This window comes from Gastrolobium bilobum, unplaced genomic scaffold (genome assembly GCF_033153095.1).
Source record: "Gastrolobium bilobum isolate Gb01-03AN ecotype WA unplaced genomic scaffold, APGP_CSIRO_Gbil_v1 utg6177, whole genome shotgun sequence".
Lineage (NCBI taxonomy): Eukaryota > Viridiplantae > Streptophyta > Magnoliopsida > Fabales > Fabaceae > Gastrolobium > Gastrolobium bilobum.
The window spans coordinates 90,628-162,716 of NW_026895619.1; the positions used below are offsets into that span (position 1 = coordinate 90,628).

The 72,089-nt window shown below is 35.8% G+C and overlaps 1 protein-coding gene, 2 non-coding genes and 1 pseudogene across 3 annotated transcripts; 2 read left to right on the forward strand and 2 right to left on the reverse strand.

Annotated features, from left to right (window-relative positions):
• Positions 1-1,998: 1,998 nt before the first annotated feature.
• On the forward strand, positions 1,999-2,104 carry LOC133284721 (small nucleolar RNA R71). The gene has a single exon (XR_009747930.1). It is a non-coding gene; the product is annotated as a small nucleolar RNA R71 (small nucleolar RNA).
• Positions 2,105-26,718: 24,614 nt separating this feature from the next.
• Positions 26,719-30,219, forward strand: LOC133284708 (B3 domain-containing protein REM16-like). The gene is made up of 6 exons (XM_061481782.1): positions 26,719-26,832; positions 28,017-28,226; positions 28,326-28,455; positions 28,555-28,770; positions 29,540-29,715; positions 29,860-30,219. The coding sequence occupies exons 1-6, from the start codon at positions 26,719-26,721 to the stop codon at positions 30,181-30,183; spliced, it is 1,170 nt and encodes a 389-aa protein (XP_061337766.1). The 3' UTR covers positions 30,184-30,219.
• Positions 30,220-42,748: 12,529 nt separating this feature from the next.
• LOC133284696 (serine/threonine-protein kinase PBL27-like) lies at positions 42,749-50,981 on the reverse strand (annotated as a pseudogene).
• An 18,372-nt stretch (positions 50,982-69,353) lies between these two features.
• Positions 69,354-69,460, reverse strand: LOC133284717 (small nucleolar RNA R71). The gene has a single exon (XR_009747929.1). It is a non-coding gene; the product is annotated as a small nucleolar RNA R71 (small nucleolar RNA).
• Positions 69,461-72,089: the final 2,629 nt, after the last annotated feature.

The following is a 72,089-nucleotide window of genomic DNA, read 5'->3' on the forward strand; positions in this document are numbered from 1 at the left end:
AAAGAGTAGAAACTCAGAACTCGTACAAAAAGGCTGCTGCTATAAAATATCCGGATATTCCACTTTGAATATTCGGATATCCAATATCCGGATATGGAACCAAGAATATCCGGATATGGAACCAAGAATATCCGGATATATAATATCCGGATATGTGCCCGACAAATATCCGGATATGTACGGATTACAACGGCTATAAACGACTAGTTTTCATAGGAGGTGTCATTATAAATACCCACATCAGCTGGGATGAACAGTACACGACCATAGATCATTTATTGAAGCTTTATTACTCTTGCTAGCCTTTTATTGCTCATTAATTACTTACTTTAATCATTGCATACACTTGAGCTCATCTTTCCTTTGAAGTTATACATCTCTTAGTTCTTCAATTTGTTCAATCTGTATTTTGAGAGTACTTAGCCACTTCTAATCACCTCAATATTACTTCTTGATTTGAGAGGGGAGTGAACCCTATATTTGAGAGGTTACCAAATTCCTAAAAAATTTGGAGTGAAAAAGTGTAAGGCATCAAGAGCCCGAAGTCTTGAAAAGTTGTAGTGGTTTGTCAAGCACCCTCAAGCTTGATAGTTAGTGAAAAGAATTGATCGAGCGGCTTCAGTCTGGACGTAGGTCACGGTGGTGGTGACCGAACCAGGAAACATCTAGTTTGCAATATCTCTAAACTTAATCTCTTTATTTAAGTATTAAAATTGCATCTTAGATTATCTTTATATATTCGCTTGCTTACTTTGTTGATCACTACACTTGCTTTTACAATAGACATTTCCTTATTAAATCACTTTATTGAAGAAATAGTCTTTAAAACATCAAAGGAGGTACTTTGCGAAAAGATTTTGTAAAACTCAATTCACCCCCCTCTTAAGTATCGAAGCCACCTGTCCAACAAAAAGGTCCTTCATAAACTTGGCATAATTAGGCATATTAGCCAAGGCTTCAGCAAATGGAAGATTGATATGAAGCTTTTTGAATATATCAAGGAACCTGGCATACTGTTGCTTCTGAGCATCCTTCTTGAACCTTTCAGGATAGGGTGCCATGGCTCTCACATATTCAGGACTCAGCTCAAACTTCTTCTTTTCAACTGACTTCTCCACTTCAACAGGTTTTTCGATTTCTTTTTCTTTTTCGGGCTCACCTGCAGTATCTAGCTTCTTCTCAGCTTCCACATTTATGCTCGACTTTTCTGGAGCTGCCACCACTTTTCCACTTCTAGTTGTGACAAAAATACAATCTTCCTTGGGATTTATAACTGTGTTACTAGGGAAAGTGCCTGGAGTTCTATCAGCAACTTGCTTAGCCAGCTGGCCAATTTGATTCTCCAAATTCCTGATAGAAGCACTCATGTTTTTAGTATTGGCCCTAGTCTCTTCCATGAAGGCATTGGAGTGTTGAGCCATTTGTTCAACTAACCTCTCCAAATCAGAAGGTTCTTTGTTTGGGATTGGTGGAGGCTGCAGGTAATTGTTAGAACTATAATCAAGACCACCTCTTTGACCTCTCCTCTGAAAATTGCTACTTCCAGAAGGAAAATTTTGATTTCTTGGAGTATTTTATGGTGGAGGTCTTTGATCATACCAAACGCCATTCACTTGTACTTATTGAGGTGAATCAGAAGGCATCAAAGGACATTTATTAGACTCATGGTTGTCCTGGCAATATTCACACACAACAGCAGCAGCTTTAGTCTGAACACTAGCAAGCTGCATCTTGTCAAGCCTTGATGTTAAGTTTGCTACCTGCTGAGATAACAAACTATTTTCAGCCAGCACCGCATCATTACCTTCCAGTTGAAGGATACCTCTCCTAGGCTTTGTTGACAACACTTGGTTTTCGTTGGCAGCCATCCTCTCAATCAGCTCAAGAGTCTCATTTGCTCTCAGAGTTTTAATAGTGCCTCCTACTCCACCATTCAACACCATCCGAACCTCAGGTTTGCAACCATTGAAGAAGATTCTAACCTGATTACCAGCAGTCAGGTTATACTGAGGACACCTTCTCATCAAATCCTTGAACCGGTTCCATGCTTCACACATTGATTCACCCTCAGATTGAGTGAAATTGGTGATATCATTCACCATCTGGTTGTACTTCTCCATCGAGAAGAACTGAGCAAAGAACTTCTGTGATAAATCATCCCAGGTTGGAATGCTTGCAGCAGGCTGTCGTTCCAACCAACTAAGAGCCTTTCCCTTAAGAGCGAAAGGGAACAGCCTCAATCAGATTGCATCGTTAGACACCTGAGGGTGTTTGGTTGAGTCACAGATCCTCAAGAATCTGTCAACGAATCGGTGAGGATCTTCACTCTCCTCTCCTCCAAACTGAGCTCTCTCCACCAATTGAATATAAGAGGACTTAAGCTCCCAATTGTTGGCAACATTTGGCCGAACAATGCTCGCATTGAGCCTGTTGAATAATGGAGTTAGGATAGTATCCATGAGCGGATTGTCCTCTTCATTGTTCCCTGCCATGGTGTGTGCTTCTTCAGAAAGAATTTCTAACTTGTCGAATGCAAGCTTCTGCCGAACAAGTTTTCTGTATCTCTTTTCAGTCTTGGTAATCTCCAAATCAAGTGGAAGTTCTGGCTCTTTACCTCGCATACAACTCAGAAAAGAGATTAGTAGCACTATTCACATATAAAAAAAAATTTAAAAAAAAAAAAACAAAATCCAATCTTAAAAATCAAAATTAATTGATATAAGAAATGCTAATCCCCGGCAACGGCGCCAAAAACTTGATGTTCGCCGGCAAGTATACCGATCGCACAAGTAATATAATGTTAAGTAAAGTTCGTCTCCACAGAGATTGTGATCGTATATCAATTAATATTCCTTTCAAGAATAGAAGAGTCCAAAAGGTTTTGTTCGTGACAAATAATGTCGATTTGAATAGAATTAAAAGTAAAGACTTGTTTTTATGTTTTTATATTGAAGAATAAAAATAAGAATAAGAATGATTTGATTTGTAAAAATGAGAAAAACATTGTAGCTAGAGCGCACTCACCTTATGATCCCCACTTATTACTCTGGATTGATTTACAATATTCAATTATATAATTACTCAGATAAATTATTATCTAGAATTAATTAGTTAAATCTCAATCCCATGGCAATTTAACCCTTTAACCTCAATTGGAATCCTAATCCCTTAGTAACCCCTCATGAGAATTAAGCAATGAACTCAATAGTTTAAGCATCTGCAATTAAATATACATATATTCCTAGCATGCATAGTAATTGTTATCTTACCTCCTTGCAAGATGAAAACCCCAATATTCCTATCTAGGGTTCTAACCCTCAAACTATCCTCAACTATTAGATTCATCAAGTCTAACAAAGAAGATATAAAATACGCACAAGGTAAAGATAAAGATAATTATATAAACGAAAAACCATAAATCAATCCATCGTAACAAGGGTTCACATAGGGTTCGTGACCCTAACTACAATAAAAAATAACTAGCAAAACATAATCATGGCTAAAAATTCAACATTCAATAAAAGCATAAAATTAAAGAGAAGGAGAAGAAAGAACTTGATCTGCCGAATCCTCTCGGAGCACCACCGTCGTCTCTCAGTAGAAATAGGTCTGGATACCTTATTCTGTCATAAGGATCCTATTTATAATCTCGCTTCTTTCTTCCAAAAATACCCTTCGCGCAGCACGGTAAAATTTCCCGCAAACCGGCGCCAGTTGGCGCCGGTGTGGCGCTACTTTGCTTGAGTTTGGCGCTGATTGGCTTCATAATTATGGCGCCATTTTGGCGCCACTAGGCGCCACTTGCAATTGTCCGCTTCACACTTCGTAAACTGGCACGGGTCCGCGCTAGTGTGGTGCCGGTCCGCGCCATGTTGCTGTCCATTGTATTGTGCTATACCCGTCTGCAATTGCGTTAACAGGTTTTTTATAATTTTCACTTCTTTTTCCTGTAAAAACACAATCAATAGGTGAGAAATATTATTGAAAAGAAAGAATCAATATAATTAGCAAATATGTATTTAAGTTGCTCTTTTATGACTCAATTCTTATCAATTTTAACACAGAAAACTACACTTGCCAGAGGCACATCAATGACCAGTGCCCTCAACATGGCTCTGGCTCTCGTCTTGCAGACTAGGTGGAGGTGGAGGTGGTGGCAGAGGGAACTGACCAACAGCAAGACCAGCCTTCAACTCCTCCAACATGACCCTCATCATGGTCATGTTCGTCTGGCGGTTCGCCTCTAAAACATCCTCAGTGGCTTTCCTGTTCGCCTCCCTAACGGCGTCCAGCCTAGCCTAGTTTGCCATTCTCATGGCCTCCTGGTCGGCTTGTCGAGCCTCCTGCATCTCAGCCAATGCAGCCATGACAGGATCCGGCTGATCCTCAGTGGTCTCACGGTTCCTCCTAAATAGTACCATGACTCTACATAAGTTACACAAAGAATGAGTTGATCAGGCCCACGCAATGTGGTCATATATGCATTATCATAGCACAATCCAACAGAGAGAACTCACAAGACAGACTCGCAACCAAACATCCTAAGTTATTGCAATACATACAGGATTTTCCCTAGAAAGTGCTCTGATACCATAAAATGTAACACCCCGTGTTAACCCGGTTTGTTAACATGTCATCGTATTAAGCCACGCTTAATATAAAAATGCAGAATAACTTTTTCTGTTCAATTATGACGTCATTATACTTAGCCAAGTTGATTATTAAAATCCAATTACAAAATATCGCCTGTATGTAATTGCAATCCAACAAATAATAGAATACCTCATAACATAGATGTGAGTATCTAAGTCACGGATCTACAATACGTAGTCCGGACAATATCCTGATACATTATTAATTACAACTAGAAACACTAAAACATAAAGTCAAGTCAATGTGGCATGGACAATCCCCATGCTCACCAAATAAGGCAACAATGCCCAACAACAGTCTTAAAACCATTAACATAACAGTAAAGATAAAGCAATGTCTGCATCCAGCAAAATCATCATAATAACATGCAATCAGCTAAGCTCTGGCCTCCTGCCGCTAGAGGTCTCAACCCCCGCATTACCTGAACCTGAAATATGTGCCCCAAACGTGGGGTGAGATCTCTAAACAGAAATTTCAGTAAGACAAGGGGTCCTCAAGGATCTTTCACCCCAAGCTCACTTAAATGTGCAATATAAGTTCTAAAAGCAGTAAATATCAGTTCCAAAATCAGTGCAATGCTGCAAATATCCATGTCATGTGTGTTATAACTATTCTACTGATCAGAGAAATGCAGGAATATGTCTATTACCCATATAATACAATCCCATGTTGTACCCACCCACAGGACCACCCCATGGCTTCCTGTTTAGACAGAACACCACATACATATCATATAACATTTGCACTTAATAGTTCAATAGCATTTCAGCAAAACAATACATGAAAACACATTATGCATATAACCATCCCCCCATGGGACATGGTGGAATAAACAATGGCTAAACCGAGGACACGAAGGCTTACCTTGCAAGCTAACAATCCAAGCCAAGAATCCACACAAGCTCAAAGTCCACACACAACAGAATCACAATCTGTTTTGGACCAGCAATCATATCAATAACTATAGCTCACAAGCATATACACAAAGACAACGTTTTTCCTTTACGTTCTATATCTTAAGGCTTCTCACAAAGCCACAAGCTGTTAATCCCTCGATTCCGACTTAAATAAGTTATTACAGAAGTCTCACTTCATCAATCTAGGGTCTACAAACCCATAAAAGCCTTCTGTATGAACAATACAACTTTTGTTCTCGAAAACCCAAAATATCCGGATATATGTCGGGGCCATATCCGGATATCCATATTCGGATATCAAAAGACCCCATATCCGGATATCATATCTGGATACCAATATCCGGATATTTCGCGACAGAATGCAGTTCTGCATTTTCGCGAAGATATCACTCAAAGGTCCAACTTTTACCATTATTATACGTTCAAGACTCCATTTTTAGGGACATACAGGTTCATATACGTGTTGGTTACTTGTTTATCTTATTAAACATGACAAGACTCCACTTTTACCCAATAAAACACATGATCAAAGGTGATAAAGCTTACCCAAGCTCAAAACAGAGCAACAATGGCTCTTGGAGCTCTCACAACAGCTCCCCAAGTTCTGACTTGCAAAGCAAACAAAAATGGCACACCAAAGGTTGGTTCTTAGCACAAAAGATGGCTTCTTGGCACCACAAATGCCAAGCCAAAGGTGCACACACACACCAAACTCAAAGGCATCAACCACAATCTCTCTCACAGCAACCCCAACTCAGCAAGAAGACCAACACACACCCACAATGGTAATCCTCACTCACACCAAGTGTCTAGGAGAAGGTTTCATGAAGGAAATGGCCTCTTGGCTCAAGAAATGGAGAAAGGAATGCAATGGAGCAGTGGGAGAATGCTGGTCAGCCTCCAAGTCACGTAGAAAACTGATATGCCTAGGGTTTAGAGCCAAAAATGAGTATTTATAGTGGTTTAAGTCACTAAACACACAGTATTAACGCTAATAGCTACGCTTATCATTTTAATACCAAACTTAGGATTCTGAACCTACTCATTTTTCTAAGATTTATCATATTTTTATTTTATTTTTCTCAGCACCTTTCCGGTACCCGCTTTTCCATAGCCAATATCAGTTCTGGCACCAGTTCTCATTATTTTAACTTGAACATTGTTTTACAAGTCCTATATATTATTCTAGTGATATATACACATTTTTTCGTAATTTTTTGGGATACTTCGTCGGTACACATTTATACCGAGTAGCAGAATCGGTATTTGTACTTTTCGTCAGAAAAGCGACTTTCAGCATTATTAACCACTTACCAATATTATTTAAGCCTCATAATAATTATTAGGGTCAATTATGGAATTATTTCCTAATTTCACATAATTAATTAATTACTTTCCTTAATTAACAGTGCAGGTTCTTACATAAAGTCACCTTTGGTGAAAAAGGAGTTAAAATGACAGTTAAGAGGTAAAAATGCGGGTAAGCAAAATTACCCGAAAAGTAAAAGTAAAGTTAGAAATATGACTAGAAAAATATTATAGCCCATTGGATAAAGTTTGGTATTGAATGGAGGTGTGTAGATAGATAAGCGGTTATCCAGTTAAAGTAACTTAACTTTACCCACTGTAAACTCCTTTATATTTTTCCTCCTACGCGTACGATGCTTTTCTTCTTCTCCTTCTCTGGCCGAAGCAACTCCATGGAAGAGCTTAAGGGTTTCATTTCTTTTCCTTTGATATCTCCCTCCATAATCAACCAAATCCATAAGTGCATTACACAAAATTCATAGAAAATCACCCAAGGAATCCATTCCACTATCTATTTTGGGCTGAAATTGCTTGTAGAAAGAGCTATCCTCTTTCTCCCATTTCGAGTTACTATTCATCCAAGAGAGAAATTGTGATTTTAGGTGGAGCCAAGCTTGGATTTTATTCCTTGGACCTTGGATAAGCGATTTGAGGTAAGAAATCCTCATTCTAATGGTTTAATTTATATGATTTAAGTTTTAAATATTATGAGCATATGTTATGGAAAATATTGGAGTTGGAAATTTGAAATTGATGATGAGTGAGTATGGTTTATGATGTTATAGTGTGAAATGAGTATGAATATGTGTTGAAATTTTGAAAAAGTCCCTTGCACCTCCTCTCGCTAGGTTCAGCCATGGTGTAAAAATTAGGGTTTAATGTTCAAAAAATAAATCGACACTTTGTGAAGGTTTATATGTATATATAAGTTGTGAATTGAGTGAATTAATTGAATGACGCTTAGTGGTGTCTTATGTTTTGAGGCATAAATGGATGGATTAATGTGTAAAATGAGTTTTATTACCTAATGATGATTATGGTTGTATTATAAGCTTGAATTTGATGGACTAAAATATTGGAATCATGAAATTGGCATGATTTGCTTTATGTGCCTCTTAGCCGTTTACAAATGAAGTATGTTTTTAGAGTGCTTGTTTGTGCTAATGAGTACTTATACGGCCTAAGGACTATATAATTAGATGTGTAAACCTTTGGTTGGGTCAAATAAAAAGAAAAATGAGTAAGTTCCTTCTTTAGGCCTTAAATGTGATTATAGCCATTTTCAAAGGAGGTATATACTAGGAGTTACTGTTTTGCAAAGCGAGCATATTTTTATGTGTGGAATAATATTCTAAGGTGTATGAACCTTCGCGTTGGTGAAATAAAAAAAAGAAAATAAGGTAGCTCCTTTGTATAGCCTTAAAATGAGTTTTGGCCATTTTCAATGGAGGTATACGTTTGGAGTTACTGTTTCACAAGTGAGAACACTTTTATGCGTAAAATAATTTATTTAGGTGGCTAAGCTTGGGTTTAGGCACTAGACAAAGAGAAATCTTATAGCTCCTTGTAAAGGGCACTCTGCCTTAAATTGGGAAAAATAGGCCTTTAGGTGCTAAGAGGAGTAATGAATGTTCTAAAGGCCTTTTGGGACTATCCTAAGACTAAGTGAATATGCAGAATTTACTGGGGATTTGTTGAACAAAGAACCACCCACTCATGACTTAATATGATTAAGTAAAAAGAAAATAAACAATAAAGTATGTGTCTTGTATATTTACATGACATTATATCATTTAACATCATGAATCTAAAAGCAAAAAAAGCAACAGTCAAAATCCAGCATCCAACATAAGCAGCATAACAACATATAATCAGCTAAGCTCCGGCCTCCTGCCGCTAGAGGTCTCAACCCCCGCATTACCTGAACATGAAATAGTGCCCCAAACGTGGAGATCTCTAAACAGAAATCTCAGTAAGACAAGGGGTCCTCAAGGATCTTCCACCCCAAGCTCACTTACATGTGCAATATAAGTTCAAAAGCATTTATAACATTATAATTTCCAAAATCAGTGTAATGCAACAGATAATCATGTCATGTGTGTCAACTATTCTACTGGCCCGAGAAATGCAGGATATACGTCTATCTCCTACAATTAGTGCAAGACGCTATTTGCATCCACCTCAGTCTCACCATCTTGTATGACGCTACACACTCAGGCTTACCATCAAAGTGGAACAACACATGCATATTATAAGGCTCTTACACATAACAGTTCAAAAGCATTCCAATCATCAAAGCATGAAAACACATCATGCATATAAACCATTCCCCCATGGGGTATGGTGGAACCAACAATGGCTAAACCGAGGACACGAAAGCTTACCTTGTAAGCTAGCTATCCAAACCAAGAGTCCACACAAGCTCAAGGCCCACAAACAGCACAATCACAATCTGTTAATACAATACTTAATCATCAATAATCATTACTCAAGATTACACTAAGTGATTAAGGTTTTCATACTCATTTTAACTCATTTCATGATGTTTCTGCATGAGGTATTCAAATACTCCACGAGTAGTATTCGAATACTCTAGCTCTCCAGAAAGTATTCGATTACTTTCATTTAAGTATTCGAATACTACCAAGTATCCGAATACTTTTTCTCCCAGTATCCAAATACCACAGTATCCGAATCCCAAACCTCACTCTATTCGAATACTTTCCAGTATTCGAATACTTCTTCAAAGGTATCCGAATACTTTTCTTCCCAGAAAAGTATTCCAATACTCCTGCAAGGAGTATTCGACTACTAGTTTAAAACTACAGTTGCAACTCTTTATCAAATACTCTAAGATTTTAATATGTTAAACTAGACATCTCAAGATTTCCAACGACATATTTTATGTTCTCAATCGGAGTTGTATAACTCCGGTTATGATTTTTGCAAATTTCCTACAACAAACTGAATTTCCAGCAATAGGGTCGCGACTTCAAACATAAACTGTGAGCAATCCACTTATCCAATGTATCTGAAAGTTTACAGGGTTGTAGCCCTATGTGTTATCTTCACATAGGTCTAAACCTCACTCAATTTAGAGCTCTGTAGCTCAAGCTATCGCAACTTTACTAAACCAGGTCGCTGTTTTCTCGCGAAGTATTCGATTACTGTATTTTTCCAGAAAGTATTCGATTACTGCCCGAAAAATATTCAAATACTTCTTCGACAGAATGCAGAAAACTGAGTTTTTAAGGTATAATTGACCTCTAAAGATCCTAACGCGATTGGGAGTCCAAAAACTCCCTCAACAGATGTTCATTAACATGTTTAAGAGTCAGAAACACAGTCCTTTACTTAAATGATCCAAGTTTCACTTTTTAATTGATTTAACAAGCTTAAATCATCAAAATGACAAAGAGGTGATCATGTATACCTCCAAGGCTTCAAAACTCCAAAAATGGCACAGACTTGGAGCCTCCAGCACAACTCCAAGGTACTGACTTTAAGAAACCACGAAAATACCACACAAGCTTGGACCTTTCTACTCAAAGATGGCTCCTTGAAGCCACCAATGGCATGAACAATGGCTCACACCAAGGGGAACACCAACTCAGCCCACCAAACCTCACAACTTAGAATTCTAAACTTAGAAAAGGTTGTCTATCCTCCTCAGAAAACCAACTCTCAAGTGTTTACAAAAGGAAGAGAGAAGAATCAACTTAAAAAAATGGTGCCTTGGGAGCTTTACACACCAAAGGCTCAAGCTTGGAGAAGGGAGGGAAGTTCAGAAACAAGGCACAAGGCACATTACGTAGACCAAATCTGCAGCCCTAGGTTTTTGTGCCAAAGTTTGTATTTATAGGCCGTTTAAGTTAATCCCACAGTATTAGCATTAATAGCTAAGCTTATCGTTTTGATATCAAATTTGAGATTCTGAACCTACTCATTTTTCTAAGATTTATCATATTTTTATTTTATTTTTCGCAGCACCTTTCTGGTACGACTTTTCCATAGCCAGTATCAGTTTTGGCACCAGTTCTCATTATTTTGGCCTGAAACTTATTTTACCAGTCCTATATAATATTCTAGGAATATTCATGCACTTATTATAATTTTCCGGGATACTTCATCGGTACACATTTATACCGAGTAGCAGAACCGATATCTGCACTTTTCGTCAGAAAAGCGACTTTCAGCATTATTACTCACTTACTATAATTATTAAAGTCTCATAATAATTATTAGGGTCAATTATGGAATTATTTCCTAATTTCTCTTAATTAATTAATTAACTTCCTTAATTAACGGTGCGGGTTCTTACACTTCTTGCATGACTTGTTTCAAGATTTCTATTTATCCACTAATGCTTTTTTATGTTGCCAAAGGGGGAGAAAGATACGTAAATTGATAAAATCATAAGCATATATTAAGGTAAAGAGGGGGAGAATAAAATTCAAATATAAAAGGAAGATTAGATGACACATTGTATATCAATCATATATTAAGGGGGAGTTTCAATACTATATTTGTCTAAATACATGCTATACTAACCTTTTTTCTCAATTTGAGTTTGTCATCATCAAAAAGGGGGAGATTGTGGAACCAATGCACTCTACGAAAAGAACATAAAGGTTCAACGATTGTGATGATAACAAACAAGCATGGAAATAAAGCTTCAAGGTGCAACCATAAAAAAGAAGTCTAAACAAGATCAAGAATCAAGCTTCAAGAGAGGTCTCTAAGTCCAAACTCAAAATGATATATAGGATTTAGGATTATTTGTAAATTGATTCCTTACGTGAACGAAGCTCAAAGTACTTTTTGAAATCCATGCATTAAAATCATCGTTTGACACTCAAATACATTCCTAGCATGAAAACATAGTTTTCAATGTTCATAAAATATTTAAAGAATATTTGAAACTGATGTGAATCAAGAGAAAACCATTTTAGGGTGAAATCCAACCTTTCAACAGGTTGGTAATCGATTACCCAACAATGGTAATCGATTACCCTTCATGGTAATCGATTACCCACTCAATGGTAATTGATTACCTACTGTACAGAAGACAAAAATAACGGTTATAAAATGGCTAGTTTGCGAAAATGAGTAGGAAAAAGACCATGGGGGCCCTCTATAAATAGAGATTACTGTTTCCATTGATGGAACACACTTCTTAATCATTATTACTCATTAATTCTCATTCTATTTGCATTATTCTTGTCTTCTTGATCATAAATTCTCTTTGAGCTTTATTCTAGTAAGAGTGTCAACAACCATTGTTCTTCAACTTGTGTTATTTGTACTTTGAGAGTACTTAGCCATTATTAAACACATTCCTTTGATTTATTGAGTAGTTAGGGGAGTGAACCCTATATACACTTGAAAGGTCACCAATTTCCTAAGAAAATTTGGAGTGAAAATTGTAAGGCATCAAGAGCCCGACGTCTTGAAAGGTTGTAGTGGTTTGTCAAGCACCATCAAGCTTGATAGTTAGTGAAAAGAATTGATCAAGCGGCTGCAGTCTAGACGTAGGTCACGGAGGTGGTGACCGAACCAGGATACATCTAGTTTGCAATTTCTCTAACCTTAACTCTTTATTTAAGTATTAAAATTGCATTTTAGATTGTCTTTATATATTCGCTTGCTTACTTTGTTGATCATTACACTTGCTCTTACACTTATATTTTTTCTTATTAAATCACTTTATTGAAGAAATAGTCTTTAAAATATCAAAGGAGGTACTTTGCGAAAAGATTTTGTAAAACTCAATTTACTCTCTCTTGAGTATTGAAGCCACTTGTCCAACAAATAGGAGAAAGGTTCAAATGGCTATGGCAACGCTAATCCTCTGTGCTCGTGTGTTGATGTGGCAAGATGTTAAGGTTTCAATTATCAGAACAAAAATTAACCACAAACAACACGTAATTATATAGCTCTATACTGATTCGTCATACATTCCTCAACGGATAATACAATCAGAGTCATTACAATGGATTCAAATGACAAGGAAATTAAGGATAATAGTAAAGAAATAACAATGCAGAAAGAAAGATAGTTGTGAGACAATTGTAGAGGTCTCACGCTCTCCCAAGGCCACTATTCTCTATGATTCTTAGATCCCTTCCCTTTTCCCCTTCCATGCCTTATAACCAACTTCAGAACCTTCTCTCACCATTCTGTTACGGGGTATTTGGGGAATTAATCATGACTGACGTAGCAGCTCCATTTGGTTCTCCATTTGGTGTTTGGGCCCATATCCTTCTTGCTTTATCTCTCCTATAAGTCTTGGGCTGGATTGCATCAATACTTCCCCCCATTTGAAGAACCTTGTCTCAAGGTTGAAAGGAGATAATTGTTGCTTGATAACTTCAAATTCTTCCCAAGTATTCTCAAACTCAAGCAAGTTGCACCACTTAATCAGCACTTGGATTGTGTCTTGTACAGATCTCCTCACTTCTAGCACCTGCTCTGGCTCAACTATGAGTTCCCACTTTTCATTTAAAACAGCAGGCAGTGGTTGAACCGTCGTTGTGGCTTTGATAGCTCTTTTAAGAAGACTGACGTGAAAAACTGGATGGACCTTACACCCTGATGGTAAATGTAGACGGTAGGCAGTTTCTCCTATCCGTTCCAGCACCAGATACGGGCCATAAAATCGGGGACTCAGTTTTTCATTAATTCTCCTGGCAATAGTTTTAAGGCGGTAAAGCTGGAGATTCAGATATACCCACTCCCCCCACGTTGAATTGGACATCTTTTCGTTGTTGATCGGCATAATGTTTCATTCGATCCTGAGCTTTCTGTAAATGGTGTTGAATGTCATGTAAAATGACATCCCTCTCAGCCAGGGACTATGAGACAGTGTAAGAACCCGCACCGTTAATTAAGGAATTTAATTAATAATTTATGAGAAAATAGGAAATGATTCCATAATTGACCCTAATATTTATATTGAGGCTTTAATAATTATAGTAGGGGAGTAATAATGCTGAAAGTCGCTTTTCGGAAGAAAAGTGCAGATACCGGTTCTGCTAGTCGGTATAAACGCGTACCGAGAAAGTATCCCGGAAAATTACAATAAGAGCATGGTAATTACTAGAATAATATGTAGGACTTGTAAAACGAGTTTCAAGTCCAAATAATGAGAACTGGTGCTAGAAACCAGTACTGGCTTTGAAAAGCGCATACCGAAAAGGTGCTCAGAAAATTATAAGAAAAATATAATAATTCTTGGAAAAATGTGTAGTTTCAGATTCCAAAGTTTGGGATTAAAATTCTAATCGTAGCAATTAAATTTAATACTGTGTGTTTTAATTGAAAGTGGCTATATATACTCTAATCATTGGGCATAAAACCCTAGACCAGATTTCCTACGTGCCTCCATGTTCTAAAACACCTCCAGCTACCCTTTGCCACCTTCTCCTCCGTTGTGGTGAGCCAAGGAGCTTTCTTTCTCCTTGGTTTCTTCTCCAAATACCTTGAGGCTTGTGAGAGCTTGCTTGGTGTGGGAGTGTGCGGGCTTTTCTGAGTTCTTGTCACTGTGAGTGAGGTGGAGAGGTTCTGAGTTTGTGAGTTGAGTGTTGTGAGCCTTGGTTATGGCACTTTGAGGTCCAAGTGGTGACCTTTGGTGAGAAAGAACCAACCATTGTGAAGGCATTTTTGTTTTCTGTACAAGTCAAAGTTTAAGAGCTGGTTGTGAGCTCCAAGAGCAACCCTTTTCCTCTGTTTTGAGCCTTGGTATGTTGTACCACCCTTTGATCATGAGTTTTATGCTTAAAAATGGAACCTTTATGCATGTAAAGGTTAAAAGATGATATCTTAATGTTGGGGTTGGTCAAACACACCTAGAAATGCATGTTTAGGTGTTTAAAATCGGTAAAAAACCAACCTTGGAAGGATATTTTCACGAAATGCAGTTTCTGCAGTCTGTCGTGAAATATCCGGATATGTGCCTGAGAAATATCCGGATATGTGATATCCGGATATGGGATTTGGATATCCGGATATTGGATATCCGGATATGGGAATCTGGATATCCGGATATTGAATATCCGGATATGGTAAGTGAGATATTCGGATATTGCATATCCGGATATGCCCCGTGGAATATCCGGATATTTTGGGATTTCGTAGAACAGTAGTTGTGCTGTGTGTACAGTAGGCTATTGGGGATTTGTAGACCCTAGATTGATGAAGTTGAACTTCTGTAACTAATGAACTAAGTCAGAATCAAGTGATTAAGGGCTTATGGCTTGATATGGAGCCTTAAGACGTAAAACGTAAGGAAAGGCGTTTTCTTTAAGTTATATGCTTGTGGTGCATTACTATTGATATAGTATTGGTCCATAACAGATTGTGAATCTGCTGTGTTTGGACTTTGAGCTGTGGACTCTTGGCTTTGAGTGTTAGCTTACAAGGTAAGCTTTCGTGTCCTCGGTTTAGCCATGTTGTGGTTCCACCATGTCCCATGGGGGTATGGTTATATGCATGTTGTGTTACATGCTTTGGATATTTGAAATGCTGTTGAGCTTTATGTGTAATGGCTTTTAATATGCATGTGTTGTTCCATCTTGACGGTAAGCCTGGGTATGTAGCGTCATACAAGACGGTGATTCGAGGTGAATGCAAGTAGCGTCTTGCACTATTTGTGGGTATTAGACGTATATAAATCCTGCATTTCTCTGGCCAGTAGAATAGAATTGACACACATGACATGATTATCTGCTACATTGCACTGTTTTAGAAATGATATTGATGAACTGCTTTTAAACTTATATTGCACATGTAAGTGAGCTTGGGGTGGAAGATCCTTGAGGACCCCTTGCCTTACTGAGATTTCTTGTTTAGAGATCTCACCCCACGTTTGGGGAATGCTTATTTCAGGTTCCGGTAGTTTGGTGACTGATGCATCTGGCGGCAGGAGGCCAGAGCTTAGTTGATGATATTATGTTGTATTGCTGCTTTGACTGGATATGGATGTTGTTTATGTTTTCCACTCTTTATGTTTATGTTGTTGTTGAGACTGATGTTGGGCGTGTTGCCTTATTTGGGTGAGCATGGGGATTGTCCATGACACTTTATGTTAGTACCTTTAGATTGGAGTTGTATAAACTGTTAGATGGTCCGGTCTACGTTGTTGTAGTTCCGTGACTAGAGCCACACTTTTATTATCTATGCTATGAGGTATTTCAGTTAGCTGTTTTATTGCAATTACATGCAGGCGATGTTTTATTAATTGATTAATAAGCAAGTTGGTAATGATAATGACATCATAACTGAAAAGAAAAAGATATTCCGCATTTTTAATTAAGCGCTGCTTAATACGATAGTATGATAACATTACCGGATATATATGGGGTGTTACATTTATGGTATCAGAGCAATGGTTCGAGGGAAGAGCCTGTATGTATTGCAATAGCTAGGAGGTTTGGTTGTGTCTGTCTTGTGTGTTTACTCCGTCGAATTTTATTATAATAATGCATATGTAATCACACTGCGTGGGCCTGATCAACTCATAATTTGTGTAACTTGTTCAGAGTCATGGTAAGGTCCGGGAGAACACGAGAGACTTCTAAGGATCAACCCGATCCTATCATAACTGCATTGGCTGAGATGCAGGCGGCTAGGTTAGCCGATCAGGAGGCCACTAGATTGGCCAACGCGGCAATGATGGATGTTGTTCGCGAGGCGAACCGGATAGCCGCAGAAGAAGTTCATGAAGCGAACTGGAGGACCACTGAGGATGTCCTCGAGGCGAACAGGATGGCGAACATGACGATGATAAGAGTCATGTTGGAGGAAATGAGAGCTGGTCCTGCTGTAGGCCAGGCACCACCGCCACCACCGCCGCCGCATCCACCTAGTGTTCAAGATGAGAGCCTGAGTCACATTGGTAGTGCTGCTCATGTCGCGGAGACGAGGGAGACTCTTGCAGAGCCTGCTGAGGATCGTGATGTGATAGATCGTCGGCTGAATGCTTTCAGGAAGCATAAGCCACTTGTGTTTGAGGGGTCTTTGGATCCTATTGCTGCTGCTAGATGGCTAGAGTCGCTGGATAAGATATTTCGGGTCATGCAGTGTACAGATCCGCAGAAGCTGATGTTCTCAACTTACATGCTGGAGGGCGATGCCCATGAGTGGTGGATGAACACCTCTCATGCTTATGAGATGCAGGGTCGTGTTTTGACATGGCCATTCTTTGAGGAGTGTTTCTTGGGCAGATACTTTCCCTATGATGCGCAGGAGAGGAAGCAGAGGGAGTTTGATAGATTGGTTCAGGGCTCGATGTCTGTTGACGAGTACCTGGCCAAGTTCAATGAGCTGGTGAAGTTTGCACACTTCGGGATGGTTCCTCCTACTCCGATGTTTCTGGCTGCTAAGTTCCGCAGAGGACTTAGTAAGGTGATTGCTGAGCATTTAGCTGGAGCCGCTTCGAGGGACTTTGGTACACTGGTTCAGCAGTGTAAGGACATTGAGGATATCTGCATAGCGAGTAAGGCCAAGAGGGCCAAAGTCGACGAGACCAAGGGGACTGTTGGTTCCACTCCTGTTTCTACGTCCTGGAAGGACAAGAGGTTTGCTGGGAAGGGCAAGGGTAAACAGTTGGCGACTAGGCAGGCGCCTGGTCAGTTCAAGAGGACTGCTTCACAGCAGGGGAGTTTTGCTAGGCCTCCTTCCACTCCGAGATGTGCGGGGTGCGAAAAGGAGCATGTGGGACGTTGTGCTTCGGGGTAGTTGGTTTGTTTCCAGTGTGGCAAGGAGGGACACTTCTCTAGAGACTGTCTATCGTCGACGGTGAGAGCTGCAGCTGTTCAGGCAGTTCCTTTGCAGATGGTTCCGATGGCTTCTACTTCGGCACCTGCAGTGCCACCTTCTGTTGGGCGTGTGTACACCTTGGATAGGCAGCAGTCGGACCGCGCTCCGAACCTTGTTAGAGGTACTGTGTCTATTGGTGGTATTGTTGTTGATGCATTGTTTGACTCCGCGGCTACGCATTCGTTTGTTGCTACCCCGATTGCTTTGGGGCTTGAGTTGCCCATGTCTGTGTTTTCTCCACCGTTGCGGGTGACTACCACTGTTCATCGCGATGTAGCGTTTAAGTGGGATGGCCGTGAGTTCTCAGTAGATCTGATAGGATTTTTGATGGCCAACCTTGAGATTATTCTGGGCATGGATTGGCTGTCTAGAAACTGTGCACTGATTGATTGTTGTGCAAAGCGCGTGGTGATGTCTCCGTGTGATTCCACAGCTAGTTCCTCGCCATATATTTCATTACTACAGGCTAGGAAGGCCTTGAGAGCAGGGGCATTTGGTTATGTCATGTTGGGAGGTTTGGTGAGTGGGACACAGGAGGATATCACTGGCGTTCCTGTGGTGAGGGAGTTCATCGAGGTGTTTCCTGAGGAGATTCCTGAGTTTCTGCCACAGCAGGAGATAGAGTTCTACATTGACTTGTTGCCTGGTGTGGGGCCGATTTCTTTAGCTCCATATCGGATGTCGCCACCGGAGTTGGCTGAGCTGAAGAAACATATTGAGGATCTTTCAGCGAAAGATTTCATCCGGCCGAGTGTGTCTCCTTGGGGAGCACCGGTCATCTTTGTGAAAAAGAAGGACGGGACAATGCGATTGTGCACCGACTACAGGCAGTTGAACAAGGTGACAATCAAGAACAAGTATCCCCTTCCTCGGATTGATGATCTGTTGGATCAGCTCAGGGGTGCTTGTGTGTATTCAAAGATTGATCTCCGGTCCGGATACCATCAGATTCGGGTGAAGCCGGAGGATGTCCCTAAGACTGCGTTTCGTTCGAGATACGATCACTTTGAGTATTTGGTGATCCCGTTCGGACTCTCCAATGCACCGGCAGTGTTCATGGATTACATGAACATGATTTTCCAGCCGTATCTGGATCAGTTTGTGATCGTCTTCATTGATGACATTCTGATTTACTCCAAGACTGAGGAGGAGCATGCGGAGCATCTGATGATTGTTCTGCAAGTGCTAAAGGAGAAAAAGCTTTATGCTAAGCCTTCTAAGTGTGGGTTTTCGCTCAAATCAGTCAAGTTTCTGGGGCATGTGATTTCAGCAGATGGAGTTGCAGTGGATCCCAACAAGATTGAGGCCGTACTGGATTGGGATAGGCCCAAGACAGTTACGGAGGTGAGGAGCTTCTTAGGTTTGGCAGGTTACTATCGGAGGTTCATCAAGGGTTTCTCCACGATGGTTCTTCCTTTGACTCGCCTTACCCGAAAGGAGACTCCATTTGTGTGGACTCATGAGTGTGAGGATTGCTTTCAGGAGTTGAAGGAGAATTTGACTACTTCACCTGTGTTGATCCTTCCTAATCCTGAGGAGCAGTTTGAGCTTTACTGTGATGCTTCTGGAAAGGGGCTGGGCTGTGTGTTGATGCAGTCTGGTAGAGCTGTTGCTTTTGCTTCGAGGCAGTTGAAGCCTCATGAGGAGAACTACCCGACTCATGATTTGGAGTTGGCTGCGATTGTGTTTGCTTTCAAGATTTGGAGGCATTACCTGTTTGGCATGTAGTTTGCGGTGTTCAGTGACACAAGAGCTTGAAGTATCTGTTTGATCAGAAAGAGCTGAACATGAGGCAGAGAAGATGGATGGAGTTTCTGAAGGACTACGACTTTGAGTTGAAGTATCATCCTGGCAAGGCCAATGTGGTAGCTGATGCTTTGAGTCAGAAATCCGTGAGTCTATCCAGTTTGACGATGGGTGACTTCGACCTCATAGAGAAGTTTCGAGATCTGAAGGTCACCACCTTGTTTGGGGGCTCACTTCTCGAGATCGGGACTGTGAGAGTCAGGAATGAGCTTATGGAGAAGATCCAAGAGGCGCAAGTGCAGAGAGAGTGTCTCGACTACGTGAAGAACCAAGACGGTGTGTCTTGGAATGAGGATGGACTTCTGTTGTTTCAGAAGCGTATTGTGATTCCTCGAGGTCCCTTGACCGAAGAGTTTATGGCGGAGGCCCATAAGGGGCAGTTTACTGTTCATCCTGGTGCTACAAAGATGTACCAAGACCTGAAGAAATTTCTAGTGGCCAGGAATGAAGAAGGACATAGATGTGTATGTGTCCAAGTGTTTGATCTGCCAGAAGGTGAAGATTGAACACCAGAAGCCGTCTGGTAAACTTCAACCTCTTGAGATTCCAGAGTGGAAATGGGAGAGCATTTCCATGGACTTCGTTGTGGGTTTATCGAAGACTCAGGTTGGCTGTGACTCGATATGGGTCATTATGGACAGATTGACAAAGTCTGCCCATTTTCTTCCAGTGAAGGTGAGCTTCACTACAGAGCAATTGGCCAAGCTTTATGTTCGCGAGATCGTGAGACTTCACGGGGTGCCCGAGAGTATCATTAGTGATAGGGACCCGAAGTTCACATCTCGGTTCTGGGAGGCGCTGCAGGGAGCTTTTGGTACGCAGTTGAAACTGAGTACAACCTATCACCCTCAGACTGATGGACAGACTGAGCGGACTATCCAGACCTTGGAGGACATGTTGCGGGCTTGCACGTTGGAGCAGGGCTCGGCATGGGATAGGTACCTTCCATTGGTTGAGTTTTCGTATAACAACAGTTTCCATGCTAGCCTGGGCTTGGCACCCTACGAGGCGCTCTACGGTAGGAGGTGTCGTACATTTACCTGCTGGTCTGAGGTTGGGGATCATGAGTTGTTTGGCTTGGACTTTGTCCAAGATACCACCCTGCAGATCCAGATGATCAGGGAAAAGCTGAAGCAGACGCTGAATCGTCAGAAGAGCTACTACGATGTCAAGCATCGTCCACTGGAGTTCAGTGAGGGTGAGCACGTGTTTGTGAGACTTTCACCTGTCACCGGTGTTGGACGGGCACTCGGAGTGAGGAAGCTGAGCCCGCGGTTTATTAGGCCATACCAGATTCTTGGTAGAGTAGGACCTGTTGCCTACCGGCTTGCCTTGCCTCCGAACCTGGCTAACATCCACGACGTGTTTCACGTGTCTCAGCTTCAGAGGTACATAGCAGATCTGTCGCACGTGGTGCAACTGGATGATGTGGAGGTTCGGGAGAACCTAAAGACTCCCGTCGGACCACTAAAGATTCTCGATCGCGGCGAGAAGCAGCTGAGGAGCAAGATCATTCCGATGGTCAAAGTGCAGTGGCCGGAAGAACTCCTGAGGAGTGTACTTGGGAGCGTGAGGATGAGCTTCTCCGGCAGTACCCCGAGTTTCGACCAGGTATGTGTCTGATTTTGAGGTCAAAATCCTAAAAAGGTGGGGTGAATGTAAGAACATGCACCGTTAATTAAGGAATTTAATTAATAATTTATGAGAAAATAGGAAATGATTCCATAATTGAACCTAATATTTATATTGAGGCTTTAATAATTATAGTAAGGGAGTAATAATGCTGAAAGTCGCTTTTCGAAAGAAAAGTGCAGATACCGGTTCTGCTAGTCGGTATAAACGCGTACCGAAAAAGTATCCTAGAAAATTACAATAAGTGCATGGTAATTACTAGAATAATATGTAGGACTTGTAAAACGATTTTCAAGTCCAAATAATGAAAACTGGTGCTAGAAATCGGTACTGGCTTTGAAAAACGCGTACCGGAAAAGTGCTCAGAAAATTATAAGAAAAATATGATAATTCATGGAAAAATGTGTAGTTTCAGATTCCAAAGTTTGGGATTAAAATGCTAAGCGTAGAAATTAAAGGTAATATTGTGTGTTTTAATTGAAAGTGGCTATATATACTCTAATCATTAGGCACAAAACCCTAGACCAGATTTCCTACGTGCCTCCATGTTCTGAAACACCTCCAGCCACCCTTTGCCACCTTCTCCTCCATTGTGGTGAGCCAAGGAGCTTCCTTTCTCCTTGGTTTCTTCTCCAAATACCTTGAGGCTTGTGAGAGCTTGCTTGGTGTGAGAGTGTGAGGGCTTTTCTCAGTTCTTGTCACTGTGAGTGAGGTGGAGAGGTTCTGAGTTTGTGAGTTGAGTGTTGTGAGCCTTGGTTATGGCACTTTGAGGTCCAAGTGGTGACCTTTGGTGAGAAAGAACCAACCATTGTGAAAGCATTTTCGTTTTCTGTACAAGTCAGAGTTTAGGAGCTGGTTGTGAGCTCCAAGAGTAACCTCTTTCCTCTGTTTTGAGCCTTGGTATGTTGTACCACCCTTTGATCATGAGTTTTATGCTTAAAAATGGAACCTTGATGCATGTAAAGGTTAAAAGATGATATCTTAATGTTGGGGTTGGTCAAACACACCTAGAAATGCATGTTTAGGTGTTTAAAATAAGTAAAACCCCAACCTTGGAAGGATATCTTCATGAAATGCAGTTTTTGCATTCTGTCGTGAAATATCTAGATATGTGCCCGAGAAATATCCGGATATGTGATATCCGGATATGAGATTTGGATATCCGGATATTGGATATCCGAATATGGGAATCTGGATATCCGAATATTGGATATCCGGATATGGGAATCTGGATATTGTATATCGGATATGGTAAGTGAGATATTCGGATATTGCATATCCGGATATGCCCCGTAGAATATCCGAATATTCTGGGATTTCGTAGAACAGTAGCTGTGCTGTGTGTACAGTAGGCTATTGGAGGTTTGTGGACCCTAGATTGATGAAGTTGAACTTCTGTAACTAATGAACTAAGTCAGAATCAAGTGATTAAGGGCTTATGGCTTGATATGGAGCCTTAAGACGTAAAACGTAAGGAAAAGCGTTGTCTTTAAGTTATATGCTTGTGGTGCATTATTATTGATATAGTATTGGTCCATAACAGATTGTGAATCTGCTGTGTTTGGACTTTGAGCTGTGGACTCTTGGCTTTGGGTGTTAGTTTGCAAGGTAAGCTTTCGTGTCCTCGGTTTAGCCATGTTGTGGTTCCACCATGTCCCATGGGGGTATGGTTATATGCATGCTGTGTTACATGCTTTGGATATTTGAAATGCTGTTGAGCTTTATGTGTAATGGCTTTTAATATGCATGTGTTGTTCCATCTTGACGGTAAGCCTGAGTATGTAGCGTAATACAAGACGATGATCCGGGGTGGATGTAAGTAGCGTCTTGCACTATTTGTGGGTATTAGACGTATATAAATCATGCATTTCTCTGGCCAGTAGAATAGAATTGACATACATGACATGATTTCTGCTGCATTGCACTGTTTTAGAAATGATACTGATGAACTGCTTTTAAACTTATATTGCACATGTAAGTGAGCTTGGGGTGGAAGATCCTTGAGGACCCCTTGCCTTACTGAGATTTATTGTTTAGAGATCTCACCCCACGTTTGGGGAATGCTTATTTCAGGTTCCGGTAGTTTGGTGACTGATGCCTTTGGCGGCAGGAGGCCAGAGCTAGTTGATGATATTATGTTGTATTGCTGCTTTGACTGGATATGGATGCTGTTTATGTTTTCTGCTATTTATGTTTATGTTGTTGTTGAGACTGATGTTGGGCGTGTTGCCTTATTTGGATGAGCATGAGGATTGTCCATGACACTTTATGTTAGTACCTTTAGATTGGAGTTGTATAAACTGTTAGATGGTCCGGTCTACGTTGTTGTAGTTCCGTGACTAGAGCCACACTTTTATTATCTATGTTATGAGGTATTTCAGTTAGCTGTTTTATTGCAATTACATACAGGCGGTGTTTTATTATTTGATTAATAAGCAAGTTGGTAATGATAATGACATCATAACTGAAAAGAAAAAGATATTCCGTATTTTTAATTAAGCGCTGCTTAATACGATAGTATGATAACATTACCGGATATATACGGGGTGTTACAGACAGCATCCACAGAAGAGACAAATGTACCACACTTGAACAAGGTAGGGGGTTCTCTTCCATATAAAGCTTTAAAGGGAGACATACCTGTTGCATCCTTGAATGTTGTGTTGTACCAATACTCAGCCTAAGGTACCCATTTAGGCCAACACTTTGGTTTAGTACAACAAAAGAAACGTAAATAAGCCTCAAGACACCTGTTAACGACCTCCGTTTGCCCATTGGCTTGCGGATGGTATACGGTGCTATAATTTGTTGCGACTAATTAAAAACACAGTATTTTCATTTTACTCTTTGACCTTCCGTGTGGTTTCATATCGTAATTAAGGAAAAGTTTTTTGTTGTTGGGTACAATAATTAAGGAAAAGTTACTTACATATAAATTATGGGTAAATGATTTCTTCAGTCAATGGAGATAAGTTATCTCCAGTGAGTCCAAAACGACGTCGTTTTGGGGCGAAAATTAAGATATTTTTGTAATTATAACATATTGTAGGGTTATATTAGTCTTTATCATTATAATTTTTTAATCTTATAACTCCAAAACGACATCATTTTGAGCTCACTGGAGATAACTTTATCTCCGGTGACTGGAGAAATACTTTTTTCATAAATTATATAGTATTAATTAATAAATTAATTCTATTAACTTATATGAATTACACATTGTGTATAATTAACATAATTTCCTTACCTTTGTTTTGCCTCTTATTAAAAAGTAAAAAAATTTACACCTTTTATTTTCACCCTCTCTCATCCTTCGTTGTTTTCGGGTTCCTAAAAATTAAAAATGCATTTGCAATAAAAATTATGGGTAATAGTTTTCTTATGTAGTAGGAGATAATAATTATCTCCTACTGACTCATTTGTATAAGTGAGATCCACTTTTGAGGGAAGAGAGAGAAAAAGTAGAGTAAGATCCATCTTGAATTTGTGTGTGTAGGAGATAAATTTTTTCTTACGTAACATAAGAATAATAAATCTCAAAAATTATTTTAGTATAAGAGTTAAACAAAACTAAACATGATGAAATAGGTGTTTAAAAAATTGAATGATTACAATAATTAAAGATATAAAATACATTAAAATTGTCTTTTACTAATCCATGGAGTTCACTAAATCTTACAAGCAAAATGGGTGCATGTTGTTTCTCTCCCAATGCTCGGTTCATAGCCAATGGCTGTCAGATTATGGCCTCGTGATTTGAAGACCCTCTCTTTTAAAGTGTTTTTTGTTTTTGGTGCACCCCTTCTTCAAACACCACATCTGTTCAATTTTTATGCGTGAATTTGTATCAGCATGTACTCTTCTGATTTTGTTTTGTGAGTCCTGTTGAATATTTTGTGAGAAAATTTTGTGCAATCAAATGGGTAAAAACGCGCTTTGAATTTTTGGGAACCCAAAAACAATGAAGGATGGGAGAAAGCGGTTCATTTGATAATAAAATGATAGTAAAAAGTGTTAAGGATGAGGAAGTAATAAATATAACTTCACCTCGTAAATGACTATATAAATTCTGGGAATGGATACTCTCATATTAAAAAGTGATTTTGTAGTCATGTTATTTGATCATAACTATTTATTGATGATGAGATAAGAGAGAAAAAAAAATAATTTTTAGAGAGAAAAATATATAATTTTTAAATGAGTGATTATGATCAAATAACATATGATCACATGATCACTTTTTCATATGAGAGGATCCATAAATTGTAATATGACATACTTTGTATTTTAAAATGATGATGTATATTTTATATTTCAAATTATTTATTAATTAGTTTAACATAGAGTTGTCAAATTCTTTGACGAGTCAGTCTATTCAAATAAAAAATAAAATTAAAAATTTCGCTAGACTTATATCAAATATTAAAATATCATAATAAAAATAATTAATCAAAAAAGAAAATCCCAACACAAAGTCACAGACGCATAATCAACACTAAATTATGACTCACATGTTGTTTTATTGAGACAATATATTATATTTATTTTTATTCACGGCTAATTTTTTTTTTAATATTGTTAGATCATAATATTAAAAGTAAAGAAAAAGGATATATATGAGTTAAGATTACGATCTAATTATTTTAAAGAGAAATAAATAAATAGACTTAATATATATTGAAAATTTAAGTACGAGTAATAAAAGATTCTGTACCGAAAATGAATGGACTAAGTATTATATATGAAAAAAATATTTGTGTTTTAAATGACACGAGTTATATCATTTTACTCTTATAAAGAGGTAGGACTCACACATTTTTTTTGTTCACTCTCTTTCCTTTTATCTATTTTTTTTATCTCACTTAAAATGACACAACTTTTCTCATTATATATATATATATATATATATATAGAATCCTTTGAAACACGTGTCAAATTTAAAGTTTGACACTTCATCTGAGAACTGTTTGATCAAAAAAGATCAACGATTCTAATTTGTAAGCATGATATGATCTCCATACATTTTTTTAGTATATAAAAAATAAAATTGAGTAAATAGCTTTTTCGGTCCTCAGCAAAATTTACAATGTCCGTTTTAGTCTCTAGCAAATAAAAAGGCTATTCATGATCCCTAAGAAATTCAAAATGGACTCATTTTAGTCCTTTTGAGGGATTAATGTGGGTCTTTTTTGAATTTGTGATTGACCATAATTTTTCAACTAAGTGAGTCCATTTTGAATTTCTTAAAAATTACGAATAGCCTTTTTATTTGTTAGATACTAAAATAGGTATCGTGAAATTTATTGAAGAACAAAAAGAATATTTACACTAAAATTATATTCTACAATCCTTTTTATTATTAAAAAAAAAATAACTGACAAAGGATAAAAGTGACAGATACCACGTGTCCGACACATTGCGGTCATTACTGGAGCAAAACCCTTGAAACAGCAACTTTAACTTGTAACTCTTCATTTCTCCAGACAGTAACCCAAGCTTCTCTGCTGGGTTGGTTGTTTCTTATTGGCTTCTGCGTTTGAGCTTCAGCTTCTTGTGAACTGTTTTGGTGTGTTTTTGGCTTACAATGGGAGGAGAAAACTGTCGTAGCTGCAGATCGTGGATGGACGAAATTTACTGGACCCATTTTCAATTCCTGCAGTTCGCTCAATTTCTCCGTGGCAGTTACGATCAACAACTTGTTAGTACTTCTATCTTTTCCCCTTTTCCCTTACCTTTTATGTTTTAAATTAAGAAATAAAAGTCTTGTAGAGGTACGGAACGTGTGGATTGAATGCATGCATTTCTTGCCCACACTCTTCTGTTTGAATGCATGCTGCATGCATTTCTTGCCCACAATCTTTTGCCTCCTCCTTTGTTTTCTTCCCATTACTCTCAAATATTTAAACTTGTCCTCTCTCTTTTTTTCACATTTTTAATATTATAAAAGATAAATTTATCTCGATCTCTCACATGTACATAAAAATGTACGGGTGTGTGGGCCAATATGTGGAGAAGAATGAGAAAGTAAAAAATATGTGCCCCACATGTTTTTGTGTATGGAGATAAAATTATGATTATGAGAAACAATCAACCCTTTTACTATTCCTTTATCTATTATCATTTTTTTTGAAGTTAATGACTTAGAATTTGTGACCTGAATACTTCTCGAAATCAGTGCAGCCTTTGTTCTGATCTGTGCTTTGCTTTCGAGGCACTTTGTTTTGGTAGGCCTTGGCGTTTCTTTGGGGGTTTGTTTTCTAAGCTTACATTGCAATAGAGGAAGCATGCATGCACCTTAATATGATAATGATTGTGGGGCGTGGAAATGTTTGTAGATGTTTCTTTAGTGAGGGTAAGAGGGACTGAGGGACCAAAAGGAAAAGAAAAGAGAGTGAATAAGGAGATTGTTATGTGGTTGTTCTTGGTTTATAATTCTGTTACTTGTTCTGAAATTGCTAGCTAATAGCTATACTTGAGATTATTAGTGGCTGTTTCTCAATCAAATGATTATGATTAGTCTTACATGTATATTTTATTCTGTTAGAGATATATAAAATCATTGATGTAGCCTCATCCAACAACTTAAGTTTTTGGGTTGAATTGATTCTTTACATGGTATCAAAGCCTCGATGTCCCGGGTTAGATCCTCACCGGCCCTCATTTTTTATATGGAATTTCTTAGCACAGGTAGGCTGGGCCTAATGCATCATCCATCTTTCAAGCCCAATGGACTCTCTTGTGAGGTGGTGTGTTAGAGATATATAAAACCATTAATGTAGTCTCACCCAACAACTTAAGCTTTTGGGTTGAATTGGTTCTTTATATATACCAATGTCCTGTTGTATCTTATTCTCATTGATGAAATTTAAATTTTGATTCCAGGCACTCCCTAAAACATTTTCCGATAATTTAAAGAAACTGCCAGGAAATGTGACCCTTAGAGGTCCTAGTGGGATTGTGTGGAATATAGGATTGATGACTAGAGATGATACCTTGTACTTCACGGACGGTTGGCAACAATTTGTGAAGGATCACTCTCTGAAAGAGAATGATTTCCTTGTCTTCAAGTACAATGGTGAATCTTTGTTTGATGTTTTAATATTTGATGGGGAGAGCTACTGTGAGAAGGCAGCTTCTTATTTTGTTCAAAAATGTGGGCATGCTGAAGATTGGGGTGGATGTTTCAGCAAGAGAAGAGATGTAGATAATTCCTTGAAAGAAGTTAATACCCCTTCTAATGCTGGTGTTGAATGTGCTTATCCTAAAAAATGTGTGCATCTTAACAGTGACAAAGTGCCATTAGCTGTACCCTTGGAAACTCCTACTGAAAAAACTTTCAATGCTGGTGTTGAATGTGCTTATCCTAAAAAATATGTGCATCTTAACAGTGACAAAGTGCCATTAGCTGTACCCTTGGAAACTCCAACTGAAAAAACTTTCAATGCTGGAGTTGAATCAGCTTGCCCTGAGGAAGTCATGGCTGATGGATTTACCGAGCCTGCAGCTGTTCCCTCCCAACCTAACGGTAAAAGGACCAGGAAGGTAGTTTCTGCTGTTAAGCACGTCCAGATTAAGCAGAGAGGAAAACTGCCAGAAGTATCCAATTCTCATGATACTGCACTTAACTCGGTGACTGGTAACATATTTACTCGTCTAAAAGGGAAAGAAATATCTTTACAGCTTTTTTATGAACATATTTTATCATCAAAGAGCTTAAATCCATAAAATTTATTGTTGTGACAAATTTTGAATTTAGATAGCCACAACATTTTCAAAGGTTTCCAACTCCAAATACATGGATAAGCTTGTTTCTAAAGTACACAGTTTTTAGTGAGTTAATATCACTTTTTGCTTTAAACTAAATTGGTATGGATATATTCTTATTTGTACACTTGAAAACAAACTCACTTTAGAGTTTTTTTTTCTCATAGTACAGATAGGTAATGGCATAAAGTGGGAGGAGAAGGTGTGCATGTATGGGGAGCAGAAGTATAGTAGTACTAATAATAAGAATAATAATAAAAGACATGACAAGCTTGTGTGGGGAGAGATATTTGGGAAGAAGTTGGCTGTTGAGATTTGTTATGTGCACTGAACTCTACAACAAATATGGACTGATTGGTCTGTGCTTGGGCAGGACATTGATTTGATAGCCATTATTGCCTGCATAGGCTTCTTGTCTACTTGTTTTAACCCAGTGTTGTGGCACTTAACTGCAGTTTTATATCTAATCTAAGACATTCGGATTTCCCAGTTAGCAAAATTGATAAAAAAGAATAACTGAATTGAAAACAATTATTTTTCTTTCTTTAGGATTTGGTTTTTTTGCATATACTTTTATTTCTGTTTGAGTCAATATTTAGACTGTTTGTTGATATGGTATGTTATGTTGATCACATATGTAGAATCTGAACTTGATTCCGGGGGTAAAACTGGGACAAATGAACTATATACCTCAAATAGAAGACCTATCACAGAAAATGAGAAGAAAAATGCCCTCCAGTTGGCCCAGGAAACATGTTCCATTGACAGTTTGTACGTAGTTATGCGACTGACACACGTATACAGGAGATTCTTCATGGTAAACAATTGCCTTCCAATCTTTACCTTTAAACGTAGTTTTTATGTTTATATCTTCTGCTAAAAAGCCTTATTGTGAAAATTTCTGCTGTTGTGTTGTAATTTTAGTCATTGTTATTAAATGTATTCCCTTTGTTTTGACTAGTCAATCCCTAATAAGTGGATAATAGAACATCTCTCTCCAAGATCTCAAGATGTGATATTACGCATGGGTAATGCTGAATGGACTGTCAGATACAACTTTCGTAATTTTCGTCAAATGGGAGGACTTCTTGGTGGGTGGAAACGTTTTTCCTTGGAAAATAACCTTGAAGAGTATGATGTTTGTGTGTTTACACCAGCAGGCCAAATCAACGACACATTTATCTTGGATGTGAACATTTTCAGAGTTGTTGAGGAGATTGTTCCTCTGACTGAGGTGAATTCTCCAGAAAAAAGGGGTAGGAAAAAACTAATCAAGGCCATTTAGACAGAAATTTGGGGGCATTTCTGTTTTCTTAGGAATCTTTTTGTTGGAATGCAATGTTGACGGACAAAGTTTGTGTGTGTAGTTGGATTGTTTAACTTTAGTCATCAACTAGGGGTAATTTATATATATATATGTACTCTCTATTGCAGCAGTTAGACCTTTTAAGATTCAAGAATGAAATGATTAGCTACCTTCAGAATTTTGCATATTGATCTTCAACATAAAATAATTTTGAAAGAAGAAATTTACTTCATGTCTTGATGAAAGTTCATCAATATCTAGTTGTTTTTATTAATTGCTTGTGAATATATAACTCCACAATCAAAACTAAAAATAAATTAAAATTATTGCCACTGCGGTACCACTTAGCAACGAACTAAGCATTTTCACTCTACTTTATGACTTTAGAGGCAATGAAATGAACGGTTTTTTGATCTTTTTGCCTTAATAACCAATTTGTCCTTCCCCTAAAATTATACACAGTCCTGCCCCCATTTAATCGATCAAGTTGCACTTTTAGTCGACTAAATTGACAAAATACATGAAACACGAAATTTAATTGATTAAAAATTTAAGTTGATCGATTAAATTTCGTGAATATTTAATCGACTAAATCATTATTTAGTCGATTAAATTATGCAGAAACCCTTTTTTAAAAACCCCCTATTTCGCAAAGGGGGTTATTTTCAAACCCTAGTCGATTAAGAAGGCCCCAACATACCCTCTCTTCAACCTCCGATCGAATCCCCTCCTCTTGGCCGTCCGATTGCATCATTATTGGTTTACTCCTTGTGAAACTGACATTGTAGGTAACGTTTTCTGACTTGCATTTGATTTTAAGTTTTGGTTTTTTTTGGTTTTCTCCATGATATTGTTTCTGTTTTTTATTTTCTTTTCTTTTTTATGGTAGAAGGTTGTTTGAGTTTTTGTGGCTTTATGTTAGAGGTAGGGTGTTGAGTTTGATGTGAGGGTTAGGGGCATGGTTTATGTTTTATGTTAGGGTTAGGGTTAGGGTTTCTATTTTTGATAGAGACTTGCAGTTGTTTGAAGTTGAGGATGCCTACAATCAATCTACGTATGATGCCGACGACATAATGAGGGTGGACTTGCTAAATCGTAAATGTCAATGTGGACGGTTCACAGCTAGAAGATTTCCTTGCAGTCACGTGCTAGCGGTGTGCAAGGTAGAAAAATTGAACCATTATGACTATGTCGATCTTGTGTTCTCAATTACACAAATTGAGAAGGTCTATGCTGCACATTGGTATCCAATGGGTAATGAGTTGTTGATTCCACAAATAGATGGTCCAATTATTATCCCAAATGCATCTTTGGTACGTGCACAAGGAAGACCGAAGTCTTCAAGGATACAGATGAGATGGATTGGGTTGAGTCCCAACCAACAAGCAGTCAGAGTAGATGTAGCATCTGCAAACAAATTGGTCACAATAAACGTACATGTCCTATGAGGATTAGACAGAGTTGAACCAATGTTATGGATGTATTTCTGAAGTTGATGTTAGTGGACACCATGGGAGGGGGCTAATGTGTTTATGGTTTAGTTTATGTATTTCTTTTATGTGACAATGTACCCTAAACTTTATGTTGATGTTATGTTGGAGTATGTTGTTTGTATGTTGCTTGCAATTCAAATTAGTAACTGATGACGCTTAATGTTTAGCCAATGTCGTGGATTGTACTTTTCCACTAACTTGATCACTTTGGTTCAAACCATAGCATAACAGGTCAAAATTTTCCATAGCAACTCATAACAATGACTAATATGACTGTAAAATGAAGTCACCAAGTTTCGGGGAACCACCACAAACGTTTTCAATCAATACGTACACAATAATGCATACGAATGGCCACGTTGCTTTTTTGTACCCCAAATTGTGTTCCCCAAGTCATACTAAGCCTGTACATTAGTGTACAATCACTGCCAAAACAAAAAAATCCGAGCAAAACAGAATGAGGTGCCAAAACCAGTTATTTAGTCGATCAACCTGAACTGGTTTAATCGACTACACTGTTTAGTCGATTAAACCAGTTCAGGTTGATCGACTAAATAACTGGTTTTAGCACCCCATTCTGTTTTGCTCGGATTTTTTTTGTTTTGGCAGCGATTGTACACTAATGTACAGGCTTAGTATGACTTGGGGACCACATTTTGGGGTACAAAAAAGCAACGTGGCCATTCGTATTGCCTAAATGTACACGTATTGGCTAAATACTTGGTTTAGGTTACCCAAAACTTGGTGAACTCATTTTACTCTCTTATTAGTGATTGTTCTGAGTTGCCATGGACAATTTAGACCTGTTGTGCTTTGGTTAGACCCAAATTGATAAAGTTAGTGGAAAAGTACCATTATTTGTTCATTTGGTAAACATTGCAAATAGCATAAATAATTCTGATTGATTTTGACAACAAACTTGATAGCTTTAAATAGTTCAGCCCTAAACATAATACAAACCATAAACACAAATGTCAAATAGGAAGACCGAAGTCAATTACATAACAACATAAACTACAAACGTAAAATAAAAACATAAACCTTAAATCTAATCCTCCTCCTCCTCGGATGCCATCTCCTCGTCATCCTCATCTGACACATGAGCCCCCTCCCCTGCAACATCCTCAACCTCTTGTCCTCGTGCAAGCTCTAGACGAGCAAGCCTATCTTCAACACCCTTGAACCTTCCCTGTATGTGTCTAAACCTTTCATTCCCTTTCTGGATGTGACTCTTCCTCCATTTTTTATGTTTCAGCGCCATTTTTCCTATCTTCTTCAGTGTGGCGTTTATGCCATTCATGACATCACGCAATGAAAACCCACCCTCAGGCTCAACTATATCCTGCAAGTCAGTCTCATCGTCGTCGTCATCATCATCCTCAACCTCGGGCTCAACCATGTCTGCATGTGGAGCAACATCAGGAACCTCAACATCCCCCATGCCTGTGAACTGCCACACACCCGCCCTATTCTTTGTCATCTTGCACTGCTTCAGTAGACGCTTTTCGAACTTGCAATTATACCTTGTGGTCTTCTTCAAGGTCACATTGTCCATGGGAACACCAAAGTGAACCAATATCCTTTGTACCAGACAAGCAAATGGAAGTGCACCCTTATGTTTGGCCTTAAACATCATCTAACAGATATAGTGCCTCCAGTTCACCGTAACACTATGTCGGATAGCCCATATGATGGGAATGTCATGTTCCAACACCCTGGAATGATTGAAAGCTCGCGGAAACAGAATATGGGTGATGACATAGTATAGTATATGAGACTCTACAGTAAGCAACCCCACCGTATAGTGAATGTTATGCCCACGTCCGATTTCAGGCCTCCTGCACGGCATCACCTTGTGAATATCTTGGAAGTGTTACGCTGCTATCTGCGTCATATTCCACAGTCTGCAAAGAATCAAAGTCATAGCCCAGTATCTTCAACCATACTGGAGCCGTCATGATGATCTCCACCCCGCAGACCCTCGACCTTAACTCACCCTGTACGTAGCTGAGGTTATGGTAGAAGGCCCGCACCAGCAGCTCTGAATACGGACACAACATTTAAGCCAAAACACTAAGATGTGATCCCTCCAACAATTCCACAATGTTAAATCCCTCCGCCATAAAAAATGATGTATCCAATGACTTCGGCTGACATATCATTCGGTTCAAATGGTCACGTATAAATGCATCGTGAACCGAAGGGTCATGCTCGAACAAGTATCCAAATGGGAGGTCGACAGGAGCAGGCTCTTCGTCTTGTGGCCTTGACAAAGACGACCGGTCTTGTCGTTGCTTCGTGCGTCTCTCATTTTCTACATCATCCGATCTTCTACGGCCAGCCATTTTAACAACCGTACCTACAATGCAAATGGAAACAATATCAATAAATCGGACAACAACAATATAAATTTTTTTGAAAATTCAATATCAAAATCAAAACCCTAACATAACCCTAACATAAAACAGAAAATATAACCCTAACCCTAACATAAAAACACAAACCCTAACCCTAACCCTAACAAAAAACAGAAACCCTAACCCTAACCCTAGCCCTAACATAAAACATAAACCCTACCCCTAACCCTCACATCAAACTCAACACCCTACCCCTAACATAAAGCCACAAAAACTCAAACAACCTTCTACCATAAAAAAGAAAATAAAAAAAACAGAAACAATATAATGGAGAAAACCAAAAAAAACCAAAACTTAAAACCAAATGCAAGTCAAAAAACGTTACCTACAATGTCAGTTTTCACAAGGTGTAAACCAATGATGGTGCAATCGGACGACCAAGGGGAGGGGATTCGGTCGGAGGTTGAAGAGAGGGTATGTTGGGGCCTTCTTAATCAACTAGGGTTTGAAAATAACCCCCTTTGCGAAAATGGGGGGGGGGGGGGGGTTTAAAGGGTTTCTGCGTAATTTAATCGACTAAATAATGATTTAGTCGATTAAATATTCACAAAATTTAGTCGATCAACTTGAATTTTTAGTCAATTAAATTTCGTGTTTCATGTTTCCTGTATTTTGTCAATTTAGTCGACTAAAAGTGAAACTTGATCGATTAAATGGGGGCAGGATGGTGGATAGTTCTGGGGGAGGGACAAATTGGTTATTAATTAATTAATGAGGGGCAAAAGGGTCAAAAATCCTGAAATGAACAATTATTATTTTTTATACAACTAGTATATTACACGTGCGATGCATGGGAAAAAAATTGGTCGGTTTGTCGAAAAAAAACTTGTCGAACTGGAAAAACAATTATGTATCATTTTTACTATTTCGAAGTGAGTGTAAAGCATTATAGTCAAAAAAATATATTTATCACAGCGCACCTAGCTATTCATCCTTTCATAGTTAAAAACCAAGTATCCACATTTTGTACAAAAACTTTATTTTAATAATAATATAGATAATAAAAACTCTTTTGCTTTATTTATTAAGTTCCTTTCATTTTGATATAAAAAATGTGTTCTACAAATGCATTGAATTGGGAACAAATTAGATAATTACCCAAAAGAAATATAACTACACCATAAAAATACATAACAACACCCGAGAAAGATATACTACAATACTTTAAATTTTCACTGGCAATTGTTCAAAATAAAAACGACGAATACAAACAGAAGAATTTAAAATTTATCAATCTAAGGAATGAAATTAGTCTATACTATAGAAATTCTACAAAATAAATTGACCTCAAAATCTGCCTTGCAAAAAATCACACGTAATCTCATTACCATTAGGTAGGGGTGTTCATCAACCCACCCAAACCGATTCAAACCGCGGTGACCGAACCGAAAAACCAAAAACCGAATATACCGAAAATCGAAAAATTGAAAATTGAAAAAAAACTGCAAATTTTAATTGGATTGGATCGGTTTTTGGATTGGTAGATGAAAACTGATCCAATCCAAACCGATCTAATATATTAATTTTTCTCTACCTACTTGGGTCTTTCTCCAATCATATCCCAAAAATTTCTAAACCCAAGACCCATTAACCCATCAACTAAACCCAATAAAAAACTTAGTCACATCTCATCAACAAAATTTCATCTATGTAGAGCTTCATATCTCATTGTCCAAAAAAAATTTATATTATCATTTATTGATACTTTTGTATTTAAAAATAAATAAATTTACAAAGCCAATATATACAAAAGATGTTATTTACACAATAATCATGAAACAAATTTTAGAATCTTCAAAAAATCGAAAATCGATCCAATCCAAACCGAAAAAAATTGGGTTAGATCATATCGGATTTGAAAAAAAATCCAAACCGAATGGATGATTACATGATCAAACCAAAGGAATTGGATCAGATGATTTTTGCTTCCAAAACCGATCCAATCCAGACCGCGAACACTCCTACCATTAGGGGTGTTAACGAGCCAAGCCGAGCTGAGCTTTGGTCTTAAGAGGCTAAGCCTGTGTTTAAATGTGTCATCCTGACCAAGCCTATTCCCTATTATGAATATAATTATCGGCATGTGGCCTGACTTATTTACAAAAATAAAAGCTTGTTTAAAAAAAATAAGACACCAACAATTTATCTAAACAGAATATACAATCAACAACATTAGCAATTCCATAAATATTCATAAGTTCAATGTATATCCAAACAGCATAATATAAAACAAAATCATTCAAAAAGTCTGTTTAACCAAAAATATGGGACGAAATTGATTGAGGAGTGAGAGAGGGCTATTACAAGCTATATATAAAAAAATTAATATATTAGGCCAGCCTGAGAGGCTCTAATGCCGAGCTTTTCAATTGGAGTCTGAGGCCTTTTTATTAAACGAGCTTTTATACAAGTCCAAGCTTTGTTCCAACAACCAATTTTAAACATATAAGCTCAGGCCTTCACGAGCCGAGCCAAGGGCCCTTGGTTCGTTTAGCACCCCTAATTACCATCATTAACTTCATCATTTTCCCACGGGGACCGTTCAATTGAAACGTTTTGGAATGACAGAAATGTGAGTTATAGGTTATTTGCACAATTTCAAGAGTTATTTTCCTTTATTATGATATGTTTTTGGAATTTCAATAGTTTATTCACATTTAAAGCATATTAATTTTTTGAAAGTTTTATCGAAATAATTATAAATATGTCATTTCTTATTTTTTCATTTAAATTTAAAATTTAAATTAGTTTTTATCAACTGTACATATATTTTTATTAATTTTAAATATTTTTTGTTTAATCTAAAAGCTATTATATTAAATTTAATTTTATTATATATATATATATTTATATATATATATATATATTTTCTACTACAGAAACATTAAATGTTGAATTCTTTTCCCACCTATCAAGTTAAAAATACAAATTTAAAAAAGTTTGAATTTTAAATATTAAATATTTTCCCAATCAATAGACGTAATAATAAATATTATTAATAGGCTTAACAATTTTCCATACCAAAAGTAGTGGAAAACATGCGTAGAAGTTTGTGTATATTCTCCAAGTAATAGCTTCTAGTTATTCATTCACGACATAATAAATTGAGTTAATCATACTCTTACATCAAAAGAATGAAAGCTTAATTTCTTTCGTATATATTGAATTAAAATTTAAATTTTTATAGTAATTAAATTTTTATAATTCGTTTTTATAGAATGATTGATGTTATTTTTAATTTTTTTATTTAATTTATAATTTAAAATTTAAGTTATTTTATACTAATTATGTATATTTTTAAAAAAATTATTTTTTTTCTCTTTTAATTTATAATGCTGCAATAATGTTGTATTGAGATTTTTTAAAAAAATGCCTGAAATTATGTTAGGAGAATATTTCTCTTTTTTATATTATTTTTTTAAGTTTAATTTTTTAATTTATTTTCTTTTAAAGTATAAATTTGTCATTTCTTATTTTTTTTCATTTAAATTTCAAATTTAATTATTTTTTATCAACTATACATATATTTTTATAATTTGATTTTATTTCATTTAATCTATAATCAATTATATTAAATTTAAATGTATTATATATATCTTTTTTTCACTATAGAAACATTGAATACTGAACTCTTTTGACACCTATTAAGTTTAACATTCTAATATAAAAGTTTAAATTTTAAATTTTAAATATTTTTTAACCCAATAGACATAATAATAAATGTTATTAATAGGCTTAACAATTTCTCATACAGTAAGTAATGAGAATAGGCGTAATAATAAATATTATTAATAGGCTAATTAACAATTTCTCATACATTAAGTGATGAGGATAGACGTAATAATAAATATTATTAATAGGCTTAACAATTTCAAATGCAGAAATTAAGTAGAGAGAAATATTAAAGTAGTCTGTAAAATACTAACGTTAGCAAAATCAAACCTAACGAAATGACCTGCATTAATGGTTTTCAAATTCAATTCAATTTGTTTGTTTAATTTTTTTTAAAAAATTCTAAAATTGAAATTCCAAATGATACAGAAGGTCGTCATTAATAGCATTAAAATTCCAAACGTTTTTTTGGCTATCCTTGTTTTTAAAGTATTTAATTAGTGAATGGCATGAACTAATGACCTACATTAATGGTATTCAAATAAAATTCAATCTGTTTGTCTAGGTTTTTTTTTTAAAAACTAAAAAATTAAAATTCCAAATGATACAAAAGGCCATCATTAATATCATTAAAATTCCAAACATTTTTTGCTATCCACGTTTTTTAATCACCTCATTTTTTAATGCATTTAATTACTGGAATGGAATGGCGGAAACTAATGACCTACATTAATGGTTTTCAAATAAAATTCAGGGAAATGAATCCTCTCATGTAGGGACAAAACATGATACGGTTATGTGGAAGATCACAAACATAGGTAAATCAACGGTTATGATTTCGTAACTATCTATTTTAACATTTTTCTCTTCCCCTTTATTACCATTGATCCACCTTTATATGGCTATGATTCCCCACAATGTGAATTTTCACATAAGAGGATCCAGATCCAAAATTCAGTCGAAGGCCATCATTAATAGCATTAAATTTCCAAACATTTTTGGCTATCATCGATTTTTAATCATCTCGTTTTTTTAAATCATTTACTTGAACGGCACGACTAATGTAATGACCTTCTTCGCCTTTTCAAATTCCATTCAATATGTTTGTTTAGTTTTTTTTTTTTTTTTAAAAAATTCTAAACTTAAATCTGCAAACGATACAGAAAGACATCATTAATATCATTAAGATTCCACACATTTTTGACTTGCATGTTTTCTAAACATATGTTGGTTTTTTTTTTATAATCATGGTTTTTTTTTTTTTTTGTAATGGATAATCATGGTTTTGGTTTTATAATATATATATCATAAAAATATTTCTGCAGTTACTGTAGGTAAGTTATTTGCATTTATTCTCAAATCGACGTCATTTTGGGATAGAAATATTAAAATATTATAATTATAAAGACTATAATAACCCTGAAATAAATTAAAAGTACAAAAATACCATGATTTCTGCCTCAAAACGACATCGTATTGGGCTTATCTGCAGTAACTCCAGAGAAAGCAAACCCATGGGGAAAATGTTTCTGCAGTTAATGCAGATAAGTTATCTGCATTTATTCCCAAAACGACGTTATTTTGGTATTGAAATCTTAAAAAATTTAAATATAAAGACTATTATATCCCTGAAATAAATTAAAATGACAAAAATACCATGATTTCCACCCCAAAACGACGTCGTATTGGGTTTACTGCAGATAACTTATCTATAGAAAAAGCGAACCCTATATATATATATATATATATATATATATATATATATATATATATATATATATATATATATATATATATATATATATAGGTTATTCTACCTACCCTTATTTTGTCTACCTTTGCCTATTCCTTTTAATATTGTTCGATGACAATCTCATCCAACGATTGATATTTGTGATATAAAAAAACCTCTCTTTTTTTCTTTTTTCTCCTCACTTCCTCCCACACCCTTTCTCTCTCCTCCACTTTCTCTCTTCCTCTGCGACCAATACATATTTTAAATCATTAGTCCACATCCTTCTAATCTCTCTCTATATCTATTTAATTTTTTTTTTTTGAATTCATTGTTATAAGACAGAGAACATAAATTATAAGATAAAAAAAAAATTATAAGATAAGATAGTAAGGAAAAATAGGTCAAAAAATCGATTATGAATTCTGTTACAATATAAACTAGGGCTGGCAATACGGGTCGGCCTGCCCCGGCCCATCACTGGCCCGCCCCGGCCCGTTTTGACAAAATGGGTTGAATTGAGCAATTCGACCCGTTTTATGAGTGGGTTGGCGGGCTATGGGCCAGCCCGCCTAAAATAAAAAAATAAAAAATAAAAATACAAAAAATTAAATTCTGCATAAAAACAAATAAAAAAATCTGCATAAAAGCATAAAAAAATCTGCATAAAATCCTAATGTGCTTAAGAAACCAAGAAGACCACTGTTTAATAATCTACATATAAATATGCATCTTTCAATCCAAAAATAATAATAAAAAATAAAATCATATCAAGGTAAAACAGAGTAACAAAACAAGTAACAAAGTGTTGTATAAGCAGTCCACAACAATTCGAAAAAGCCACTTGCATGCAGAGAAATCTAAGGCAGGAGCTACATAACAATTGGATAACCTAAAAAAAAAGGGCTTGGCGGGCCGAGCCCGACGGGCTTGCGGGTTTGGCGAGGCGGGTTTGGCGGGCTGGTGGGTTGAAAAACTCAACCCAGCCCGCCCTGTTTGGCGGGCAGGGCGGGCCAGCCCGGCGGGCTCAGCCCATTTTGCCGGCCCTAATATAAACCCTATCATCTCTATATATAGCATCTTCTAATTTATTAATATTCTAATATTACAATACATTTAAATTATCATAAAATATAGTAAATTCCATTTATTTGCATTAGTAATATCCATTCATATTTTCCAAATAATTATATCCTAAAAATTGTTGAAGTATAAGAAGGATATGTTGGACTACACAACTCAACCATTTATTTATTTTTCAATTAGTGCTTTACTCTCTCTCTCTCTCTTGATTTTTTTCTTAATAATGCGAATACTGCTTTATGATTTTAGCTTCAGTTATGGATTTCTATGATGAGACTTTGTTGGCTATGTTGTTGATTTGGTAAGCATGGGGATTGTCCATGCCACAAAGACTTGATTATGTCTTGTTTCATTTGGAGTTGTAATAATGTATCAGGATATTGTCCGGACTACATGTTGTAAATCCGTGATTTAGATACTCACCTTATCTATGTTATGAGGTATTTCAGTTAGATGTTTATTTGCAATTTACATACAGGCGATATTTTATGGAATTAATTAAGTAATCAACTTGGCTAAGTATAATGACTTTATAATTGAAAAGAAAAAGATATTCTGCATTTTTAATTAAGCGCAGCTTAATACGATGATATGTTAACAAATCGGATATACACAGGGTGTTACAGCAGCAGCTCACACACAGAGAACCCACGTAAAAATGGCTGAGTATCAGCCTAGGGTTATATGCAAGTGACTATTTATAGTCCACTTAAAATTAACCTCACTGTATTAGCACTAATAGCTACGCTTATCATTTTAATCCCAAACTTAAGATTCTTAACCTAGCTATTTTTCCAAGATTTTTCATATTTTTATTTTATTTTTCGCAGCACTTTGCCGGTACGCGCTTTTACGTAGCCAGTATCAGTTCTAACATCAATTCGCATTATTTTGACTCCAAACTTGTTATACTAGTCCTATATATTATTCTAGTAATATATACACATTTTTCATAATTTTCCGGGATACTTCATCGGTACGCATTTATACCGTGAGGCAGAATCGGTATCTGCACTTTTCGTCAGAAAAGTGACTTTCAACATTATTAATCACTTACTATAATTATTTAAGCCTTCTTATAATTATTAGGATCAATTATGAAATTATCTCATTAATCTCATAATTAATTAATTAAATTCCTAATTTAACGGTGCAGATTCGTACACTAAAACACGCTCTTCCTGTTGAGTATGACTCATACTTCACAATAATATGAAGAATCTTGTTGGCGGGGCGCAGAGAAAGCCAACAAGGGTCCCGCAGAGGCTTGATACTGTTTGGGCCTCTAGCTTGTATTTTTTTCGTAGTAGATTGAGTTTGGTCTTATGAATAATTACTGTTGCTTAGGGTTTCTAATCTTATTTATATTCTCCTTGTAAACTGAGTGTTGTAACGAGTGCAGTAAGGAGAATACAATGCATATTGCTGGGCCTAACCCACGTTAGGTGAACCAGGATAAATCTGTGTCTCCACTTTTCTTTCATTTCTCTCTTTTCTAATTGCGATCATGCGTGTGTGATTGTGTCGATTCCAACACTTCCACTAGCTTCGATGGGTTCTTTTTCTCCTCTTTATTCACTCTAAGTTCTTCAAGATCAATCATTGATCCAATTTAACTCCATTCTCCTACAAAATTGCAAAGATTAATCAGATTTTTCAGAGGAACAAAGTTAATGCTTTCCAACCAAATAACTGTAAGTTTTTATCCTTAGGCTAGATTTGACTGTTAATTACTCGTGATTTTAGCCTTATAAAATGGATCAACTGTGAGTTTATCAATTATAATCTAATAACCTACTATGCTCTACAAAACGTTGAATCAAGACATGCAGAAAACAGTATAGTTCAAAAAAACTTTGCACCTATCAAAATTAAACTCCATTTTTAATGTCAGAAATGTTTGAGATTTTGGAGGAAAATGTTCATTAATAGGAAACTTAACTGGCATTAATTGTCAAAAAGCTGAAAAATCTTACGATTATTTCCATGGAAAGCCTTTAGCATATGACATCATATAGTTTATTGATAGTGCACAACATTTTACAGTGTAAGAGGATCAAATTTAAATCCATTCATACTTTTATCTTTTAATAGAAACTAAAATCAAGCACAACTGGGTATTCTATCACAAAATAACCACTTTAACCCACTAGTTAATGTGGAAGCTTTATTTGTTTAAAGCAACTAAACTGAAATTATAACGTATTTCAGTTATATTCTCTACTATCTAAGAATTGAGTAACCCCTCATTGGAATTTTGATATTTCTGTGTTCCCTTCAATATGTGCTTCATAATCAGTAGTTGATTCATCACAAAACTTGAATGAGATTGAGCTACTTGAAGAGACACTCTGAATTGGAGGGGAAGGTGGCTGTCTTATCATTTGCCTCATCTGACTTATGCTATTACTTGCTGTGGATTCTGAACTTTGACTTTGCAACTCACATTCTGACTCAAAGGATTTCTCCATTTCATCTTCAGATTCATCAGAATCTGATTCACCATAGAATGAATCTGACCTTGCAGGAGAGTAATCCCTGGTTATGTTGCCACATGTGCTGCCTTCCATTATGTTAGTTAAAGCATTAACCACCTGTTGTGATATTAAAAATAAATATAAAAATGAAAATGAAAGTACCACTTCAAAATATGGTCATACTTTTTATGAAGTTTACCATGAATGTCATGTAAGGAAAAATTAATACATGCCTTATACTCTTAATAATTGAAGGCAAGTCTTAGAGTAGCAATAAGATTGCTTTTGGTGACCACGGGTTTGAGTATGAGAAATAGCCTCTTTGCAAAAATGTAAAGATAAAACTTCGTACAATTGACCCTCACTTCTACCCTCATAAGTCGGGATGTGCACTGGGATTTTCCCTTTTTAACTCTTAATAATTGTTTTGCTTAAAGCTTGTTGTGTCAAATATTTTGTATAATCTAGTGACAAGAGGAATGATACTAACACTCTTTTTGAATAGGAATGGATCCTCTCATGTAACAAGAAATCATATGAGATGATCTGAATGGTCTAGAAACAAATCAACAGTTATCATTTTTTCACTCTTTATCCTAATCCACTCTACATAACCATTAGTTTGTCCCTAAACGGCTGACATTGTCTCACATGAACTTATGTCACTTGAGAGGATCCATTTCCCTTTTGAATACTCTCTTTTATCTTTATCATTGGACCTCTTCTCACACTTGCTTAATAATTAAAAGTACAAAACAAGGAGAAAAAGACAATTTCTAAAGCAAAATGTGGGATGTGTCTAAATAATAGTGTGTTGGAGAGAGTTTTTACAAGTGTTTGTTGGTGACATTTCTTTTTGTGACAATGTTCGTTGGAAGATTTTCACTTTGTTCTAAGGTCCCCCATCTAAAGAATACAATGGATAGTTTACAAGAAGCTAACAAGAACTATGTCTATTAGCTATATAATTATTCTTCTAACTTCTACTGTTCTCCATTCTCTCAAATTCCTCTCCAATAAAATACATAAATGCAACTATACTCTGAAGGGTAGGGTCTAATAATGTAAGCTTACCTGAACAATGCTTAGTCTCTTCTGAGGGTCCCTGCTTAGACATTTCTCTGCTATTCGAACCATCCAAAATAGTTGATGGAAATCATGAGCGTTAATGATCCTTTCATCAATTAGATCTGGATAATTCCTATCTTTTAACAATGGCCTTGCCTGCAAGAAAATTGAGTAGGAAAAATAGTAAGGATATTAAGCATGTTTATTTATCATAATGTTGCCATTAGAACTTATGTTATCCTGCAATATATTCCGCCACTCCTTTTTGTCAAAACCTGCTTCCTATCCAAAAATATAAAATCATATTTATTTTTTCTATAAAGTCAAAAGAAGAACATAATTATCAGTGGTTCTATTCATGTACTAAAAGATCAAAAATGGCAAAAGAGAATATTCCGGTGCACAAGGGCCTCCCGACTTGCGGGAATAGGGGTAAGAATCAATTGTACGCAGCCTTGCAATTTTTGTAAAGAGACAGTTTCCTAGAATCGAATCGATGACCTTCCGGTAACAAGGAGCAATCCTACCGCAGCTCCAAGGTTTGATGTACTTAAAGATCAATTGAAAAAAAATACAAATTGGCAGAAATGTACTACCATTTGAACCTAAATGGCTTTAGTGGTTAAATAAACTTACTAAAGTGTCCCTCAATAATTACCGTATTGGTAACCATGGATCATGACACACTAGCAGAAAAGTATGGAATAAAATTTGACTTGAAGCATACTGTTGCCTTAATGAGCTGAGGTTGTACTAATACTTAAATTGAAATTTCATGGTATTTAAATTGTTACCCATCCCACAAGACTTCTTCCTCCAATTCTTTTGTCTGTAGTTCTCATTCCAGTTATTAGCTGTAGTAGAACCACCCCAAAAGAATATACATCTGTTTTAGTCGACACTTTGCCATATTCTGCATATTCTGGAGCCAAATACCCCAAAGATCCAACAACTTCCGTTGAGTGTATCGAGTCCTGATTTTGAGTTCTTGCTAATCCAAAGTCCCCCACCTAAAAAATTCATTATAAGAGAAAAATGTTAGTCTTGATTAAGTTTGGCTTCTTTCAGGAACTAACACATTAAGCATATACTGTACTTTGAGACTATTATTTGATTTTGCAACATTATTTGTTTAAGTACATGCATTAATGCTAATAACATATTAATTCTAAAGTTTTCCATAATCATTCAACAAATGAACATAGTGAATAATCAGGACTAATATCTTGCAAAATTGAATTTGTATGCCATGTTTTAATTAGCATCATATGCATGCAAAGTATGGTACATTATTATCAATTAGTGAACTTTATCTAAGTAGTGTGTTCAAAACTTGATGTATTACCAACGGTTGAAGATCATGTGTCATAAGGATATTATTTGGTCTCATATCTCTGTGAATTATGTTATTCTTGTGTAAGTATAGTAAGCCTTTGGCAACTCCAATAGCTACTTTGATTCTATCTCCCCAATTAAGAGGTGATCGAGAATGTTCTGCATCAAGTTAACAAAAGTTAGTCCCTTATAAGATGTATAAGTAGATTATAAAATCACTCCCTGTTAAACCTCGACTTAAACAAAGAAGCAGCTTTACTACTAGTCTAGGCTAGCCTTTTTTATGTATCAGTAAATAATAAATAGAAAAAAATTACTAAATTAAAGCATGCTTACTTACCTGAAAGATGTTGGTCAAGTGAGCCATTGCAGACATATTCATAAACAAGAAGCCTATTATTTCCATCTGAGCATGAACCTAACAGCATGAGCACATTTTCATGTATTGCTTTGCTAAGTACATTGACCTCAGACTTAAATTCCTTCTCTCCTTGGAAGCTTGTACTTTTATGTTGCTTAACAGCAACCATCATTCCATTCAGCTGTCCTTTGTAGACAGATCCATACCCTCCTTCAGACAGAAAGTTCTTAGCAGAAAATCCATTCGTTGCAGCATAGAGCTCTCCATAACTGAAGTCTCTCTTGCATCCAATTTTCGGTCTTCTATTCTTGCACACAGAACAAAGTGTATTTGTGAATTCAACCTCCATATGAGATTTTTCATGATCGTTGTTGTATTGGTCCTGGTAGTCAACTGGTTTCCCTTTTTGATTTACTTCCACTTGGCTTGTTTCTTGATCCTCACCTATGTGAAACAGTGATTGGTTCCCTGGTGTTTCTTGCTTTATATTTGAATAAATCTTTCTCTCTTGATATCTTTGAAGACCAGAAATAGAGGCTTCATTACTCCAATGATTTGAAGCTCTTGTAAATGTGTAAAGATCACTAGATGATGACCTGGACCCTGCTTCATGTACCATTGGTAATCCTTAGTTGAACTACTTAATTATCACAATGCATAAAAAGGTGTTTAAATAGTCCCACATAGCTTTAAATTAATGGAGATTTTGCTTAGTTTCTTTAGCCATGCCATAAGAGGATAACGCAGCCAAAGGTCTTCATCATAATATTAGTTCGAAATGAATTGTAATTATATGCAAGATTCCATCCAGTCCCAAGCAATAAACTCCTTCTTGACACATGATCACTTATACTTGAATTTCCAACAATAAATCCTAAAGAGCGTTTGGTACGAGTATTTGGTATGGAATGATGGAAACTGACCATGTTTGATATGGGTATTGTGAAAAAGATCTCAACAAATAATTTCTCCAGATATTTCCTTTTTCAACTACACAAAGACAAATAATTATCTCACTAATCTTTTGGCATTTTCTTTTGCCTAGGGTCTTAGATTCTGAATATAATATGTTGAGTCAAATAATTATCTCATCAATATTTTATCATCAATCAAACATAACATCAGTAAAATGAATCCAACTTTCCCGGCAAAATTTTGGCCAACCAAACACTTTTTCTTAACTTACTCGGGATAAAAAAATTCATACCAAATACTCAACTATTTTTTTTTTTAGGTTAAAAAAAATATCTCTCGTATCAAACGTTCCGTAAGACTTTACAACAATGGATCCCTTTCGCTTATATGCTTCATACTTAGCCCATTTCTTCTCACTCGCACTTGAATTCCAAATAGATGGAACAATAGGATTTCTTGTGTTCTTGATGACTGAATGCTAAGAATATCCAAATAAGAATTTACTAGTTATTATTAAATCTTCAGAGTTGCAGTCCATCTTAAATTTTATCTTGTTCAAAAATGGTTATTGTTTTCACTTCTCCAAATATGCAGATATTACAATATATATTGTAACTAGACAATGTTGTTATGGCAACAAAAATACTTACTCTGAAGAGAAAATGCTTGCTCTGCGCTTCCTGGTGGTATCATTTCTTCATAGCTTACATTTTCTTGCCTTTCGGCCAATGCTTTTGTTGGATTTTTTAACTTCTCCATGGAATTGTCACTTGTTATCCTATACACACCACAAGGAAGCTTTCCCATGGAATGCTTCATATCTTTGTGCATATGTCTGCAACCCAGGCAAAAACGGCTAAGCTTTACCATATTGTATGTCATCAAAAAATTTACCCCTATATATTAAATTACAGTATGTTTTCTTGAGAGTGACTTAATCTCTTAATTTAATCTCCCTCAAAAAATGACACAAATCATTCTAAACTAGTCATTTTTTTAAAAAATTTAAAATTCAAATTCTTTATGTATCAAAAAAAAATTTCTAATTGTTTTGAATTATATGCATATCTTTTTTATAATTTTAAACCTTTTTCTCTCTTAATTTGTGTGTTGTTAGAATCTACCTGAATTAATTATACATACTTTTCTTATAATATTAAATATTTTTTTCTCTTAATATATTTTATTTTAATTTATACTTTTAGATTTTGCCTGAATTTAAGAATACACATATAGTTGCTAGTAATCTTACATATGTTAAGTCAATGGATAATTTGATATCATAAGTTGTTAAATGTTAATAGTTTTTTATTTTTTGAGTTAAACTCTTGCAAATAGAAAAAATGATGCTAGGAGAACCGCTTCCAATATGTGTATGAGAGTGCTTGAACCTATTTGAATAACAAAGCATTAGAAAGATATAATATAAAAGACATTAAAGGCTCGTCACTTAACAGCTTAAGTTTTTGGGTTAGAAGATTTCTTTACATTGTATAAGAGTCTTTGTATGGTATCCGACGTGACTAAGTGGTCATTAGTTTGATTCTCATTGTCTTCATTCTATTAATAAAAATAATTAAATATTACAAAATTTCTTAAATATTATTGAGTTTCTTAGCAGGCAAGTTGTCATCTATCATTCAAGCCTATAATGAGCCCCGTGTGATGGTCGTGATATATAAATATAAAAATTATTAATATAATCTCATCTAACATATTAGATTCAATATTGGTTGCTTTATGCAAAGAAAAAAAAGTAGTTTTTATTTTTTGATAGATAGAGACAAATTGTCCTTGACAGAGACCTTAAATGAGCTGCATTGCCATTACTAGGTGTGCTTGCTTCAGTATGATCTCTTATAAACGTTGCAGACATATCACATTTATTAAGTCTTCCCTGTCGTGAAGAATGCTGTAATTGATGTTGTTAATTACATCATTATTACCTTAGATGAAAGAAACTAAGGAACAAAGCCCAATATTTGGGTGCTTAACTTCATCTTTTTCTACTTAATGTGGGAAATATTTTTTTTTTTTTTTTTATAACAATGTGGGAAATATTTTGTGTGTATTTTGTATATGTTTTCTGAACAAGTGTAATTCCATGTAAAGAAGTAGTATAATTGTGGTTTGGTTTTACTTGCATGTTGTAGACTAAAGGGAAAAATAATAATAAAATATGATAAAATATAATATAAAATAAAAAAAAAATATACTTGCAACTGTTTTTTTACAACCTCTTACACCCATGTCTTAACATTCTTAATTTTCGCCAATTAACGGTTATCATTTATTATAAATTAATAATTAATTAATAAATTTAATTTGAGAAAATAATAATCGTTGATTGACGGAAATCAACGATATTAAAATATAGTTGTAAGAGGTTGTAAAAAAAAAATTGTAAAAAAAAAATTATAAGTATAACATTTTTCCATAAAAATATAAAATAATATTGAAAGTTAGAAACTGACTTATCAATGAGTATCAAACTTGTCGCCCGAAAATTTCTGGCAGCATCAGAAGCAAGCTCAGGAGCAGGGCCTGCACGCACTTCTATGTGCATTCCAATCTGTAATATCATTTCCAAAAATTTATCTTAAGCTATTTTATTCAAAGACACTAGAATAGTAATACTGGTTTTATTTTATTGAATAAAGACACGTGATTGATTTTATTATGGTCCTTTTGATTGTGTTATGTTATTTTTGTTCTTAAAATTATTTTGCAGAGTAGTTAATAAAATGAGTTTTTTGTTGTTTTTTTTTAAATTAAAAACCAAAATACAAAACAAAAATAAGTGAAATACGCTATCTAAATTTAATTTTAAAAACTAAAAAAAACATATTACTTTTACAAAACAGAAATTATTACACAGGATTTTTTTGTTCGAAAAATTAAAAAACTAATTTTGAAAATAGAATTCAAAAGGGTTCTATATTTTTTAATACTTTCCTCAGACAACAACCTTTTCGGCTTCGACCTTTGGAGCATGGAAAATATCAAGGCCCATTTTAAATTTTTTGTTTATCTTTTACTAAAATGCAATATTTATTATCAAAATAATGGACGGAAGGGAACAATTGAAGATCACTAGGTCATAGACTCTGATAAATCAACTTAATCAAAAATCTTAAGACATTGAACGAAGGTATATGAATAATTTTACTATGGGTTAAGTTACTCTCATGCAGCATAAGATAGAAAAATTTTCCTACTGACCCTTCGATATCCGTGCTTGCTTTTTCCTTTTTTCTTTTTTCTTTTAAATCAATGGGGTCCACATATATTGAGTCTATGACATAAGATACCTATCACCTACAACATAAGAATAATAATTCCCTTTTACTATATCTCGTAACACTGTTCAGTTTATCCGTAAGATTATTATTAATATTTGCAAACATATATGTGTAAAATACATTCATCATGCTACTATATCACAAAATTTAAGTAAATTTAATGTAATATGTATAGTGTTTCAGCCCTACAGTTTGTCAAACCCCTTTTCTAGCTACGTTAAGTGTTAGCTACTCTTAGTGTGATCTTTTCAGAAAGATATATTTAGTATATGAATTGTGCTAACCGTATTCATTGTACAATACTCAGAGAGCTCCTGGATACGCGGGTTAAGAAGATAGTCCTCCTTTATCCTGGCATGTGCATCCTCAATAATTTTCTTGTTTGTTGAAACAAAACAACTGGGATCAACTCTGACCTTGTAACCCACTAAAGAGCAAAAGACAAAGAAGAAAAAAGAAAAGTCAGCAATAAAAATTACAATTAGTAAGTAAAACAATTTATTCAAATTTTAATTTATCTAACTCCGTATATATTATTTCGGGTAGAGGTGATTATATTTATTATCTTTTTTTCCTTACAACCTCTTATAATCATTTGTTATTATTGAATTAAAATTAAATCGACGGCTCTCATTTGATGTCATATTATAATCATTGATTTAGTTTTGATCCAACAATAATAAAAATAGTTATAAGAGGTTGTAAAAAAAAAAATGATAAATACAACGTACCTCTTCTTCTGTGTTTCTCTCATTTTATCAAATTAAATGTGGACAAAGAAAAAAGTAAATGAATCCTTATAACTCTTTCTTCCAAGAAAAGAAAACGTACTAGGACTGCTAAACCAATCAAGAATAGCAAAAATTACAAGCTGATCTCCATCCTTAACAGATAACTTGCTCAGAGCCTTTTGAATTGCCTTCAAACTAACATCTCTTGATGCATCTTGAATCACCACTACCGTTTGAGGTTTTGAAGCCATCAAAAACTTGTTCTTCAATTTTCCAACAAGTTATTATCTCCCAAAAGACACAATAGTGTGTGAAGATTTTATGTGGGGTTGTAAATTTCCTAGACCCTTTTAAAAAAAAAACTAAATACATAGATAGCAATGTCTTAAAAGTTGACCTAGTTCTTTTTCTTTTTTTTTGGAAATTTAAAGCTGACCTAGTTTTTAACAAGAAATCCTGTTTATTTATATTACTTTGCCTATTCTTTATATTCGTGATATATGATTAAACTATGAAGAAAAGCAGAAGCTAGTGGCAGCAAAATCAAACGCCTATTAACTTTGGTAAATATAATAAGGGTTTGATATCTTAGAACAAAGTACAGACAAGAGAAGATAGAATAGAAAGGAAATTATAAAGGAAAATATTTTAATATTGTAATTCTATGAAAACATGAATGATGGGGGAACATTTAGAGCAAACACAAAATATCAAAATCTCCAAATTTATTCATTCTCTAATATGCACTAATACTTATACAATTTCTAAGGGAGGGTAGTGATGAATCCATTAGAGCACAAGAAAGGATAGCAATAGCATATTCGGATATCCCTGTTAAAGGCCGTGAACCTTTCTCCAATTAATGAGAAGCAAGGTGAATTTATTGGCCAATTTTGTGAGTCATATATTATTTTCATTTACCTTGAGGTTTCATTCATTGAAGGAATTTTTGTCCACACATTAATGGACTTAGAAAAAATGAAAGAAAGAAAGAATTTAGGAGGTGGTGATGAAAACTAAGACTTTTAAGAAATGTAACATTGCTGGCAATAGATTTGTTTAATTTTGTTGGTTCTGTCTCTGAAAAGTAACTGATTGAGACTTTGCATGTATAAGAGCCGGACATGGCAATGTAATTCTTTAAATAATTGAATAATCGTAATCATTGTTTGGATGGTTTTGTGTGTAATTAGGTCATCACTATGTGCTACCAATTTGTTTCTATGATTGCTACGACAGATGCCAATTCGGCTCTCTAAAGTAATTGGGGTGAAGTTGTTGATAATTGATTTTATGTCATGGACAGAAACATGCATTTCGATTTTCTCATGAAGATAAAAATAAACCATGTAGTGGCATTTTTTTTTTCAACCTTGCATGGGAAACATCTTTGGATAAGATGCTAATACCTTTACACATCTTTAAATTTATTCATTTATTTTGACTTAAACTTTTCTTCAATTATAATACAGGAGGTTTATTGAGTACAAGGAGGAGTTTTCTTCAATTCTTTTTATATAAATGGGAGATTTTGAGAAAACGATGACTCCCTTTGATGCATCGTGAGGACCAAAAAGAACATAACAGGATTTACAGCTTAATTAGAACATAATTTTTTCTGTGGCTAGCTGTTTGACAAACGATGCACAAGACTAAAAATTGTGTTGTTTTAAAATTTGGTAGGGAAAATTTTATTGTCTTTGTATTCCTTCTCATTTCGAATTGGATTAGTCAAACAATCAATCAATCAGAACACAAAATTTCAAAAAAAATAAAATGATACGCATAGAAAGAATAGAACAAAATTTATTATAATACTCTTTGTGTTATGCATTGTTTTGTATGTTTAAAGAAGCATTTCATCACAAAAGCTTAAGCTGAGAATGGAAGGTTTTTATATTATATCTCTCTAACATACGTTCTCACGCAAGGGTTCTTTGAGCTTGAAGTGTGAATATTGCACAAACTCATTTTTTTTTTTATTCTACCTTGTAGCACTACAAAAAACTTGGCGATTAGCCACATCTAAAAACGTGGCTAAATTGCCCATAAAATGTGGCTAATATAAGCAACCACGCTTTTTATGAATGTGGCTAATCATGGCGTTGCAATCTTTTAACCACATTTATTGTTGTATTTTGCCACATTATGTTGGAGTGTGGTAGCAATTATTTAGCCACGATCATAATTATATTTAGCACGGTTCAAATGTGGCTAAATTTTTTTTTATTTTTTTTTAAATATAGCGACAATAAATTGTAGCTATATTTTTAAATTTTCTGCCATTGAATTACAAAGAATAATAATCAATAATTCAGGATTCTAAACAGAGACCAATGGGAAAAATCACATTTACATGATTCAATGTGTTTCCATCAATCATGTATCTAATCGATAATTCTGAACCACTACATAAAAAATTGCTGCAGCCTTCTGTTGAATCCTTCTACTATCTTTTCATAGATTTTTGTAAAACTAATAGCTTATACCAAAATGAAACTCCTTAACATACATACTGGAAATTCCTTCTACCAAGTAGACTGTACAATAATATAACAGCAGCAAAAAGAAACTTCCAATATCAAATATATTGAACAGAAAGACTAAAAAATCATATATGCAATAGTAGACCCACGGCTCTGCAGTAACAAAAGTTTCAAGATTCAATATTTCCTTGACATGCTCCCAAAAAGAAGACCTAAGCTGCCAATTAATAGCCAATTTAGAAATCACATCTCACAAAAAAAAATAGCAAATAAAAAAGGAAACATCACTTGTTACACAGCACACATGACAAGCAACAAGCAAATGTGTTACCTAACAAGTCAGAATAACAAAAAGGCATGCGTGCATGCAAGGGGCTTAGTTTGTCTTTACGCAGATGCATACACACATGTTGAGAGATAGACTTTTTATTCATAAATTATGTGAGCTTAATAGAATGGTAAATTGAGTTTACTACTGTAGAAGAAAGCATACCAGTTTGCTAGCTGTTGTAGCACTTTCATTTGAACTAGGAGCAGAGACAAGTGCCAATTCCCATCCTGTAGTTTCATTTGCTTGCTTGATTTAAAACAACAAAAGTTTGTTGATCTCCTGAAACCACCATTAACAAGACATCATATGACTAGACACCAAGAGATTTGCCTACATCCATTCTAAATATTAAATGGAACATTCTAATCTTAACTGCCACCAAAGTTCACTTCTATGAACCAATTGTTATTGTTGATTTTTAAGGTTCACATCTGCAGATTCACAAGCTTTTTATTCAATGAATTAAATAAAATGGAGGAAAAGGAAAAACAAATTACCAATGGGAACGATGGCTAAAACCAAGGCATTCTTCTCTTCCAATTCTGAAGCAGCTGGAACTGGATCCTCCAAATTCTAGTTAACAAGCCAAAAGGAAGCTGCTATATTTTGGCAGCAGATGAATATTGGTTTCATGGAAATAGAAGAAACATTGTGAATATTATATCTTTGTATATAATATATCTTTGTATATGCATACATCAATCTCTCGTTTCACATAGTTCCAAAATATCAAGCATACAAGTCTACTGTGTACTGTTCAGTTACAATAACTATATACCCAACTCTTTATTTATGATTATTTTTCTGTTTTGCACCATTGTCGTCTATTCATCTTTATTGTATCAAGACATTGTCAATCTACGTAACTTGACAAATTTATACGAATTAACCTTAAATAAGTCTTCCAACATGATATTATATATAAGTTTGGGTTGTGTCATTTAATTAAAAGGAATTATCAACTATAAAAGAAATATAGTAATTAAAAGTTAATGAATCATAATTTACATTACAGTAAGCTCCTGTTTGATCATTCAAAGGGTCGAGACTTTAGTTCTTTATAGAAATTTACCATTAATATAGTTTCTTAATCTTAATAAGTTATATTAATTTAGTATTTCACAAGTCTTGTAACCATGTATAAAAGGACGATTTTTATGTTATTTTTCATGATTAAGTAATAAATTAAATTGGTATTAATTTAAAAAAAAAAAAACTAAAGTGATATCACGTTTATCTTTACAGGATTAGAAGGCGGTTTATTCTATATCTTGTTAAAGGGATGTGTTAGTCAAAAAAATATTAATATATTAGATAGAATACCCTGCAACAAACTATTTCTAGAAAGTTCGACTTTGAAAAGGCAACGCAACACTACCAACTGAAAAAAAAATACAAAAGTAGAACAAAATCATCTCACCTTGCTCAACTTCTCGACAACTTGTCCCATTGCAGATGCAACATTACCAATTGTTGTCAAGGTAGCCATGACTATGTTTTTGTTGCTATAAAAGAGTCATTCCCTACGAGCCCCAAAAAACTTGTCAGCTATGGAGATTTATATCTTGTGTATTGAAAGATAATTGAGAACAGAGGAATAATAAGAGAAGGTGACAAAGATCTAACCGGGAAGGTGAAGGTGAAGAGATCTTCACTCCTCAATGAGGTAAGAATCAATTAGGAACCAATTTAGGATTATATATCCTAAATTGATGTTTCCTTAGGAACTCCAATTCTATTACTTGATGTTTTGGGAGAGTGACTGGCCTCTCTAAGTGTCAGCTTTATCTTTCTGTTTTCCTGTTATACTGTCTCATGAATTGTAATATGGAATTTCCAAAATATCACAATATCAATACAATTCAGTTTTTTTTTTTCATTCTTATAGTAACTGGTACCTATTAATTCCAATCAGAGCTTGTTCTTCTGAAGCATTGTTGCCATCTCCAACTTCCTGATCAATGCATGATGTTAAATGTTATTTGTAAGATATTGACATAAATTAGAATTACAAATCAACTTCACCATTTCATAAATCAAGAAAGCATACATCTTCAGCTTCAAATAAGCACTTGTGGTTATTTAGCAGCTTCATGATAGCTGACTTTTCTTTTCCGTATGAACGATATAATATATTAGACTAACTTTTTATACCACTATTGCTGAATTGGTTGGTGCCCCCACGTCCACCATGATGATCTGTGCCAGCTCTACCACCACCTCAACTAGATGTACTATTTTTCCCACTCTCACGAGACCTGAAAGCAGGTAAAAAAAAGCACAGAGAAAATCAAACAAAATATCAAAATTAAAAAAGGAGGGTATGGATTAAGTTATTATCAGTTAACTAAAGTAATTGTTGTTAAAGCTTTAGTGAAGCAATTAGAGCTCCCAAAAGGGCTAGAGCCTACCATGAATAGGTTCATACATCCAGCTTTCCATGGCACAGAAAAATAGGGTATGGTCATTTTGCAAATGCCCTGTGAATTCAAAAATCTCAACTGACAGCTTAGCTGCTAACCATCTAGATAGTGCAAAGACATTCTCTACATGATTAATAAAATTGACCTGATCAATGTGGTATTCTCTCCATAATTACTACAAAAAATAAGGTTTTTAGTAATTTGCATAAATAATTACAAAGTTGAAAGAAAACTAAAAGTTCAAGATATTAAACTAATTAAATAATGAGATCAAGCAAATTCTTTCTACATGTAGAATTAGCTCATGTGATGAGTAGGGACTGAGCACATAGCTACTTGCATTGCCTATATTGGCTACCTAGAGAGATTTTTAAACATTAAACCAAAAAGCAAAAGGAAAATAACCAAAGTGTCGATTTGATTTAGATTGTTGATATTTCCCTCTGATTACGGGTCGGAAGTTGGGAAAAGTGGGATACATGCTAGATGAACAAAAGATGCTCAACTCACATATCTCATACATAAAAATTCTGCTTCACATGGAAAGACCTGCTATGTTTATATGGATTATTAACATTTATAGCATCCGAAACATAAGAAAACACAAGTCCCCGAATAAATATGCAGGTTCCTAGGACCCTTTCCTTCTAATGAATAAGGAGAAGCCTTGTTTTTAAAATACTTGTACTGTTTGGTACTAGCATAACAGTCATGAATCCAAAATTCACTATCATTCAAAACAATTTAATACTAGAAAACTTAAAACCAAAATATGTGATTTTGAGTAGGCTATATCAAACTTCTTCTGTGGTTACAAATAATATTGCAAGCTTAAAATATTATCACTAGAGAATACAAACTATACACCGATCTTATAGTATCATGTTTAAATTATAATGTAAACCAAATCTTAAGAAGCAGAGCAAAATTTCAATAGCAATTCAAATTCTCAATTGCAAACCTGTTTGGCGAGTGAAAGAGCGTGATACTGCATTCGAGGGTTGCATCCAATATCGCCCAAAATCACCACACACGCCCTTCCTCATTTTCAAATCAATCGGAAACGATTTTTCGGGAAAATAGAAAAGGAAAGAAAATCTCACCAGCCATTACACGTAACATTTGGCAGAACTTCAAATAGAAGAGCAATGACATATGATACCTAATTTGATTTGACTTCAAATTGAACCATAAGGCACCTAATTTGTCCTAGGGTTTATCAATCCTTCATCGAAAAAGCTTTAAGGATAAAGGTGAAGAAATGTTAACCTACAATAAAAAGACGAGAAAAGCTGAAGTTGTAATTGCTGTGAATGGAGATTTGAAGACACGGAAGAATGAAAAAAAAGGAACGAGAAAAGCAATTTTTTATTTGTTTTAAATCAAGGGAAAGCATTTTTTTTCCTGCGATAATTTGGGACGTTGAATATCATTGTGGTAAAATTATGGGTATTTTTGTAATTCTATGATTATTTCGTAAATGTGACAAAACGCATGTAGTTAAGGGCCGCTTTTCTTGTAGTGTAGAAACTTAATTTCATTAGAAAGTGGAGATAATGAGGATCGAATTTGTAATCCCGTAATCATCTACAATATAAAGAATCATTTCAGCCCAAAAGCTCAACAAGAGAAGTGAAGGCCCGATAATAACTTTTATATTATATCTCTCTGAACATGTGTCATCAAGTTGAGATAATGAAGGGAATGAGATTATTGATTAATTTTTTTTCTTTTTATGGTGTGTACAAAAATTTAAAGATTTGGGTTCTCCCTTAAATTGCTTTTTGTCCAATAATTATATTATTTGAAAAATTAAACAATAATTATATATATATATATATATATATATATATATATATATATATAGCTGTAGAAATATTTTTTCATATATATATATATATATATATATATATTTATATATATATATATTTATATATATATTTGTAGTGTAATACACTTATTTTTTAGCAAGATCAAAGGGAAGTTTTTAGATACTATTAAATTACAGTGTCGTTACTTTTTAAGTATAAATGATTTGATACCTTTATATTATTATTTCAATCATATAGTTATAATCTATTCATAAAATAAATTATCAATATCAACTGCACCTAAATCTCAAAACTTCTTGTAGTCCTTCATACATGCAAGTAAGATGAAGTGATAAATGTTAGAGAAATATAAACCTTTGATTAGTCTTAACTTACTAGTTTAAACTTTTGAATTGAATTAGAGCTTTATATGGTATTATAGCCTCCGTGATTAAATGATTATAAATTCGATCCTCGCCGTCCACAATCTATTAATAAAATATTATAGAGTTTTTTAGCATAAATAGGTTGAGCGTGATATATATACATCCTTCAAATCCAATGGCTATTGTGTGTGTTAGAGAAAAATAAAACAATTAATGTAGCATCACCCAACAACTTAAGCTTTTTCATGATATCAGAGCTGATATGACTAAGTGTCATGAATTTGATCCTTACCGGTCTCATTCTATTAATATAAATAATTAAATATTGTAGAGTTTCTTAGCACAAATAAACTGATCCTGATACATCATACACTCTTCAAGTCCAATAAGCTTTCATATGAGGGGGTGTGATAGAGAAATATAAGCTATTGATGGATCTTCACTTACTAACTCAAATTTTTGGGTTTAAATGGGTCTTAACAATAAAATAGACTTTTTTTGTCACCTCAATATATTAAAGTATAAAATAATTATTAAATATGATTCGTTGCTAATGTTCGGACATTGGATGAGCAATAAGGTTAATTGAAAGAATTTTATTCCTTTAGTATTTGTGTAAATAATTCCACCTTGTCTAATGTGATAGAATGCCCCACTAATAGGAGTGTAAATAGGCTAGGTTGAGCTTTGACTTAAATTGTCTAGGCCTGTGTAAAATATTTTAGGTCTAGTCTGGCCTATTAGCCTTATATTGGCCCAAACTATAAGTATGGACTAACCAATATTTAAAAAATAAATTTTTTGGCCTAATCCTGTTAATCTGTTTAAACCTATTAAACATTCGATATTTAAAAAAATAATTAAAATAATTTTACTTTATTATTCAAAATTATTAAAATAATAATTTTATTTATTTTTTTAAAATAAATAATATAAAATAGGCTGGCCTATAGACTTAAAGGCCCGACATATAAAAGAAAACCTATGGCCTATTTTCTAAATAGACTTTTTTAAAAGTTTAGGCTTGTTCTATTTAATTATATTTAATAGGCTGAGTCTGACCTGATATAGGCTAGGTCATAGCCCCTATAGGCTGGGCTAGTCCATTTACACGTCTACCCACTAATAAACTCGATCAATTATTTAATTTAAGAAAATATAATCAACGAAATATGTGAATATGATAATATTTTATTTAATTTAACTAATTATGACAAGTACATAAGCCTAATTAGTATGGACATTTTAATTATCATAATTGACTTATATTGATTATTTTTATTTTTATTTTTTTGGTTTCCCAAGGTATCCTCTAGCCGACAGCCGAAGACTAGTTCTTTCGAGGCGGAAGATTACATTAAGTGGGTAAATCTCTCCTAACAAAGCCTTTTTCATACACAAGACCAGGGATCGAACCCCTGTCAGCATACTTAAGTAACACAGCTATCTATCAATTGTGCTGGGATTTGTTGGTTAAATTGATTAATTTTAATATTTAAAGTAATTATTTTGATTAATCAAACGGGTTGGAATTTAAATTTTATTCTGCCCAAGTAATCATTGAAAAATAATGATGTGTTCGAATCGAACATAAAGAAGTGATTGTAACACCCTGTAAGAACCCACACCGTTAATTAAGGAAATTAATTAAATAAATATGAGAATTAGAAATTAATTCCATAATTGACCCTAATAATTATTATGAGGCTCTAATAATTATATTAAGTGAGTAATAATGCTGAAAGTCGCTTTTCTGACGAAAAGTGCAGATACTGGTTCTGCAACTCGGTATAAATGCGTACCGATGAAATATCCCGGAAAATTATAAAAAGTGTGTATATGTCACTAGAATAATATATAGGACTTGTAAAATAAGTTTCAAGTTAAAATAATGAGAACTGGTGCCAGAACTGATACTGGTTATGGAAAAGTGCATACCGGAACGGTGCTGCGAAAAATATAATAAAAATATGATAAATCTTATAAAATTGAGTAGGTTCAGAATCCTGAGTTTGGGATTAAAATGCTAAGCGTAGCATTTAGCGCTAATACGGTGCGATTAAGACTTTAGTGGCTATATATAGCCTTGGCACATGATCCTAGGTTTTCTTTTAGCCTTCAGCGTTGGAATTTCTGAGTGGGTGAGACCAGCCACCTTGCTACTCCCTTTATTCTTCATTTTCTTACCAAAGACACCACATTTGATCATGGTTTCTTCTCTTGATCAACATATCTTGGTGTGAGCTATCTTGTGTTAGTGAGAGGGTCTTGTTTCTGAGTTCTTGCTACTGCCTTGGTGGGTTCTAGTTGTTGTCTTGGTAGTGGTGTTGTGAGAGCCTTTGGTGATGACTCTTTGAGCTTCAAGGAACCATCCTTGGGTGCAAAGACCCAACCTTGGGGTGCCTTTTTCGTGTGCTTGGTGAAGTCTGACTTTGGGAGCTTTGAGTGAGCTTCAAGAGCAGTCTTTGCTTCTGTTTTGATCCTTGGGTAAGTTGTTCAACCTTTGATCATGATTTTTAATGGTTAAAAGAGGTGTCTTGGCATTTTAATGAGTTAAACAAGTAACCAACTGTTATATGAACTTAAAAGAAGTTAAAAATGCATGCTTGGACGTTGGAATGGGTTAAAAATCCAACCTTTGGAAGGATATCTCGCGAAATGCAGAACTGCATTCTGTCGCGAATTATCCGAATATGCATATCTAGATATTGATATCCGGATATGGGGATCTGAATATCCAGATATTGATATCCGGATATTGGCAGAGAGATATCCGGATATGCCCCCGACAAGTATCCGGATATTCTGGGTTTTCGTGAACGGTGAAGGTACTGTTCATACAGAATGCTATTTTGGGTTTGTGGACCCATGATTGGCTACTGTGGACTTCTATAATGATTATGTGAGTCAGAATCTAAGTGATTAAGGACTTGTGGCTTTGTGAGAAGCCTAAAGATGTAAAACGTAAAAGAAAAACGTTGTCTTTATGTTTATGCTTATGAGCTATGTTTATTGATATGATTGCTGGTCCAAATCAGATTGTGATTCTGCTGTGTTTGGACTTTGAGCATTGGTTGGACTCTTGGCTTGGATTGTTAGCTTGCAAGGTAAGATCTTGTGTCCTCGGTTTAGCCATTGTTGGTTCCACCATGTCCCATGGGGGTATGGTTATATGCATGATGTTGTTTTCATGATATATTGATTTGTGAAATGTTGTTGAGTTGTTATATGCGAGTGCCTTTATGATATGCATGTGGTGTTCCACCTATACGGTAAGCCTGAGTATGTGGTACATACAAGAGGGTGAGGTTGTGGGTGAGGTGCAAGCGGTGTTCCTTGTACTTATTGTGGGGTTATAGACGCACGTCCTGCATTTCTCTGGCCAGTAGAATAGAGATAACACACATGGCATGAATATCTATTGCACTGCATAGTTTTGGAACTTATACTGTTAAATGCTTTTGAACTTATATTGCTCGTGTAAGTGAGCTTGGGGTGGAAGATCCTTGAGGACCCCTTGTCTTACTGAGATTTCTTTTTAGAGATCTCACCCCACGTTTGGTGCACATATTTCAGGTTCAGGTAATGCGGGGGTTGAGACCTTTGGCGGCAGGAGGCCGGAGCTTAGCTGATTATATATGTTGTATGCTGACATGACTGGATATTGGATGCTATTTATGTTTTCTGTCTTTATATTGATATTTGAGTCGAGACTCTTTTGTGGGCTTTGTTGCCTTATTTGGTGAGCATGGGGTTTGTCCATGCCACATTGATGTTAGTACTTTTAGCTTGAGTTGTATAAACTATCAGGGTTGTCCGGTCTACGTGTTGTAATTTCGTGACTAGAGACACATTTATGCTATTTATATATTGATGTATTTCAGTTAGCTGTCTTTTGCAATTTACATACAGCCGATGTTTTATAAAATGAATTAAGTAATTCAACTTGGCTAATGATAATGACGTCATAATTGAACAAAAAAAGATATTCCGCATTTTAAAATTAAGCGTGGCTTAATACGATGATATGATAACAACCGGATATATACGGGGTGTTACACACCCCGTACGTATGCAGCCGGTGTATTAACATAAAAATGGTATTTAAAGTGCAGCTTGCAATAATTAATCGTGGAAGCAATAAACTGTTTTGGATAAATAACAAGGTTAATCCTCACGGTAGATTAACTTTTCCTTTTAATAACAATCCTTATGTAATTACAACACTAAAATAAAATCTGAAATACCTCGTACTCATAAATAACAATTCATAAGCATTCATAACTCATGGTGTTACAATACAAATACTCAAGTCGACAAATACACAGATTATTTAATAGTGGCATAGACAACCCTTATGCTCACCACAAATATCAACATAATCCATCAAATCTAGTCATAATAAAGTCTCATCATGGCAATATAAATAATCATAATATGCATGACTCATAACAATAATGAAATCTCTATGCTGGACTCTTGCCTCTATCAGTGTCCGTCTCACGAACGTCATCTCTTGAAAAATGTGTCCCAGAAGGGGTGAGATTTCATATCAATCGGATGATTAACGAATCAATTATAGATTCCATAACCTATTTATCATAAAATTACATAATATAACTATGTAATTCCATAATTTCCTATAATTATATAATTATATCAATAATAACCATAAATAAATAATTTTTAAAAGTTTAGGTTGATATACTAGCCAACTTCATAATGGAGCTCACTCCACTGGATGGAGGAAGCGCTAAGAAAGACGACATGTGGAAGGTTTATGTAGATGGTTCATCAAATAATAAAGGGAGTAGAGCTGGAATCATAGCTGAAAGTCCAAAAGGGGTTTCAATAGAACACTTCCTACATCTGAATTTTCCAACTTAAAATAATCAAGCAGAATATAAAACCATGATAGCTGGTCTGATGCAGGTAAAAGAACATGGGACAAAAAGAGTTAAAGTCTTCAGTGATTCCCAATTTGTCACTCCATAATTTGATGCAAAATATCAAGCCAAGGGTCCTCTGTTGATGAAATATTTAAATAAAGTGAAAGAAATCATATCCGAGTTTGATGAAGTTATGATCACTCACATTCCTTCAGGAGTGAACAGCAGAGCTGATATCCTATCCAAATTGGCAAGTACAAAGAACCCGGGTAATCACAGAACCGTGGTTCAGCAAAGCATAGTGGAGCCGAGTTGCATAATGGTCATTACGTCATCAGAAGATTGGAGGCAGCCAATTGTTGCTTATTGAAAAGTGGAACATTGCCAGAGGATTCAGTAGAGTCTAAGAAATTAATCTGAGATTCAGCATTGTATACAGTGGTAGAGGATCCACTATATAGAAAAGATTTGCATTCTCCAATACTAAAGTGCTTGAACTCAAAAGAAGCCGAGTACTTCTTGGCAGAGATACATGAAAGAATTAATGGTTATCATATGGGATCCAAAGCCCTGGCTCGAAAAACTCTTTGAGGAGGTTATTATTGGCCCACCATGGAAGCTGATGCGAAAGATCATGTGAAGAAATGTAGCAGCTGTCAAAAACATGCCTGGATGATAATTTCCCTTCCAGAATAATTGACATATATCTTGGCTCCATGACACTTCTATAAATGGGAAACGCATTTGCTGGGACCATTTAAAGTGGCTGAAGGACAGTTACGATGGTTGATTGTAACTGTTGATTATTTTATGAAATGGATAGAAGCTGAACCTATCACTACTATTACCTCGGCTAAAGTTCAATGATTTTTTGACAGAAATATTATTTCCAAATTTGAAATTCAAACCGAGATAGTGACAGATAATGGAGCTCAGTTTACTGACAAAAGGTTTCAAGAATTGATGGTTGATTACAAGATTCAGCATCACTTTGCATATGTGGAACATCCCCAATCAAATGGGCAAGCTGAAGCTTCTAATAAGGTGATTGTGGATGGATTCCGAAAACAGATAGAGGATGCTAATGACAGTTGGGTTCAATAACTATACTTTATTTTATGGGGGTATAGAACGAGTATCCAAACAGTAACTGTAGAAACTTCATTCAGACTTACTTATGGATGCGTGGCTATGATCCCGATTGAGATTGAAGAGCCATCTTGGAGGAAAATGAAGACTCTTAAAGAGAAGGAAGAAGAGAATAGTAAAATTCTAGCAATAGAGTTAGACCTGGTAGATGACATCAGAGTCACGACACATTGCTGAGATGTGGCAACCAAGCAATTGATCGCAGACAGATATAATATAAAAGTAAGACCAAGGTAATTTGAAAAAATTGACTTTGTACTTCGAAGAGAAGATATTGGCAACAAGAATGCTAAAGATAGGAAGCTGGCTACAAACTGAGAAGGCCCTTACCGGGTAAGAGAGAAACTTGGTAAAGGAGCTTAGATCCTGGAAACGTTAGAAGAAAAGCCCATCAAGAGAACATGGAACACGGATAAACTGAAGATGTATTACAGTTAAGTTCTGAGTTCCATGTAAAGGCTATTTTGAATATTTTTTCAATTTCTAGGCGAATTATTTTTGCTTTTGTAGGGGTTGTCTACCGTCAACTATATCGAAAAATTCACGTAATCAATATTTTCAATTTGAATAAATGAGGAAATTTTCATTGAAATTTATCCTTATGATTATGATGCATCAATATACAGATCCGAGATAAAGATGTGATTTGTCATAATGACTCTGATCAAGTCGAAAAGTTCAAAATTGTGGTCATTGAACCAAACTCGAACATGTAACAATATTGCCTTTACTTTGGATAAAATCTTGGTAATGAAACTTGAATTACAGATGGAAGGAATCAATGTTTACCTTCGCAAATAGAAACTTCGCAAAATGCTAAGTTAAAATAAAAAACGTCATGGAAATCAATACCTAACAAAGAAAAGTGTGGAATTCGTATAATATAGATTGACCTTGACCAGGTCAGCAATAACACTTGAAATTCATATCCCAGTTAATAGATATAATGAGATAATCCTTTTATGGTTTAAAAAGCTTAAAATTATATCTGAATTACTAAATAAGCCTAAAAATCTAGGCGTATAAAACCATATTATCAAGGAAAAGATATGATAAAAGCTCTGCCTTAAAGTTCGGCTAAGATAATACTAACTAAAAAGAAATGCATGCAGTTAGTAAGTAATGTGAAATCAGCAAATATTAAACATGAAGAAACAAAATCAGGAAGGATCCCGACAATATTCATTACAATATCAAAAGGGGCCCCAAAGCCCCAAAAAAGAAATACAAATAAAATCGACATCCCGGCTCTTCATTTTGCAGGCTTCTCAGATTAATCTAGCATCTCAGTACCTACCTCGGAAGTAATGTCCTTAGTAACAACCTCCTCTTCTCCTTTGCTCCGGTCTCTATCTAGCCGAGTTGCAGAGTCACCTGCAGGAGACTGAAGGGGAGGGATTAATAGTTCATTGCTGACGTAGGCTATGTGATGCATCCCATCAACGTTGTGCTCAATGCCAAGGTTGAGAAGCCTAATCTGAGACAAAACATTGTTGAAAAAGCCTAATACAACCTTCTCAAGCTCGACACGATATTATAAAGCCTCACCTTAATAAAGGGAAACATTATCTACAGCCTCTTTCAACTTTGCATCAGTAGATTCAAACATCAACTTGAATGACTACATGTTCTCAATATTATGAGCATGAGTCATTTGAAGAGAAAGGTACTCATAATTAATTGTCTTGAAGTCCTCCTTCACCTTGAGAAGCTCCTCATAAGTCTTGGCTTTCTCTTCCCTGCAGCCCTCATCTCGGTGTGTGCCTTGCTATACTTATTTTTCAAAGCAACAAAAGGCCTCACCAAAGAAACCATCTTCATGGAGTTTAATTCAATTACCTCCAATTCCTTGATCTCGGCATCAGAGAAAGGATTGGGATCATAGAAACGAGCAGGAGAACGAAGAACATTGCGACGATCGCTACTAACTCCAACATCCCAAATGACACCTTGAGAAAGACTAGCTGCTAAAAGAGGAGGACAAGTTTGAGTTGTAGCTGCCATAGCTTGGGAAGAAACACCAGTTGGAGAAGTTCAGATATCTTTCGACTTGTCAGCCGAGGTCCCTTTGGACTTATCCCTAATAGCACTCTTTTTAACCCTTGAAACATGGGTCTTGCGCTTCCGGGATGTGAGGTCAGTGGTCGAGGTCTTCTTATCTCGGCTGCGCATTTTGTTGCCCCTCCATATCTGAAACTGCAAAATTAAAACAATAGAAACATGTAAAAAATGGGATCTTGACATTACAAGTATCAAACAAATAAATAGTAGAGAAATCATACTCAGTTCCAAATCTAACTCGTCTTGAGATTTGAAAATTAACGATGCCACGCTAACATAGCCACACTCCTTCACATATGAAAGCATGGAGACAACCACATTAACATCAAACATCAGACAACTCGGTTTCGTTGAAATGATAATTGGAAGGAGTAAAGTTATGATGATCAAGAGACTAATATAAGGGGAATTTCCCCTTTACATTCTTAACCTCTGAGGAGCGAATGAACCAGGTTTCTTTCCTGACTTAAGCAGTAACTTTAAAGAATTTATCTTTAAATTTCTTAAAAGACTCAGAATAAACATGGAAAAGTGTTCTAAAAGGATGACCTCGGATATTAACCCAACCTATTCTTTTCGGAGGCTCACGGCTAGTACGGGAAGTAATGGCCTAGAAAAAGAAAAAGAAGAGGGAAACTATACAGGCAAAGTTAGATGATGGGACGTAAATTCGTTCCCATCTAAGCCCATTTTGATGGCAAAATACCATACGTTCCCTCATCTGATGAGCAACTTCAGGATGAAAATCACTTGTTTTACACATTTGTGACAAAAACACAGTGGGGAACGGATGGTAACGTATTCCTTTAAAATATATTAAAAGGGGAACGGATTGAGACACATTTAATGCATCTGCTCCATTCATTTAATGCTTCTGTACACTTTGCAGGTAACGTAGAGTTAAAGACTTCTAAAAAGCAAGGCGGTTCACCAACTGAGCAGCTGGAAACGAAAAGAGCAGGGAATCAAGAGTTCTCATTGGCTGAAAACAGAAGCAAAACATGGGAAGGCCTACAAACAACGGCTAATCATCAGCAAACCCTGTTCCATTCAGCAATTCACACAAGCTTCCATACTCTGCTGCCACTGTCCCGTCCCCTTATTCAAGCAACTAGCTCCAAGGGAATTACAGTCTTGCCATTCTCCTTCCATCTATAAATAGGACCACCCTCATACAAAAACATTATCGGATTCTGGAGGGATTAAAGTCCAGAAGGAAGAAGATCACCTAGTAGTAGTAGTAGTTAGTAACTTAGTTTAATTTTCAGTTGTAACTATAGTTAAGCGACAACCCCTCTTCCCTTCTTTGTAAACAACCATCAAGACTCCTCACGAGCAAATACCCATCTTTCTCCATTTTCTGTTTATTTTTGTAAACTATCTTTTAAATTAATATAAGTGTTTTTCTCTTCGTTCCAATCGTTATCTCTTGACTGAATCTCGGGTCTATGTGATCTCAGTTGAGAATAATTATGTTTAAATTATCAGCCATGAGCTGAACTATCTGTGGAACGGGTAAACTGTGAAACTCTTAAAGAACTATTTTCAAAACTCTTGACCGAAACTTTTTGTATTTCTTTGGCTAAGTAAGCTATATTCATTGTGCGCCAATGGAAATTGGGTACATACTGAGAAAGGAACTTCCATAAGGAAGGGATTTCAGACAGCTTAGCCATTGGGGGAAGGTAGATGTCATGGCAAAAATGCTACTGGTCACCTTAGGAATAAGGGGCCAACTCGTCCATTTTAAGGTTCTGAACTAAGTACCTGTTGGAGTCAAGGGAGCCATGGGAATATGGAAACTTGTGAGCCATCTAGACTATGAGCTGAGGAATCAGAGTTGGCAGGCAAAGAAATTGGGACAAAGCCAAAAGGTACTAAGTCTGGAGCAGAGAAAACAGTCCCTTTAAGAGTGAAGCAGTGAATCTGTTCCTTCTGTTAAACTGTTTTAACAACCACGCTGTTGTCTCTTGATTATAGTTATTTCTGTTTTAGTAGTTTTATTTTATTTCATTTAGTACTTATAAAAACTCCAATGATTGTTATCTCACCTTCTTCTAAACAAGAAGGATCACATACATAACTCAACGAGCAACTGTTTGCCATCAGATTGAACCTACTGTTCCTGAGGAACGTTGTCAAGACAGTAGGGAACGTTTGACCCGACAGTTCATTTACTAACTTTTCTTCTCATTTTCACTCTTTATAAACAGTGATAAAACATTAATTAGCACTCTATCCTCGTGGGAACGATAATTTGGGCACTAATACTCCCTTTATTACTTGATGCGTGCACTTGCGCACTTGGGTTGGAACTAAGGGACGAATCTGTGTTCTGCAAGAACAGAGGAACGTCCCCTATCAAAACTTATATTTTCCACCATCAGCAAACCACCCAACAAGTTTTTGGCGCCGTTGCCTGGGATAGAAACACTAACTGTTGTTCTTATCATTGTTTTCTAACACATATACTGTATATCTGACTTTACTTTTATATTTTTCTCTCTTTATCACTGAATATGTTGTGCATATATATATACCCTGTGCTATTGGTTTATGAGTGAAGAGTTTGAAATAGACTCTAAGCACTCCATTGAAGTACCTGAGTTTCTCTTTGATCCTGAGCCAGAACGCACACTCCATAGGAGAAGAAGGAACCTCAGAGAAGGATTTCCTGAAAACATGGCTGATCACAATAATAACAATGAAGAGGTTCCCCCTGAACAGAACTTCAGAACTTTGGCTGCTCCTTTTAGGAACAGACCAGACAGGGGAGTAATCCTCCCTCCCGTAGCACCCAATTTTGAACTAAAGCCTATCATATTTCACATGATTAGGGAAGCAGGGGTCTTCAATGGACTCCCTGCAGAAGATCCTTACACACACCTCACCACATTCCAAGATATCTGTGACAATTTTAAAGCTGAGGGTGTAACAGAAGAGAGCACGAGAATGAGGTTGTTCCCTCACTCTTTAGGTTTAAAAGCTAAAACATGGATGAAAACTCTCACCCCTGGATCAATCCACACATGGGAAGAACTCTCTAACAAGTTCATAGAGAGGTTTCTCCCAATGTCTCGACAATCAGATGTTAGAGCAGAAATCTCTAGCTTCAGAATGTTTTATGGAGAAAATCTCTATGAAGCATGGGAGAGATACAAGGACATCATAAGAAAATGTCCAAACCATGGGGTAGAGTGTTGGGGAGTGTTACAATCTTTCTATAAAGGACTTGACCATACTTCTCAGTCTCACTTAGATTTTGCTGCAAGAGGATATTTTTTTACAGGAACACTTGAATCAGGATATGAAATCATAGAAGGGACTGCTGAAAGATGTCTCCAATGGCCAAGACAGAGTGAGCCCAGTGAGGAAGCCAGGCATGCTAGAACTAGATAAACAAACTGTCATGGAAGCCCAGCTGGCATCATTCATGAATGAAGTGAAGAACCTAAAAGTCGACCAAGAAGCACCAAGGATGGAAGTCTTACAACTCACAACAACTGAAACAGAACCATGCTCAGCCTGTGGTGACCTTCATGACTCAACAGACTGCCCATCTACTGCATTGGTGTGTTATGCAGAAAATTTTGGCAATAGGAACTTCACCAGAGACCATCAACAAGCATAACGAAATACACATTCAAGCCCTGGAGGAACTATCATTAAGGATCAGAACCACAACACCCAATGGAGGCCACCCATTAACCAGAGACCATTCAACAACAATCAGCAGCAGTATCAGCAAGGTAGCAGCAGTGGAACGTCTGAACAAAGAAGAAACAACTACGTTCCATTCCACAGAGATGGCCAACGCATCAACACCCTGGAAAATTATGTCAAGGAATATGTCACCAGGAATGATGCAGTGGTCAGGAACATTGAGTCCCACCTGGGGTAGATTGCTGCCAACCTTCAAACCAGAACACAAGGATCATTAGCAAGGAATACTGACGTTCCTTCAACAACCTCGCCAAAAGTAACACCTATCTCCCCTTCAGAGCAAATCAAGGCTGTCACCTTAAAAAATGGGAAAGCCACAGCACAACCCACAGTTCGACCAAAGGAAAAAGAACAAACTGAAACACCTGAAGCAGCCCCAAAAGCACAGCAACAATTACCAGTCACAGACAAACAGAACCCAGAACCTGAAAAAGAAGTCAACAGCCAACCAATCAGTCCAACTCAAAGCAGGCAAATATCAACAAAAATTATGTTCCCTCAAAGAACAAAAAAAACAACAACAGGAGGATAAGCACTTTGGAAAGTTCCTGGACATTTTAAAACAACTTCACATCAACATTCCTCTGGTGGACGCACTAGAACAGATGCCCAGGTACATAAAATTCATGAAAGATGTCCTCTCAAAAAAAAGAGGAATAACGAAATATGAGACTGTAAAAATGACACAAGAGAGTTGCCAATACTTAGGCAAACTCCCACCTAAGCTTCAAGACCCAAGAAGCTTCACCATTCCTTGCGTTATAGGAAACACGTACCAAGGGAAAGCCTTGTGTGATTTAGGGGCCAACATCAATCCCATGCCCCTATCTGTCTTTAAACAATTATCCACTGGACCAACTAAACCCACCACGGTGACCTTGCAAATGGCAGACAGATCCATCGTCAAGCCAGAAAGGAAGATTGAAGATCTGCTAGTCAAAGTAGATAAATTTATCTTACCTGCTGACTTCATTATTCTGGATTATGAAGCTGATGTTGATGTTCCCATCATTCTGGGTAGACCGTTCCTAGCAACTGGAGGAGCAGTTATAAATGTACAAAAGGGGGAACTAACCATGAGAGTTCATGACGATGAGATCAAGTTCAATATTGTCAAAGCAATAAAGTTCCAGGATGAAGGAGAAGACTTGGAAGAATGTTCTGCTCTCACTTTGTTAGACAATCAGCATAGCAGAAAAACAGAGGAAGAAGAATACGAGGAAGAAGAAAAAGACCCACAACAGGAAGAGCAGAGTTTCTATCTGCAAGAAAGAAGGCCTGAACCTTTGATAAGAACTGAAAAGAAGAAGCAGCTCAAAAGACCTTCTTCAGAAAAACCTCCTGAGTTAGAACTAAAACCCCTTCCCCAACATTTGAAGTATGCATATCTGGGGAACAACAAAACCCTTCCTGTGATCATTTCTTCGTTTCTTACCAAGGAACAAGAAGGACTGTTGCTTGACAAGCTAAAAAAATACCAAGGAGCCATCGGTTGGACCATAGTTGATCTCAAAGGTATCAGTCCCTCATTTTGTATGCATAAAATATTATTGACTGATCCTAACAGTTTTTCAGTGGAACATCAAAGAAGATTGAACCCTATAATGAAAGAAGTAGTGAGAAAGGAAGTCATCAAATGGCTGGATGCAGGGATCATATACCCAATATCTGACAGCAGTTGGGTAAGTCATGTCCAATGCGTCCCCAAAAAGGGGGGCATCACAGTGGAAAAGAATGAAAAGAATGAGCTGATACCTGTGATAAAGGTTACAGGATGGAGAATCTGCCAAGATTACAGGAAGCTCAACAATGCCACCAGGAAGGACCATTTCCCACTCCCTTTTACAGATCAGATGCTGGACCACCTAGCAGGAAAAGAAACTTCTGCTTCCTTGATGGATATTCGGGGTATAATCAAATTGCTTTGGCACCAAAAGATCAACATAAGACCACCTTCACTTGCCCATATGGAACGTTCGCTTTCAGAAGGATGCCCTTCGGGTTATGTAATGCACCAGCAACGTTCCAGAGGTGTATGTTCTCAATCTTTTCTGATCTAATAGGTGAAGGAGTAGAAGTCTTTATGGATGATTTTTCAGT

Excerpts from the sequence above, each read along its gene's own strand:
- LOC133284708 (XM_061481782.1), top strand. The coding sequence starts at position 26,719 with ATGGGAGGAGAAAACTGTCGTAGCTGCAGATCGTGGATGGACGAAATT. Across the intron at positions 26,833-28,016 it reads GCAGTTACGATCAACAACTT|GCACTCCCTAAAACATTTTC; the intron begins GTTAGTACTTCT and ends TTTTGATTCCAG. Across the intron at positions 28,771-29,539 it reads TGCACTTAACTCGGTGACTG|AATCTGAACTTGATTCCGGG; the intron begins GTAACATATTTA and ends TCACATATGTAG.